The 72,089-nt window shown below is 43.0% G+C and overlaps 1 protein-coding gene across 1 annotated transcript; it reads left to right on the top strand.

Moving 5' to 3' along the window:
* Positions 1 to 18,075: 18,075 nt before the first annotated feature.
* Positions 18,076 to 63,778, top strand: PRR5 (proline rich 5). The gene is made up of 8 exons (XM_081331609.1): positions 18,076 to 18,649; positions 36,512 to 36,592; positions 43,468 to 43,516; positions 45,381 to 45,438; positions 49,948 to 50,039; positions 54,566 to 54,706; positions 59,013 to 59,151; positions 61,295 to 63,778. The coding sequence occupies exons 1-8, from the start codon at positions 18,519 to 18,521 to the stop codon at positions 61,831 to 61,833; spliced, it is 1,230 nt and encodes a 409-aa protein (XP_081187735.1). The 5' UTR covers positions 18,076 to 18,518; the 3' UTR covers positions 61,834 to 63,778.
* The last annotated feature ends 8,311 nt before the right edge of the window (positions 63,779 to 72,089 follow it).

Genomic DNA, 72,089 nt, shown 5'->3' with positions numbered 1-72,089 from the left:
GGTGGAGAAATTGCCCTTCTGCCATGAAATTATGATTATTTGGACAATAATATGTATTTGCATCATCTACGCTCTTTTCTCCTGTAAGATGCAAGGATGTGGGGGAAATAATCTATTTTCTCTTCCATGTTTTTTAAGGAAGACTATTACTCTTTACATATGAGCAGTAGGGCTAAGACTCCACTGGCACATCAACTAGGAGGAAATTCACAGGTGTTATTCACACACCATCGGCGTTCTGATGATGAGATGGTCTGATGACCATTTCTTGAGGAACAAGTCCTTACAATGGAGCCTCCATCTTGGCAGCAGTTAAAGCCAGATTCAAACGATGCAGTGGGGAAAGTGGGGCTTTTGGGCTAGTAGAGAACAGAAGCTCTCAAGTTTGTGGGTTGTGAGAATAACCTTGAGGAACAGAAAGAAAAGCCACAACCAAGGCAACAGTCCAGTAAAAGAAATCTGAGCCCAGAGCAGAAATGTAGCTTGAGAAAGCCTCTCAGTCTTGACACTTCCTAGTTCTCCTGAAGGTAAAGGCGGAGGGGCAAAGTGGGGAGGGGAGGCTTTTAGACTTGCAAGTTTCTGTTAGTCTAACCCTATAATAAAAGAAGTTTTACTATTCATAACTTTGGTTTTCTGCTCTGGGCTACCTAGAAAGGCTGACAAGAAATTGAAGTTTTCTTCTCTCCCTTCTCTTCCATTGAAACCTCACTCCCATGAAGTTTATCCTACTAGGAACTTCAGCTGATGTCTCCCAGAGGGGTGGTAAAAAACCTGTCATGATGGCAGTTATGATTTCACAATAAGTCTCACTTCCTTTTTAGTGCATTGACACAAGTAAAGAGGGAGCGGGACAGTTGTGGACACCACCTTTATCAGGGGCCTTCAAACGTGGCCCTTTTATGACTTGTGGACTTCAACTCCCAGAATTCCTCAGCCAGGCACGCTGGCTGAGGGATTCTGGACGTTGAAGTCCACAAGTCATAAAAGGGCCAAGTTTGAAGACCCCTGACCTTGATTATTTTTTCCACTTCTGCAAATGTTCAAGATATTTGCTAGAGAGGTGACAGAAATTCTTCACCTTCTCTGCTCCTAACCCCTTTGCTGGAGAATAAAGTGATTTGGTTGCTTGCACGTAATAGTCACTCAGTTTTATGTCTTTACCCAGCCCCATATCAAATTTAATCATTAGGTGTCTTTCTAGTGATGTTCACTGACAGGGGACAGTCAGCTGTCCTGTCATGCAATCAGGTTTTTCCTATCACTGATAATCCCAAAGTGTCCATATTGCCATTATGGATTTCATCAACACCATCTTCTAGAATCCTAAAATGATTTATGTGGAGATCTTCCCGCATTTTATCCTTACTGTGACCTTGTCGTGCATGTTGGCTTAATAGTGATGGCCCAAAGTCCCCCTTTGAGCTTCCATGGTTGAGGTTAAATGATTAAATGATCTGTACATAATTGTTCAGCATTCTACTTTAGAAGCATTGGATGCTTAGAGCTCAACTTGTACTTGAAGCTATATTTTTCGCTGAGGAATTATCTGCTCCTCAGTCATGTGAATTGATACGACCTCCGAAGATATTTGAGGACAACTGGCAACTGAAGTTGGAGTTTTGCAAACTTGTTAGCCACAGGAAGGATTAATGGTTGCCTGCTTCATCAGTTAACTAGTTTGTTCAACTAGGCTTTAAGATTTCAAAAATGAATTTTGCAATTCAGAATTTTTATTTCAATGGCAGGGTGTCCGCAGAAGGAGGTCAAAAAGTGGGCATGACATTACCATCAAAGTCCTACCTTTTTTGTATTAAGGTCATACATAACATATTATATTGCTTATCTAATGGTGAAATTTTAACTGCTATTGCATAGCAGCAAAAAAGCCCAGTAATAATTTAAAATAAAAAAAACAAATGCAGTCATCTGGTGATAAGGTATTTAGCATGTTAAGAACACGTACTGAATCAGACAATTCAGATACGTTATTTCTTGTGACATATTTTTCAGATAAACCTTTTTCTCAGTGGCCTGTGATGGCATCTTTGGCTACCAGCCTGTAGAGGGAGCCATTTTCAACAAGGAAATTTAAGATGGGTATATGATTACTATTGGTATTACTAACAACCTACTCAGCAGACTGAGGAAAGGGAATCGGATGATTCAGGAAAGGTCTGTCCTTTTCAAACTGATTTGCAAGTCTCTGTTTCACTTTGTATTTCAATGAAGTCATTGGCAGGTCTATGAGATCTAGCCATAAAACCACAGGCTGATCATTGCTGCCCTCTATTGGTGATGTAGATTTTGACAGGGGAGATCTGACAATCACCCTGCATTTTAGTAAAGACTGGTGACATAACCAGGCATTACCTTTGCTTTAGGTTTCAAAGTTTTTGACGGTTTAATTGGTGCTAGTCATCCTTGGTGTATCTTGACTTTATAGCCTGAAGAAAAAAGAAAGATAATCAGGGACAACAGGAACAAAGTCCTAGATTTGAAATGAATTGCCAAATATTTGCATCGACTTGTATAAATATGGCATTGGGCATAGATATAAGTTTATAGCTGAGTTCTGTGACAAGTAGCCTTAGCTGTTCTGGTAAACTAAGTAGGATCGTTGGAAATAAATATTAATAAATATCTACAATGCAGCACCATCGTGGCCAAGTCATCAGTGGCATCCCTTGGGGTAAGGTGATCAAAATTTGCAAAATGGTGGATACATTTTCATGACTTTAGGCCTATTCCTATGTGTGTTCCTAGTGCTCTTTTTTCAGTTTTTGAAATCATAGTCTCTGCAGGATTCATGGCTTTGCACTGTAACTATACATATCCCACCTCTTTCATATATGCACACCAATCCTTGAGCTTGTACAATTAATGCAAAACTTACATTGTCTCAGCATTACACTATCAATGAATTCCCCCTGTAGATGCTCGGGCTCCTCATAATTAAGAAAAATAAATATAACTAATATAAGGTAAAGGTAAAGGTTCCCCCGCACATGCGTGCTAGTCGTTTACAACTCTAGGGGCCGGTGCTCATCTCTGTTTGAAAGCCAAAGAGCCAGCGCTTGTCCGAGGACGTCTCCGTGGTCATGTGGCCGCCATGACTAGACGCCAAAGGCGCACAGAATGCTGTTACCTTCCCACCGTAGTGGTGCCTATTTTTCTACTTGCATTTTTACGTGCTTTCAAACTGCTAGGTTGGCAGAAGCTGGGATGAGTAACAGGCGCTCTGTCAGAATCCATTTATATCATATTCATAAATGGAATGTTTCAAACATTATCCCATGGATTCTGTCATCTCCCGAAGAGAAGAGGATAGATGTGTATTGAACCGGCAATAGGCATTTCAAAGGAAAGGAGAAGCCTTTTGAACTGGGGAAACAAAAGGGGGAGCTAGCATCTGGTTTTTGTCACGGTAGACAGCAATAAACAAAAGGGTCCTAACTTCCTCTTTCCCAGGAGATGGATGATACGAGAGGAAGGATGGGGGGGACTGACCAAATGGGGATTAAGGGGGGTTAAACCGGGAACTCTTTATAAGGGTTTACATCGTGGAAATATTAAGCCCTGTCTCATTTCCTACAACCGAGCATGTCATAGTAAAGATTTCTTTTGGACTAAAAACCTGACTCCAAGAGTTTTTGTCTTCCTAAGACGTGGTTTGGGGTGGGTCCTGACATTAGACAGGGCTTGCAACGAAAGTCAACCCGGGAAGAAGAACCTTACCGGGGGATTTTGCAAATAAATATGATGTCTGACGATGAAGCAAGAAGGGAAGAAAGCCCCACGGAGAAGGAGCTTTCCCCCCAGCCGAACTCCCAGAAACATTGGGAAACTGAGGCATCATATTCCTCCTGGGAGGAAACGGCGGAGCAGCACGAACAAAAACCCCGGTGGTCGATGGGCATTGGAAGGAAAAGTGAGTGGGAAAAGGCTTCGAGAGAAGTGACCCTGAGACGGAGCGACCACCAACCGGAATGGAAACAAGAGATGGAGAACTCCCTGCACGCCAGTGAGGAAGAGCGGATTCTGGGAAAAGCTATTGACTTGATGAAAACAACCCTGAGCTCACTAAGGGAGGAGAGAGCTGGAAACCGCAACCGACACAACACCTGGGATCGCAACTGGAGGGGTAACGGAAGGGATCCAACACCTGAAACCCCAGGGCCGTCCAATGGAACAGGAGCCGCTGACTCAGCGGTACCCACCCCCCCCAGACCCACAGATGGGGATCGAGATGAGGAGCGATACACTCTGCGGCGCAGACAACGATCCAGCCAAAGATTCCCACCCCTGGAAGCAAAATTCAAGGGGGAGCCATCACGACTGGGATTTTTCCTAACCCAAGTCCTCAGCTACATGGAAGAGTACGGACGGGACATCCCCAGTGACAAAACACGCATCCGAATTGTGCAATCTGCCCTGGACGGGACGGCCGCAGACTGGGTGGTGAACCTGCATGACTCCAACGCCCCAGAACTCAACGACTTCAACCGATTCATGTCATCCTTGAGGCGACAATTTGAGGACCCTTTGGCTGACCGGAAGGCCCGGGAGAGAATCAAGACGGTGAGGCAGGGCAGGAGAACAGTGGCCGAATATACCCAAGAATTCCGAGCCATCGCCAGCAAGCTGAACTGGCCAGAAGACATCCTCCTCAGCCATTTCAAAGACGGTCTAAACTACGACCTGTATGACGCTTGCCTGCCTCGGGGAGACCCCTACCATCTCGATGACTGGTATGTCCTGGCAGAGGAAGTGGAAATAGACCTATTGAAAAGACAACGCAGAGGAAAACCATGGGGCCGCCCGCCACTCGAGCAAACACGTGAGGGGGAAAACCCACCGGCCACGGCTAAAAAATCAAAGGGATGTTTCAATTGCGGGAGAGAGGGCCACCGTGCTGCAGAATGTCGTTCGAAAGCCCCTCCACGCAAAACAGAGGCACCATCTTCCAAAAAGCTGGGGAAGTCTCAAGGCAACCCAAAAGAATCTTCCATGAAGGGGACAGAGGCTGTAGAGTCCACAATTTCTGCCAAAACCTGGGATTGGACTCCGGCCTACACTGCAGGGGCGGTGGACACCTCGGAAGACAGCTCAGAGGGAGAACCTTTGGTAAGTGGACCCCTTCCACCCATACTTAAGACAGTAACTATATTAGCTTCCTCTGCACCAAAAGCCAATGAAATAAAAGCTTTGATAGACTCTGGCTGCATCCGCTGCCTCATCAGCCCAACGCTGGTGGAGGAACTGAGCATCCCAGTGAGGAGGCTAAAACAACCAATCTCCTTCAGTCAATTAGACGGGTCTATAGCAGGGGGGGGACCAGCTACCCTAGCCACTCTACCACTCCACATGTCCCTGGGGTCCCATGAGGAAGACATAACATTTATAGTGGCCCCAGGCATGGCATGCCCAATGATTTTAGGACTGGAATGGCTGAAGAAATGGAACCCCGGGATAAACTGGAGGACTGCAGAACTCAACTTCCCAAAAGGGGAACAGGAAAACGTAAAACCCCCAAACACCCCCCCAACCCAGAGGGAGGAAAAAGCAGCAGTGGGGGAAGAGAAGGGGCTAACAGAGATACCGGAGGAATACAGGGACCTGGCTGAGGTTTTCAGTGAGGAAAGAGCAGATGAGCTCCCCCCCACCGCCCCACAGACTGCACCATAGAATTCAAACCTGGGGCAAAACTCCCAAAACCCAGGATGTATGCCATGAGCCCAAGGGAAATGGCAGAAATGGAAAGATTCATAAAGAAAAACTTAGAAAGAGGATTTATTGAGCCCGCCAAACCCAAAGTAGCCGCCCCGGTTCTGTTCAGGGAGAAGAAGGATGGTTCCTTTCGTTTGGTTGTAGATTACCGGAACCTAAATACAATTAGTGAATGTAATCTATACCCCCTTCCCCTAATGAAGGATATGCTATCCCACCTATCGAAAGGAAAGATTTTTACCAAACTAGACCTGAGGGAAGCATACTACCGTATTAGGATTAAGGAAGGAGACGAATGGAAAACTGCATTCAACTGCCCAATGGGGTGCTATCAATTCAAAGTATTGCCATTTGGACTGCAAGGGGCCCCCGCAGTCTTTATGCAATTAATTAATGACGTACTGAGAGAGCACCTATATAAGGGGGTCCTGGTTTACCTCGATGACATCCTTATCTTCACAGAAACCAAAGAGGAACATATCAAACTAGTCAGAGCAGTCCTGAAGAAATTGCGAGCTGCCCATTTATATGCTAAATTATCGAAGTGTGAATTTCATCAGGAAAAAATCGACTACCTGGGATATCGCATATCCCCAGAGGGCATCGAAATGGACCCAGAGAAGGTCAGGGCAGTACTAGAGTGGGCACCCCCCCGCACACGGAAGCAATTGCAAAGTTTCCTGGGGTTTGCAAATTTCTACCGCCAATTCATCCCTGCATTTGGCCAAATAGCCATGCCCCTCACAAATTTGTTGAAAACGAAGGGGGGGTCACCCGTGAAACCCAGCCAGCCTCTGAAATGGTCAATGGAATGTCAAGCAGCATTTGAGAGGCTAAAGAGACTCTTTTCTGCGGAACCTGTACTTAAACACCCAGATCCCAACAAACCTTTTGTAATACAGGCAGATGCGAGCGACGTAGCAGTCGGAGCCGTATTACTACAAGAAAATGATGAGGGGGTGTTGCAACCTTGCGCATATACATCCAGGAAACTTACAGAAACTGAACAACGATGGCCAATATGGGAGAAGGAAGCATTCTCATTAAGGTGGTCATTATTAACTTGGCGTCAATTTTTGGAAGGAAATAAAATACCTTTCCAAGTCTGGACTGACCACAAAAATTTAGAAGCACTAAAAACGCCCAGGAAGCTCACTCCTAAGCAAGCCCGCTGGTCCCAACACTTTCACCGATTCAATTTCACACTCAAACACTTACCGGGGGGAAAGAACTTCCTGGCAGATGCATTATCCCGCATGCCCCAATATAACAGTACAAGAGTTACTGACTTTAAACCACTTGTACTGGAACAACAACTGGCAGCACCAGTCACCACCAGGGCACAAGAAAAAATGAAGCCGAAGGTAGATAGCCAAACTGGAATAGAATTCAGGAAATCTTTGGAAAGTGATGAATGGTTCCAGAAAAATAAACATGTGTGCACAATTAAAGATGGACTGCCGTGGGTGGGGGAGAAGCTATATATACCTGCCACACAGAGAATCAATTTCATGCAACTGTGCCATGATACAAAATCAGCAGGACACTTTGGCTTTGTAAAAACCTTACACTTAACTAAAAGGCAATTTTGGTGGCCATCTATGAAAAAGGACATAGAAAGCTATGTGGGTAGCTGTCAAATTTGCGCAATGGCCAAGAGGTTACAAGGGAAATCGCCAGGACTGTTACAACCAGTGGCGAATCCCTCAGCCCCATGGAAAGAAATAGCCATGGATTTTATTGTGGAACTGCCAGAAAGCAACGGAAACACCGTTATCTGGACTGTTACTGATCTGTTCTCTAAGCAAGTCCATTTCATACCTTGCCCAAAAATTCCTACTGCAAAAACATTAGCAAAACTTTTTGTACAACATATTTACAGATTGCATGGAGCACCACAACGCATCATATCTGACAGGGGGGTGCAATTTACCTCAGCATTCTGGAAGGAATTTTTATCTCTGTTAGGAACCACCCAAGGACTGACATCTAGTCATCACCCTCAGGGTAATGGTCAAACGGAAAGGGCTAACTCTGTACTTGAACAATATTTAAGATGTTATGTACATTTTCAGCAGAACAATTGGACAGACCTGCTGCCTTTCGCAGAAGTGGCATATAACAACGCAATTCACTCCAGCACAGGTTACACTCCTTTCCAAGTAGCCACAGGCCAGAGCTTCAACCCCATACCTGATCTAACTCCAAAAGAACCGGTAATTCCAGAACTAAAGGAATGGATTGCTCAGTTACAATACACCTGGCCTATTGTCAGAAAAGCATTAACAGAGGCTAGATTAGCACACAAGACACAGGCAGACAAGAAAAGATCTGATCCCACACCGTTCAAGGTGGGAGAGATGGTATATCTGTCTACAAAATACCTTAAGTCTCTCCAACCCTGTAAAAAACTAGGACCAAAATACATTGGACCTTTTCCAATTAAAAGAATCATAAACCCAGTAACAGTTGAATTAGAACTACCTAAAAATCTTAGACGAATACACCCAATCTTTCACTGCAGTCTAATAAAGAGAGAACAACAATCTCCCTTACGAACAAAAATTCCACCACCACCACCTCCCATCATGGTGGAAGGAGAACAACATTTCGAGGTGAAGGAAATTCTGGATTCCAGGAGACATCATGGAACAACTCAATATCTAGTGGCTTGGAAACACCTCCCCTCCTCAGAAAATGAATGGGTCAGCAAACACCACATTAAAGCACCAAAGCTGCTTAAGAGATTTCATACAGAATATCCAAACAAACCAAGTTAACATTTACACATGTTATTTTTTCTTCTCTTTTCTTTTCTCCCCCTACAGATGGACACATCTTTCTTCTAAGGAGAGCGGACTGTCAGAATCCATTTATATCATATTCATAAATGGAATGTTTCAAACATTATCCCATGGATTCTGTCATCTCCCGAAGAGAAGAGGATAGATGTGTATTGAACCGGCAATAGGCATTTCAAAGGAAAGGAGAAGCCTTTTGAACTGGGGAAACAAAAGGGGGAGCTAGCATCTGGTTTTTGTCACGGTAGACAGCAATAAACAAAAGGGTCCTAACTTCCTCTTTCCCAGGAGATGGATGATACGAGAGGAAGAATGGGGGGGACTGACCAAATGGGGATTAAGGGGGGTTAAACCGGGAACTCTTTATAAGGGTTTACATCGTGGAAATATTAAGCCCTGTCTCATTTCCTACAACCGAGCATGTCATAGTAAAGATTTCTTTTGGACTAAAAACCTGACTCCAAGAGTTTTTGTCTTCCTAAGACGTGGTTTGGGGTGGGTCCTGACACGCTCACTCTGTTACGTGGCACTTGGGATTCGACCCACCAAACTGCCGACCTAACCCGCTGAGCCACACTTCGTTTAGTTGTTGTTGTTAGCTGCGAAGTCGTGTCCGACCCATCGCGACCCCATCTTCTGGAGTTCCTTTAAGCTCACGCCTACTTCTTCAATGAGTCCATCCATCCAACTCATTCTCTGTCGTCCCCTTCTTCTCTTACCCTCAACCTTTCCCAGCATTAGGTTAGTATAATTCTGCCCAGCAGGCTAGTTTGGGAATTCTGGGATTTGAAGTTCACACATCTTAAAATTGCCAAGGTTGAGAAACACCGTTTTGTTGGCTTCACGTTCACATCTATGCCGTTTTCTTGGCAACAGTTTAGAAGCAGCTTGCTCTTGCCTTCTTCCTGGGTGTTCCTTTAACTTCCCAGACCTAAAGTTCCTGATGGTTGCCCATCCAAGTAGAAACCACAGTACACCCTGCTTAGCTTCTGCTAAATCAGTATCACTGTGACCTGGAGTAAATTATGAACTCTGTAGAAATATCTTGTGGTTGTTATTTTTTTAAAAGCAAACCAGATGAAGTCCAGGGCACCATCTGGGATTGGAGAGAAACAAGCCTGCTCATATTCCCTTTGGAAGCCATGGGGAATCTTGTGGGAGAGAGTCGGCACCAAGAATAAGTCAGAACCAGAGGAAATAAAAGAAGCTCAAGTGACATCAAAGGACAGCTAAGATAGGAAGGAGCCCTTGCGAGTTCAGGTTTCTGTTTTTCACCTGAGGCTTAACTGGACTAAGAAGCCCTGTATGATTCAGGAAGATGGGCTTAGATGTAGGATGAGGACATTTACTCAAAAGCTACTATCCATTGGATCTTCCCTTGGCAGCTCTCCAGAGCCTTGGCCTGCAGGATCTGCTGTACTTTTACAATCTTTAAAAGAGCTCTGAATTAAAATTAAGGACAACTGTGCAAAAATCCACAGAGCTTTGAGTTTTGCAGAACCTTAATGACAGAAAGAAGGCAGCCTTGGTGCCTTGGCTGAGATAAGGACATGGCCATGAGTGGCTCATGGACCCTGCATCCTCATAAACAGGATTAGATTGTTTAGAAGACTGTATGGCAGCAAGTCAAAATGACCTAAGCAAAAATCTGCCAGATTGGGAGCCTCAGTTTTCATTCTTGCAAGATTGGGCAGTCTCCATTCAGCAGATGAAATGTATCCCATGACAGTTCAACCACTCAAGCTCATATTGCCAGGCCTTTCAAGCCAAGAGAAAACATGGTCTGAGGATTTATGTCCCAGCAGAGGATTGGGCTAAATGACCTTCAAAATCCCTTCTGATCTAGGATTCTATGATTTTGGTAGCAAAGATACTCGATGTGAGTTTAGGCAGAAATGTGAAGTTGTTAGGCATATCCAGGAGTATTCATGCCTATATTTTTTTTAAAAAAAAAGTGAGGAAGAACACTGTAAAACTGGGGTCTTCAAACTTGGCCCTTTTATGACTTGTGGCTGAGGAATTCTGGGAGTTATTTATTTGTTTGTTTGTTTGTTTGTTTGTTTGTTTGTTTGTTTGTTTGTTTGTTTTATATACCGCCCTTCTCCCGGAGGACTCAGGGCGGTGTACAGAGCAATAAAGTAAGAATACAATAAAGCAATAAAGTGAGAAAATTTTAAAACCCAAATCCATCAGGCCAGGCCGGCTTGTTGGAATAGATAAGTTTTTAGATCACGCCGGAAGGAGCGAAGGTCGGGGGCCATCCGGATTTCAGCTGGTAAGCGGTTCCAAAGGATTGGCGCACCCACCGAGAATGCTCTCCCCCTGGGGGTCACCAGTCGACATTCTCTGACCGGTGGCACCGTGAGGAGGCCCTCTCTGTGGGAGCGCACAGGACGGAGGGATGTTGACGCTGGCAGTAGGTGCTCCTGTAGGTAATCCGGACCCACGCCATGTAGGGCTTTGTATGTCATCACTAGCACCTTGAATTTCACCCGGAAGGCAACTGGAAGCCAGTGCAGCTCACGGAGCAGAGGTGTAATATGGGAGTATTGGGAGACCCCCAAAAGCACTCGTGCAGCTGCACTCTGCACCAGCTGAAGCTTCCGAGTGGTTCTCAAGGGCAGCCCCATGTAAAGAGCGTTGCAGTAGTCAAGACGAGAGGTCACAAGTGCATGGGTGACTGTATGCAAGGCATCCAGGTCCAGATAGGGTCGCAGCTGGCGCACCAGACGAACCTGGGCGAAGGCCCCTCTAGTCACAGCTCCTATATGATCTTCTAAGGAGAGCTGTGAATCTAAGAGGACACCCAGATTGCGAGCCTTATCTACGGGGGGTAATAACTCGCCCCCGATATTTAGAGATGGAATAATCTGAATATCCTGACATGCCGGTATGTACAGCCATTCAGTCTTGTCCGGGTTGAGTTGAAGCCTGTTCCTCCCCATCCATTCCCGGACCGCTTCCAGGCAACGGGACATCACGTCGAGGGCATCACTGATGTGGTTTGGGGTTGAGATGAAAAGCTGGGTGTCATCAGCATACTGATGATAACCCACTCCAAAACCACGGATGATCTCACCTAGCGGCTTCATATAGATGTTAAACAGGAGAGGTGAGAGGACCGACCCCTGAGGGTCGATCTCTGGCCACCCGCCGACACCCACTGTGAACATTCCAGAAGGTAGGAGGAGAACCACTGAAGAACAGTGCCTCCCACTCCCAATCTCCTGAGACGCCGCAGTAAGATACCATGGTCAATGGTATCAAAAGCCACAGAGAGGTCTAATAGGACCAGGACAGAGGAATGACCCCTGTCCCGAGCCCGCCAGAGATCATTCATCAGAGCGACCAATGCCGTTTCCGTGCTGTGTCCGGGCCTGAAACCCGATTGGTACGGGTCTAGATAATCAATATCTTCAAGGAACAGAGGAAGCTGATGCGCCACTACGCTCTCAACAACCTTCGCAAGAAAGCGAAGGTTGGAGACCGGGCGAAAGTTGTTTAAAACAGCTGGGTCCAGGGAAGGCTTTTTGAGGAGGGGTCTCACCACCGCTTCTTTCAAGGCTGTGGGGAAACTGCCCTCTTTTAATGAAGCAGTTACCACTGCATGGATCCAGCCTCGTGTCCCATCCCGAGCCGCATAAACCAGCCAGGAGGGGCACGGGTCCAATAAGGATGTACTGGAGCTTAGCTTCCTCATGATCCTTTCTACCTCGTCCAGAGTCACAGGATCGAACTCTTCCCAGATAATATCAACAAGACTGTCCATGTTGAAGTCCACAAGTCATAAAAGGGCCAGGTTTGAAGACCCCTGCTCTAAAATATTAACCTTGTCTCATCCCACTGATCTCATTGCAGAAGTTCAAAAAATGGCCACGTCTCTTCCCCAAATTGTTCGCTATCTCCCATTAGATGACTAATTTGTCATCATATTTTCTTGTTCATACAGATTTGGTTTTAAAAATGAAATGAATCTTGTTTCAATCTGATTGTGTAAATCTACTTTTGCTGCGTTTAATATCACTCAGGTCCCACCCCCTCAACTATTGAATATTTCTGCTCGCTTTTTCTCAAGAACTTAGTTGTGTCTTTGGTTAAGCACAAGAATCCTGGGTAGTATACTCTTTACAATTAGGTAGACAACTGTTGTGATTCAGGGTCAGCCTGTGGGTTCGGCAGTTGGGTCGGATGATTCAGAGGAGGAGGGGGGTGTTGGAGAGGTTGCTGAGGGGGTTGGAGAGCTTGCTGATGAGAGCCCTCAGCCAGGCCCCTCCCACCTGGTTACGACGCAGACCCAGCTGTGTGAGCCTGACAGCGTGGATGAAGATGACCCACAGCTGGCCCTGTTCAAGGACGCCCGACGCAGGAGGCAGTCAATCAGGAGTAAACAGAGGAAGGCAATGGGGCACCTCGGAAGGAGGCAGAGAGAAGCCACGCCCTGAACTGTTTAAAAGGGGAATGCGTGGGAGGGCTGGTTTGAATAACTCCTGTTTCATGGTTCGTGTTTTTGTTTGGCTCTGTTTGCTTTTGTGTCCATAAATTTGGCAGGCTTAGTTCCAGCCTCTTGCCTTCTTGTAAAGGGGTTGTCCCTGCCTTATCTGCAGGGCCGGTAGTAGGCTGGTACAGAACAACAACAACAAATAGATTCAAATCTTTAAGGTTTGATAGGATTAGAAATAAGAAGGGTGGGATTTAAATGTATTAATTACAAATTAATCCATCTAGCAATGGTTAAATGGCACTTTTATATTTTTCTTATTATGTTGTGTTTTCTTCCATTTTGTTGCTCTTGTTAACTGTGAAGTTGTGTCCGACCCATCGCGACCCCATGGACAACATCCCTCCAGGCCTTCCTGTCCTCTACCATCTTCTGGAGTCCAATTAAGCTCACGCCTACTGCTTCAGTGACTCCATCCAGCCACCTCATTCTCTGTCATCCCCTTCTTCTATTGCCCTCAATCTTTCCCAGCATTAGGCTCTTCTCCAGTGAGTGCTTCCTTCTCATTAGGTGGCCAAAGTATTTGAGTTTCAGGATCTGGCCTTCTAAAGAGCAGTCAGGGTTGATCTCCTCTAGGACTGACTGGTTTGATCGCCTTGCAGTCCAAGGGACTCGCAGGAGTCTTCTCCAGCACCATAGTTCAAAGGCCTCAATTCTTTGGTGCTCAGCCTTTCTTATGGTCCAACTTTTACTGCCATACATTGCAACTGGGAAGACCATAGCCTTGACTGTATGCACTTTTGTTGGAAGGGTGATGTCTCTGCTTTTTAGTGTGCTGTCTAGATTTGCCATGGCTTTACTCCCCAGGAGCAAGCGTCTTTTAATTTCTTGGCTGCAGTCCCCATCTGTGGTGATCTTGAAGCCCAGGAAAATAAAATCTGTCACTACCTCCGTTTCTTCCCCATCTATTTGCCAGGAATTGAGAGGGCTGGATGCCATGATCTTGGTTTTCTTAATGTTCCATTTCCTTAATAGTAATCTTGGTAGGTCTCAAGGTCCTTATTCTATAGAGGAAGCTAGCTTTATTATCATTTCTTTATTGTTGCAATTGCATGTCATTTTTTGGCCTTAAGATACAGAACCTTTTTTTTATCCTCTTGCCAAGAACCCAGCAAAAAAAGAAAAGTCAAGAGAAAGAGCCTCTGTTCTTTCCTCCAAGCCCAACATGGCTACCACAATGGCCTCTTGCCTTTTTTAAAAAAAATGCAAAAATGAAATAACATGCCGAGTCATTCCTGGAGGAAAGTCTGACTCGCTGGCCCTGAAATAAGAGAGTATTTGTAGTGAGAGAGGTGAATGTGGAATCTCAGTACTGAATTTCCTGAATGAAATTTTCAATGGCCGGGATGCTCCTGCGGCAAAAGGCGCATCTCTTTCAGCAAACAAGGGACATAGAATAAAAGCAAAGTCCTTGTAAATGCCAGGAAGGAAGTAATCAGCGTAAATGGGAAACAATTCCCTTTAATGGCGCTCTAGAACGGCCCGTAACTGGGTCTTCTATATCCGGTTCTCCACCTCTTCTCCATGTGGTAGATGGTTTTGAAAACCCAGACAGGATTACCTTTGGGATAGGAGACCAGGAAATCTCCAGACTGCAGGCTAGGTGGAGAAGTGGTGTTTGTCCACCCAGTCACCAGACATCATGCTTAGTTCAGCTTACTGGACTCGCCATTTTGCTTTCTTTCCAATGGGCAAATTGCACCATCCAATCATTTACTGCAACAATGAGTCAGAGTGTGAAGGACAGCTGGCGTACGAGGACAGCCATCTTACGATTATTGCCATTTGAATTGGCCTCTCACTTTGGGAAAGCTTTGAGAGTGGAGGAGAGCAGTTGCCTTAGGGCATTTTGATGGACCAAGAAGATGGCGTTTCTTTGCCATTTCTCCGAAAGAAGCGATCTCGCTACCTCAGTGCCTCCTTTCTCATACTCATGGAAGGTAACAGTTAGAAGGAACCTCTGAGATTGATTTATTTGCTTGCTTTTGGGGGGTTTGTTTTTAAAGATTTTATTAGTTTTTCTCTTACATACATATATTAATTTTTCAACCAGCATGCTGTCTGGATACAAAAGCGCATAATAATAATAATAATAATAATAATAATAATAATAATAATAATAATAATAATAATAAGAAGAAGAAGAAGAAGAAGAAGAAGAAGAAGAAGAAGAAGAAGAAGAAGAAGAAATAGTAGTAGTAGTTGGAAGGGACCTTGGAGGTCATCTAGTCCAACCCCCTGCTCAGGCAGGAAACCCTATACCATTTCAGACAAATGGCTGTCCAGTCTCTTCTTCAAAACTTCCAGTGTTGGAGCATTCACCACTTCTGGAGGCAGGTTGTTCCACTGGTTAGTTGTTCTAACTGCCAGGAAGTTTCTCCTTAGTTCTAGGTTGCTTCTCTCCTTGACTTGTTTCCATCCGTTGCTTCTTGTCCTGCCTTCAGGCGCTTTGGAGAATAGCTTGACTCCCTCTTCTTTGTGGCAGCCCCTGAGATATTGGAACACTGCTATCATGTCACCCCTCACTCTTCTCTTCGTTAAACTACACATACCCAATTCCAGCAACCATTCCCTATATGTTTTAGCCTCCAGTCCCCCAATCATCTTTGTTGCTCTTCTCTGCACTCTTTCTAGAGTCTCAACATCTTTTTTACATCGTGGTGACCAAAACTGGATGCAGTATTTCAAGTGTGGCCTTACCAAGGCATTGTAAAGTGGTATTAACACTTCACGGGATCTTGATTCTATCCCTTTGTTAATGCAGCCTAGCACTGTGTTGGCTTTTTTGGCAGCTGCAGCACACTGCTGGCTCATATTTAAGTGATTGTCCACTAGTCACATAGTCAATTCCTAATCCTTGGTTCTTTCCTCTAGCCATTTGTAGAATGACTCCCAGATTTGGTGCTTGCTTTTTTGTTTATTTATTTGTTTATTTACTTGTTTAATATGCCACCTGACTCCCAGTGATTCTGGGTGGCCCCAACAAGTAAAATAAGACAAAATATAATTACATTACATACTTATAATACAATTACAACATTACAATATATTAAATACAAGTAAAAAATGAACGATGGTGCAAACAACAAACTGGATAGGAATAAAGCAAAGGGGCTTCACTTTCCCTGGCCAAAGTCCTGCCTGAGATCATCTAGTCTGCAATAGTCTATAACCCCAGCAGCTTTGACAAATGACCATCTGGTCTCCCCAATTCCGTTCTGCCTCCTGAAGGAGCTTCTTCTGTTATTGGACAGCCCTTCCAACCAAAAAGTCACAGCTTGGATTATGTAAAAAGTGACAATCACTTAAACATGAGCCAGCAGTGTGCTGCGGCTGCCAAAAAGGTAGTCCTAGACTGCATTAGCAGAGGGATAGAATCAAGATCACTCGAAGTGTTAATGCCACTTTATAATGACTAGGTAAGACCGTATTTGGAATACTGCATCCAGTTTTGGTCGCCACAATGTAAGAAAGATGTTGAGACTCCAGAAAGGGTGCAGAGAAGAGCAACAAAGATAACTAGGGGCCTGGAGGCTAAAACATATAAAGAATGGTTGCTGGAACTGGGTATGTCTAGTTCAATGAAAAGAAAGAGTAGGGGTGACATGAAAGTAGTGGTCCAATATCTAAGGGGCTGCCACAAAGAAGAGGAGGTCAAGCTATCCTTCAAAGCACCTGAAAGGAGGACAAGAAAAGATGGTTGGAAACTAATCAAGGAGAGAAGCAACCTAGAACTAAGGAGAAATTTCCTGACAGAACAATTAATCAGTGGAATAACTTGCCTCCAGAAGCTGTGAATGCTCCAACACTGAAAGTTTTTAAGAAGATAACTGGTTAACCATTTGTCTGAAATGATATATGGATTCCTTCCTTCCTGAGCAGAGGATTGGACTAGAAGACCTCCAAGGTCCCTTCCAACTATTCTGTTCTGTTCTGTTCCGTTCCGTTCCGTTCCGTTCCATTCCATCCCATTCACAAACAAGAGGGCAAGGGGCAATTCCCAGCCATTTAATATAGGAAATACCATTAGGCTAGTTTGCGGATTGTGACTAGTGTCACCAACAACTGGCTACCCTCTCTTACTAACATGTGGACCCACAAAAGATGCTTGTGTGCTGATCTTCTCACTGAACAAAGCAGTAATTTCTGAATGAATTTAGTCCTTCTGCACTGAAGTAAGGGTAGCACCTGAAGCTAGAAAATACATGAAATATCCTTCGAATTTTCTTGAAAATGGATAGTCTCTGTTATGACCTGCAGAGAACCAGGTCTGCGTCTGAAATTGTGCCAGGGTTAGGGCTGCACCTGGAGCTGTGCATATGGAAGTGTTGGCTGTTCTTTTTCAGCGTGCACATTTTGTTTGATCCTGAAACTGCTGTTGCTTCCTTGTGGTGCCTTGTCACATGGCTGCTAATAGTAAATAATGCTGCTGGTTAAGAACTTTTATGTCAATTCTGCAGACAGGCTCTATGTTTCTTGGTCCTCTGCCTTCCCGTTTACATGCAAACGGAAAGTTTCAGAAACTGAGATTCCTGCTGCATCCAGGTTTTCATAACCAAGCGAGTGAATACGTAGAAAATGCCTGCAGTTCCAAGTCAGATCATAATTATGTGCAGTGAACCCTTTTTGTGCCTTAAACGCTGCGCCTTGCAAGTGCGTCCCTTGACATACTGTACGTAGATACGTCCCTTACTGTAGTATATCCGCATCCCAGTTTAGGAAGCCTGGAGGAGCGAGGGCCCACGTGCCGGCGGCGTAGGACATCTTCTGAATGGCTTTGCCAAAATGAGGTCTCTGTCTCTTTAAACAGGTGAGATACGATGAGGCTTGCTCACCCTCTCAGCTCAGGCAGGCAGGCAGCAGCTGAATTGTTCTTTGCCCCAGTGGAAGAGATAGAAACCCTGTGTGTTGCAAGGTGGCAAAGTTTCAGCGGTTGTGAAACTTTGCGGTGAAATTTCCATCCGTCATATTTTGTGGGTAGCTCTCCCCCCCCCCACTTCTTATTGGCAGCTTCGTCTCCAGTTACCAAAGGAGGAGGAGGAAGGAGGAGTCATCTGCGCACTCGGTGAAAGAAGTGTTTACTGTGGCAGGTGGAAGATTTGGGCTGAATGAATCTCCATCTGTTTGAGGCCCAGGAGAGAGAAACGGCGGTGATTCCTTGGCTGGGACAGGAAGGGCCACTTAAGAAAGCAGCGCCAGCCTATTGCGATGACTAATCGGGCTGTGCAGTGTCAGAATTGCTCTGATTAAAGGTTTTTGTCTAATTGCCGGCCAAGGACTGTTCTGTGGAGACTGGTTCTCTTTTATTTGTTTTGTTGTTTTTTTTCTTTCCTGTTGGTTTTCCTTTTTTTTTTCTTTTTTCTTTTTTTAAGTTTCACTTTTGAACAGCGGACGGAGAACTTGCCCCCATTGGGCGCGCCCGGCTCAGCTGCATATGTGTGTGTGGTGAAAAGGATGGGGTTTCTCTAGCCACCGCGCACAACCCATTGACCATGAGGACTCTTCGCAGGTTGAAGTTCATGAGTTCGCCCAGCCTCAGCGATCTGGGCAAGAGAGAGACAGCTGCCTTGGACGAGCGGGGGACTCAGCAACAGCGGGCCTGCTCCAATGCCACCTGGAACAGGTAGGGCCTGGCCTTCCTCTTCACCCCTTCCCCCTCCCCCTCCCCCCAGGAATGTTCCCAGCAAAGCCCATGCAAGGAACAATTGCCACCAACTTGGTGGTTTTGGCTTCTGATTGGTTGATTTCCCTCTTCCCCCAAAGCCTCAGCTGAGTTTGCCCTTTGGGAGGAGGTTGGGATGATTTTTTTTTTTAAAAAATGCCTGCCAGGATGTCCACTCCTTTCTGCATTCCATTGGTCTCTGTGGGTACCTGCCTTTTGGAAGCAAACACGTAAGAGAATGGCTTCAAATTTTGGAATGAGGGACATTGCAAGACTCCTGGGTGATCATCAGTAACAAATACTGCCAGGGTGAACAGTTCCAGCATTTGTGATCTCTCCAAAGTGTTTCGAAGCGCAGAAGTAGTATCTGCCTGTGACACTTTTTCCGGAATTGCTTTGTTGTTGCGAGAGACCAAGAAGAGACATGATCACTTTAAGGAATTACAAACAAGGCAGCCCTTTGAAGCCCTTTTTGGAGACTGGATCAAAGTGTTGCACAGCGCTATTAAGTGCAGGGGTAGCTAGATAGCAAAAATAGGAACTGGAAAGAAATTTTATTGAAGGAATTGTACTTTCCCCCCCCCCTCCCACTTTTCTTTCCTCATGTTGTAATTAAGATTTGTTTATTGCCAGGGTAGGAGGTCAAAACACTCAAGAAATAGCATGACAGTGCTGCCAAAACCTTGACTCTTTTTATAAGCACGTGGCACTTGTTGAAAAGAGTCAGAACCTGACCATTATCTCGATACACATACAACAGACACCCTTGGTATTACCAAGACATCTAAGCCTGCTTTGTCTCTTTCTTATCTTATTATATTTTCTCAGTCTAGTTTACTTAGCGCTCAGTGTTTGACTTTTTAATATTTAAGAATGAGAAGTAGAATTTGTCTTGCATGTACTATTAGAACGTCCGTTGTATACCCAATGTGGATCAGTTTAATACTTCCAATTTTTAATAATTCTAATGATCATTGATCACTCATCAGAAGCCAAAGAAGGTTGCAGAATTCTTATCAATAGCTACTAGGAATTGTCTGGTTCCTCCTTCATGCTATGAACTGTTAGCTGCTTAATGGATTTAGGATTTTCTCACAAGTTTAAATTTTCTTTTTATAGTTAGTATATTGCATGTTGGCCTTTTACTAGGCTTGGTCTTGTATCATAAATAAATTTAAAAGCATTTGACATTTTAATGTCTTGTTGTTCTTTTCAATGTTTGTACATTTCACCAAGCTTTGTCTTGATTTGATTAATCTAGGTATAGCATGTTCTGTGAACAGAAACCCTGTGGTTTGAAAATTGGGACTTTGGGCACAGACTGTGCTGCGAACAAGCCAACAGGGAAGTATTCTGTGAAATGTGGTTAAATGAAGTAAGGCTGAAGGATGTCTATGCGGCACCCTACCATATCTGTGCCTTTCTTTTTTATATTCCCCCACTCATGCTAACCATTGTAGCTATTGACAACCCGTCACCATCCCTGGCAAAGATTGGACATTGGCTGTGTTTAAATACATCTGAATTGTAAAAGGGCAATGAGTCTGATCTGTTAACAATGATTGGTCTGATGGTTAATGCAGCAGGCCAGAAACTAGGAGACTGTGAGTTCTAGTCCTGTCTTGGGCATAAAAACTAGCTGGTTGACTTTGGGCCAGCTACTTTTTCCTAACCTATCCTACCTTACAGGATTGTTGCTTTGGAGAAATTAGGTATGGTTGCTGCCTTGAATTATTTGTGAAAAGAATAAAAGCAGGATTAAATAAATAAATGTTTGCCACAATAAGGACATAAAACAATGTGGAACACTATATATTGCTTCACAAAACTTTAAACTTGCAGCTTTACAGTCTCCCTGCAACACCTTCTGAAAATCACCCGCTAGATAGGTAAAAGCTGTGGTGGCGCAGTGGTTAGCATGTAGTATTGCAGTCTAAGACTGCCGACTGTCAGCAGTTCAATCCTGATTTCTATTCTGCCAAGGCCAGTAAAATGAGGACCCAGATTGTTGGGGGCAACATGCTGACTCTGTAAACTGCTTAGAGAGGATTGTAAAGCACTATGAAGCAGAGTATAAGTCTTAAGTGCTATTGTTAGGTGAGGGAAAATGGAATCTCGAATACTGGTAGTCTTTGGGATATGACCATAATGGAGCCTGCCCATTATGGTCCATGTCACAACTGTCATTTGGTGAAATGTCTCACCTAACGATTGCCAAATTCCTGCTCACTCCAGTGAATAGCTTGAATGTGCCTTACCTTCCCGGGCCTCCCAGCAGGAAATTGGAACCAATCAGCACGCCATGTATGAGTTGGGATTCAAAAGGTGTTTGCGTTGGCCCAACTGCAAACCTCTGCAAACACTGCTTACCTATCAACCACTTCGCAGAATAGGTTTGCAGCGACCCCTACGGGCAGTTCCGGTATACTCTAAATCAGGGTTGTCAAACTCAGAATGTCACGCGACGTGTTGCGACGTATTGCAGCTTTTTTGCCATTGCCGGCAATAGGGTGGGCGCGGTTTCATTATGATGCATCCAGCCAGCGGGCTGGCAGTTTGACACCCCTGCTCTAAATCAAGACTTAACAGGGTTTGCACACTGTTGCAGAAATTTCCTGCCGCGTTTAGAAACTTCTGCAGTGCTGTGCAGACCCTGTTAAGGCAGCAAAACAAAGCAGGTGAGACAAAATGGAGGTCGGATATAGGTCACTGCTGCACCGGCCAGGGATATGTGGTCTGCCCTTCTTCCCCAACATAGGTCCAGAGAGCTTGAAAAGATAAGTGTGATGGGGGATGGGAAGGTCTGGAGTAGTTGCAACAACTGCAGGGTGCAGGGATGGTTGGATGGAGGAGGGGGGGTGCTGCAGGATCCCTGTGGTTGGTCATAAGGACAAATGACCACAGGGTTACTGTGGCTGTTGTAATTTTGTATATAGTTTTGGGTCATCTGTCATAACTTTGAACATTCATTAAGTGACCTGTCATATTTTGAGGACCACCTGTAGCGTTTGTTTTAAAAACCTAGACAAGTTTCATGGCTGCATTAAGCATTACTGAGAGCATCTACAGAGAACTTAAAATTCTCATATAGCCAGATTGAAAAGGACTCCGAAAATCAGGCCAATCTAGGATCTAATCAAAGATCATAAGTTTACCTCCAGAAAATGAGATTTGCAAATTGTTGGCTGCAAGCTAAGTTATAAAGGATCAGGGAATAATTCTGAAGGAGACTCTCTTAAAAGAAGATGAATTAGATTTTATGACTCATCAAGATTAAGGGTAAATCACATCTTTTCATCCTCTGACTGAAAGAATTGAAATTCCTTTTAAGGAATCCGGAGCGCTCGTGGCCATCCTGCCTAGGAATTCTGGGAGTCGAAGTCAACACCTTTTGAGGTTGTTGAGGTTCAGAGATGCTGCTTTGGAATGTTACTTTTAAACTGTAAGTTTTTAAAAGGTATTTTGTGGTTCAGCTTCACAGCAGGCTTTCAAGAGCTAAGTAAAATCCATTGAAAAGCTCCGCTGAGTTGAAATGATCATGGCTGAGAAATTTTATTCAACACTCAATTGACTTTCTCACAGTCTGTTGCTCGTGTTCTGCAGGATTTTTTTGCAGTTGCTCTCCTTTTGAATGTTTCTTCCGACCATTTTGTGAAGAAATGGAGAGCCAGTTTGACCTAGTGGTTAAGGCACCAGGCTAGAAAGTGGAAGATCGTGAGTTCAAGTCCCATCCAATGCCAACTTGGTGACTTTAAGCCAATCACTCTCTCTCTCAGCCCAATTTAGCTCACAGGATTGTTGGGAAAATAGGAGAAGGAAGGTATGATGGATATGTTCACCAGCTTGACTTATTTATAAAAATAATAAAGACAGAAAAGAAAGAAAGAAAGAAAGAAAGAAAGAAAGAAAGAAAGAAAGAAAGAAAGAAAGAAAGAAAGAAAGAAAGAAAGAGAAAGAAAGAGAAAGAAAGAAAGAAAGAGACAACAGACCTTGGACAACAGAAGAACCAACCATATCAGCCTAGAAATTCCACTTTCCCAGGACCATCAAAGAAAAAAAAATCTAGTTACATCATTTTGAATAAACATTACAAATCCTTAGGTTATATTTGAATGCAACAAAACTATGCGTATTTAGAACTGTTAAATCTTTTTATGAGGTTGAACCACATAGCCTACGTCTTTCTTTCATTGTAGATATTGTCCATTTCTTCCAGCAAAGATGTGTTTGTTTCAGTAAACCTCTTAAATCAGGACTTACTTGCATGATGCAAGATCTTAATTTGTATCTAGATGAACATATATGTTTAAGAAATCTTAACCTTTACCCTGTGCCATTTATCCTTTGTTTTTGACAGCAAATTGTTTGACAGCATTCATAACTAGGTGATACCTCTCTCCATGTTATGACAGTTGTGTAATAACCACACCCAAAGGTGTAGCTTCAAACCTTCCCCATAATTTTGAGAGAGTAAGCCACTCAGCCTATGACTTCATCATACATTGGAGGGCTATAAAAGAAACTGTAAACTTTATTGGTTTTTATTGTTAGATTTCTGAACGTGAAAGTTATTCTCCACTCAGTACTTAAAGCAAACAGATTTCAATCTTGTCATCACAAAACACATAGGTGGCTATTTTACAATTCTACAAAATATTACCACATCCATTTTTGAATATTTGTCCTTCGCTGAAGTTTCATTTGCACAGTAAAGTTATGTTTCATTTCATCATGTCCAGGTTCGCCATAGCATAAGTCATAACATAATAAATCTGTTCATATTTAAAATGCCACATCACTCAGTAGAGCAATATATCATTGCCGTTTAGCTCTTCCAAAAATTGTACACTTCCGTAGTGATATTAGTTATTTTGTAATGAGGTTGTTATGGCCTCACAAAGGTTGCGTGTGATGCTGAATAATAGATAGCTTATTATTAAATATTAATGCTTTTGGGAAACTTATATCCCTCCATAAATTATTCTCATTAACATTAAACCAATAACACTTATAGGTTTTTTTTACAGCCCTCCTTAATATGGTGAATTGTCCATTTACGGGAAACATAGCCCAGCTTCCTATGAAGAGTTAGGCTACAGTATTTGCTGGGAAGATGATGAAATTACAATTAGGCCAACCAAGAATGAGAACTTGCATTTACATAAATTACACAATTTAAGACTTTTTTCCCCTTTGCCACTGGAGCTTGACATCAGAAGGAGTTTGGTAGCGCCCTTTCTGACTGTGACTTTTAATAAAATGTGTTAGATCAGTGGTGTCAAACTGCCGGCCCGCAGGCCAGATGCCTCACCGTGAAACCGCGCCCACCCCATTGCCGGCAATGGGGGAAAAAGCTCCGATACATTGTGTGATGTCACATGATGTCACGAGTTTGACATGTCTGTGTTAGATGAACAAGGTCTTGGCAAACTTCTGATCCTTTGTCACTTCCTGTCCATCTGGTCTTAGGTTCAATGAAAGCAAACCAGGAGTCTTTGGCTGATCGAACTTTTACATTTCACGTGACGGTATTGCAATCTGAGCCCCGTACAAATGCTTTCCTGGCTAATTTTAGTGCTCATGTATAGGTGTGGTGGGCATGCCAGTGCTAGTTGTGTGGGAGAGAGTGAGTTAACATGCCTTTGTTTGAAGCATTAGAAAGTGAATTGAAAGTCATTCCAGGTGAGGCTCATAACAGAAGGCCTGTTGGAAAACAGGTAGCCAGAATTAAGCATTTCCACAAACATAAACCTGGTTCTTGTTGATGGCCTAAAATTGCGTCTGGAGGTTGTATCATTTAAGTCTGGATGCTTGTCTTTACCTCGCTCCACATCCATCCAAACAGCTCTGAATGGAAGGATTAGATTTCAGCACAGTTTCTTAATATCTCTGTCCAAATTCAACTTGGGGTTGGACCAGAAAATTCCCCAAAGCAGATAATAGCAAACCATCTCTATCACATTGCCAAGAATAAGTGTCCATGCAACTGAGCTCAGTTCAAGGGTGTCCTTAGCTTTTTCTAATTCCAGAGATCCCCTCCATTTTCTGCCATTTTCAAGAAGAATATACTGCAGGGGTCTTCAGACTTGGCCCTTTTATGACTTGTGGACTTCAACTCCCAGAATTCCTCAGCCAGGCACAAGTCATAAAAGGGCCAAATTTGAAGTCCCCTGATATACTGTATTCAATATCCAATTTCACTTAAAATTTCCTTTACATTTGTGAGAAAACATCACAGGTGAGGTATTGTGACCCATAAGATTACCTGTGAACAAAAATTAATGTTTAACAAATCTTGATTAAAGATATGGGTCCCACAGAATCATCTGAAAGGTACCCAGATACGGGTTTAACATCCTGAAGAGAAGAATTTTTTGAGCTCCAAATTAGATTTCTTTGGATTACTTTCATAACCAGTGAGCACTGAAAGAGGCACCTGGAGTCTAAATGGTCCAGCCATGGTTTCCTGTTACCAGGAAGACTTTAAAATGATTGTTCTCAGTAGGCCTGAAAAAGGATAGTGCTTACCTGAATTTTCATCCCTTCACCAAATTGCAGTCTCTTGAGATGGGAGTAAGAGAACATAGAAGCTATTATATTGAAGCAAGTCTAAACCAATATACTGTATGTTTATATTTTGCACTTATGGTTATTCTACAGCCCTGCCTTTTCCATGGTTGTGAGGGAGCTGTCATAACTGGCCTAACTAATTTTTTCTAGTTGTGACAATAAGGAACTTGTATCCAAGTCTATCACGTTCCCCTTAGTCCTCTTCTCTCCAGGATAAATATGCAGATTCCGTCTCCTCATAGGTACATGAGTACCTGAAGAATCTTGGTCACTCTCAAAGTCACCAAGAGACTTGAAGACTACATAGTTGAAGGGAAAGGTGCTGACATCCAAGAAACCAGATGGAGAGACAGCTTGGAGCCCCAAAGAGCTTCTCCAACCCAGACCCCAGCCTGGTGTCTTCCCAATGTATTGGGACTCCCCAAATTATGGGAAGAGTTGGGGATTGACATGTAGAGGACCTCTGATCTGTTGCTCCATTTCTGTCATTTGAGTATACTTTTCTCCATCTCTCTACTTCCTTGCTTCTTTCTTTGCTGTTCAGTTTTGCAAAGCAATCCTACCCCAACAGCCAGCAGAATTCCAATCTGGGGTGGGAATAAAGCCAGAAATAATCCCCATCCCTGTCTTACCACAAATTCTCATTTCAGTGCTTTGAAACTGAAGCGACAAAGCTCCATTAGCAACCAAAGACAGTGCAAAGGAAAAAAAAGGAATAATTTATTCTAATGAAGCTGGAAGGTAACATCTGAGTTTTGCTCAATTGTGCAGGTAGTTTGGTTTTCCTATACTGGCTCAGAGTATGACCCCCATAAGTCGTTAAGGGGGAGAAATTTGGTGACAGACCACTGAGACCTGACAATTTTGTCTTAATTCTTGATAAGGGGAACCTCTGAGTAAGAGAGAGCAAAAGCTGTACGCTAGGAATTCAACATCTAAATGTTAGGAAAGGAACAGACAATTCATTTCCTCATCAAACAGAACCAGAGATTATAAACTTGCTTTGCCTGTTTCCATCCACTATTAAGCCTTTTGTAGATTAGCCACGTTATTTGGAGGACTTCCAAGTTTTGATCCTCTGGGTCTGCTTGCTAATTCCAACCCAGTGATGCCCTCGATGTGATGTCCCGTTGCCTGGAAGCGGTACAGATTTGGATGGGAGAAAACAGGCTTCGACTCAACCCGGCCAAGACTGAGTGGCTGTACATACCGTCATCTCATTTAGTCTAAGAGGTTCCATCTTTGGCTATAGGAGGAGAGATGTTACCTCCCATTGATAAAGCACGCAATCTGGGCGTCCTCCTAGATTCACGACTCAGTTTTGAAGATCATATTGGAGTCGTGGCTAGGGGGGCATTTGCACAGATTCGCCTTATATACCAATTACGCCCCTTTTTGGACCGAGATGCCCTACGTACAGTCACCCACGCACTCGTTACCTCCCGTATAGATTACTGTAATGCTCTCTACATGGGGCTGCCCTTGAAGACCACCCGGAGGCTTCAGCTGGTGCAGAATGCAGCTGCACGGGTTGTGATGGGAGCACCCCGATACTCCCATATTACACCCCTCCTGCGTGAGCTGCATTGGCTACCAGTTGCCCTCCGGGTGAGATTTAAGGTGCTGGTACTTGCCTTTAAAGCCCTACATGGCTTAGGCCCGGGATACTTGCAGGACCATCTGCTGCCGGGAACAAATTCCCATCGCCCAGTACGCTCACACAGAGAAGGCCTCCTCTGGGTACCGTCAGCTAGGCAATGTCGGCTGGCGACCCCCAGGGGGAGGGCCTTCTCTGTGAGAGCACCAGCCCTATGGAATCAGCTCCCCCCTGAGCTTCGGACAGCCCAAAATCTCCAATCCTTTCGCCGCGGCCTCAAAACACTCCTGTTCCACCAGGCTGACCTGGACCTACAGGCATTTTAATTAATTATATTTAGAATTTTTAATTTATTTTTAAATTTTAATTTTAATTTATTGCACAGATGATTTTAATTTCATTTTTATCTTGATTTCTGTACTTATTATATGTTTTGTTGTTAGCTGCCCTGAGTCCTTCGGGAGATAGGGCGGGATATAAATCCCATCAATAAATAAATAAATAAATAAATAAATAAATAAATAAATAAATAAATAAATAAATAAATAAATAAATAAATAAATAATTCATCACCATCTTCCAGGCCCTTCACTGCTCACCTAAAAATCAGGCATCCCATCAAAACGTACCTTTGCTTCCACTCCCACTTACTGGTAGAATTTAAGGCTGGTATTTCTAAGTGCAATCCCAACATTTCTTACCGTAGCAATAGCACTTAGAGTTATATACAGCTTTACAGTGCTTTACAGCCCACTCTAAGCAGTTTACAGAGTTGGCATATTGCCCCCAACAATCTGGGTCCTCATTTTACCAACCTCGGAAGGATGGAAGGCTTGAGCCAGTGAGAATCGAACTGTTGGCAGTTGGCAGAATTAGCCTGCAATACTGCATTCTAACCACTGCGCCACCATGTCAATCCTAGAAGGATTTCTCCTTCTCATCTTCTGGCTATAAGCTCTCACACAGATAATCCTTGATTTATGACCCATTCATTTAACAATTGTTTTGAAGTTACAATGGGGCTGAAAAAAAATGACTTATGATCAGTCCTTGTACTTAAGACCCTTGTGGCATCCCCATGGCCACATGATCAGGATCCAGACGCTTGACGATCCAGCATGTATTTATGACAGTTGTAGTTTTTCAAGGTCACTTAATCACCATTTGCAACCTTCTAGGACTTCTGACAAGCAAAGTCAATGGGGAAAGCTGGTTTTTCTTAAATGACCCTATGATTCACTTAACGACTATAGCAAAAAAGGTAGTAAAATCAGTGTGATTCATTTAATGACTACATCACCTAGCAAGGGACATTCCAGTCCCAATTGCGGTTGCAAGTCAAGGACTAAATCTAATAGGAAACGGAGGAATTGCTAGATGGTGGCTCACTCTAGTCTAGATGGTGACTTTCTAGAGCCAACATTGATCCCAATGCTTCAGGAATTCCTAGATATTTGGTGCCTCCATCTTACAGGGTTTAATATAAGCTTAGTTCTCCCTTCTAGTTCCACGCAGCACCAGATATAAGTTCAGGATTTTCACAGCACGTTTGTCTCAGCCTGGGATGATGTTGATACAAAGTCAAGTATCATTATGTACTCAGGAGACCTCACTCCAAGCCTCGACCTTGTAGAAGTTAAAATTGCAGGAGGAAGCGTCACTTTCACGCTATTCAGGCAGGAGCAGAATCATCACGAATGGTGCCTCCAGCCTGCAACTCTTGCAGATGGTCCAGCAGGATACCATGCTCGATGGTTTCAAAAATTGGAAAAGATTTCTTGGTTCTAAACAAAATGTACTTTATAGCAGAGATTGATCTATCAGGAAATAGAAGGTTAGGGATTCCAGGAAAATTACTGCTTTGGCGGTGACATTTCTGGGAAACCACTGAAATGCAGAGTTTGAAATCATTCCCAACTGTTAGAAAAACTTTTATCAGCTTTTGAACTATGCGCTCACATAAAATGGTCCAGGGATGCATGTCTTTCCCAAAGCATTGCCTGGTCACTGTTTGCTAAGTTACACTTTCTTCGTGCAAACGCATCGTATAATTTTAAAATACGCACTGACTTTCCCTGGGCATAATCCTTCAAGTGAATTCACCCATAGCTCTCTGTCTGGCCTCTATCCCCAGCCTTTTAACTAAAGTAGCAGCCCAAAGCTTTTTTGCTGACAAATTTTCAGTAGGCAAGAAGTGTTTTATTTATTGGAGTTATTTATTGACCGTTTTTAACCTTGATACCACCTCTATCCTTCCAAGGACGTCCTGTTAACGCAGACATGAAATATGGCAGGGTTTTTTTTCCTGGCTACACAATCGTTGGCTGACATGAGACGTCTCCCTGAATGATTTAGTTGACCTGCAGCAACACTTGGACGTGCCTCCTCTTTTTCTCTCTTCCAACCCAGCTGCCAGATAGATTCAGGGATATGCTTTTTGTTTCAGCCTTGTAATAGTTGAAGCTGGACAAACTTACATTAATTTGAAGATGGGTTGTGAAGGTTGCCTGTTTCAAACTTAACAAGGATAAATCCTTTATAGACCTGGTAGCCACTGCTTCACACCCAGAGAGCCAGAAGCTGCAAAATATTAGGAACTGAATTGTGGCAATTCAGTTACACATAATTTATTCAAGTCATATTTAACAGGTAGCAGATAAGGGGAGTTGGAAAGGACTTTGGAGGTCCTCCAGCCAAACCCCCTGCCCAAGCAGGAAACTATACCATTTCAGACCAATGGTTGTCCAATTTCTTCTTAAAAACCTTCAGTGTTGGAGCACCTACAACTAGAGGCAAGCCATTCCACTGATGGTCTGTCAGGACATTTCATGTTAGTTCTAGGTTGGTTCTCTCCTTGATTAGTTTTCATCCATTGCTTCTTTTCCTGCCTTCGAGTATTTTGGAGAATGTTGACCCCCCTTCTTTGTGGCAGCCCCTAAAATATTGGAACACTGCTGTCATGTCACCCCTTCTTTTCATTAACTAGAAACACCCAATTCCTGCAATCCTTCTTCATATGTCTCCAGCCCCCTAATCATCTTTGTTATTCTTCTCTGCACTCTTTCTAGACTGTCAAACTGCCGGCCCATGTGCTGGTTGCATCATACGGAGGCTGCGCCCACCCCAGCTCTGGCAATGCAAAAAAAAGTCACGATATGTCGTGACATGTCACATGACGCGGCGAGTTTGACACTCGTGTTCTAGAGTCTTGGCATCTTTTTTTATATCGTGGCGGTAAAACCTGATTTTATCAGAATGCAGCTTTCCACTGAGAGCTGAATGAAAGCTGTTAAATATGGTGCATGAAAAACCCAAAGGGTACTAAATTTCTTTTTAGGTTTTTATATTATTTATTTGGTCACGTAGCCAAATATTTAGACTGGATTTGACATTTTTATTCACCAGCTGAGGCCTTCACAAAACCTTAGGATAGGCAGATTTTGTTCGATGGTGTTAAAAGATATTGTCACAGGATGTTAGTTGTCCCAGATAAAGCCTAGGTCGTAGTGGACAATCACTTAAATATAAGCCAGCAGTGTGCTGCAGCTGCCAAAAAAGCCAACACGGTGCTAGGCTGCATTAACAGAGGGATAGAATCAAGATCACGTAAAGTACTAATACCACTTTACAATGCCTTGGTAAGGCCACACCTGGAATACTGCATCCAGTTTTGGTCACCACGATGTAAAAAAGATGTCGAGACTCTAGAAAGAGTACAGAGAAGAGCAACAAAGATGATTGGGGGACTGGAGGCTAAAACATATAGGGAACGGTTGCTGGAATTGGGTATGTGTAGTTTAATGAAGAGAAGGGTGTGGGGTGACATGATAGCAGTGATCCAATATCTCAGGGGCTGCCACAAAGAAGAGGGAGCCAGGCTGTTCTCCAGAGCACCTGAGAGCAGGACAAGAAGCAATGGATGGAAACTAGTCAAGGAGAGAAGCAACCTAGAACTAAGGAGAAACTTCCTGACAGTTAGAACAATTAATCAGTGGAACAACCTGCCTCCAGAAGTGGTGAATGCTCCAACACTGGAAGATTTTAAGAGGAGACTGGACAGCCATTTGTCTGAAATGGTATAGGGTTTCCTGCCTTAGCAGGGGGTTGGACTAGATGACCTCCAAGGTCCCTTCCAACTTCTTCTTCTTCTTCTTCTTCTTCTTCTTCTTCTTCTTCTTCTTATTATTATTATTATTATTATTATTATTATTATTATTATTATTATTATTATAGCTGTTTTTGCAATTGGTGATGATATTGTCAGTGATTATTATTAGTTAAAGAGTTTAAGGTTTTCCCCATCATTGCTCCTCTAGGGGGAAGATATAGTGCCTCTTCTTAGGGAGCGCAATGGCTCAGTGGTTAAAGACACTGAGCTTGTCAGTTGGAGAGCTGACAGCCGGGGTTCAAGACCCAAACTCCGCACAACAGGGTGAGCTTCCATTATTTGGCCTAGCTCCTGCCAGCCTTGCAGTTTGAAAGCATGCAAATGCGAGTAGATTAATAGGTACCATTTTGGCGGGAAGGCAACAGCGTTCCGTGTACCTTTGGCATGTAAGCCATGCTGGTCACATAACCAGACAAATTATCTTCAGACAATGCTGGCTCTTTCAGCCAAGAAATGAAAATAAAGACCTTGCCCTAGAGTCGGACACGATGGACAGGGAAAACATTTTACTCTTTTATGCTGGTTTGTATATTTCTGTCTATTGAAGGATAAGGAACTGTGCCAGAAATTTTTTTAAAAATCCTTTTTCTTCTAAGGAACATTTACCAATGTTCTGAAAGGCAGTTCGCAAATAATTGTATCAATCAACTCATCCTAAAGGAACACACAGCAGAGTTTTTTATTTTGAAACTATTTTACAATCTAGGGCAGGGGTAGGCAACCTCGGCTCTTTTATGACTCATGGACTTCAACTCCCAGAATTCCTGAGCCAGCATGGCTCAGCTTGGAAACCTCTCCCTTTCCCCTCAGCGTGGCTGGCTCAGGAATTCTGGGAGTTGAAGTCCATGAGTCATAAAAGAGCCAAGGTTGCCTACCCCTGATCTAGGGAATGTGATGCAGGAATTCAGGAGCTGAACTCTCCCTACATTGCAGTCAAATTGAGCTTTTCCCCATGCTTCTTAATAGTCCTGATCAATAGTGCTTCTCATGTGGATAATGCCAATCTAACCATTTTGGAGTGGCACAAACGAATCTTCCAGAACAGAAAAGGGTTAATGTTGTTTCTCACGTGTTCCTACTCAAACCAGCTGTTTTGGGGGTTTTCCAGTTTGTGCTATGATTGAAGCACTTTCTGTCAACAGAAAGTCATTCTGGAATGATCTGATTAAGAAGAAAAACAAAACATTCTGGTATTCTAGAATGGAATGGATATTTCGCATATGCAGATCCCCTCAATCAGTCTTTCCTAATCTTGGAAATTTTTACGACACATGGACTTTTGACTCCCAGAATTCCCCAGCCAGCCATATGTCTTAAAAGTCGCCAAGATTTGGAAACCCTGACTAAAGCTAGGCGGAAGCCCACAATTCTGAGTGACACATTTTCTGGGTGTGGGTTGCAGGATAGCTTTGCATGGAAAGAACAGGTCACTCCTTGGGCACTGAATCTGTGCTGGAGTATTCCAAGTCAGTTCCATAAGGCTGGGTGAGTGAGGTTATGGTTGATTGAATCAGTCTTCATCAGAGAAAGAGATCTGGCCTCGTGACTCTGCACAACTCCAGGGTTTATGAGGTCATTTAATGCCATGCTTAATCATAAAGAATAAATGGAAGCTGAGCGCTGGCTGGGGAAGTCTGGGATTTGAAGTCCACACTTCTTAGAGTGGCTAAACTTGAGACACGCTGTTCTAGAATCTACTTTATTGCTTCATTTGCTATGTTACAGTAATTGCACATCTTCTTTTTGAAGAAGGTGCTTGATTGCTTCAGGATATAACTGACTGTGGTTGGTACTCAGTTCTGACTTAAATGAGAGACTCTTAATTTTATTTATTTATTATTTATCCCATATTAAAAACACCTAGGATTGAATGCAGTCAGCAAAATCAGCAGAAACCTGGAAAAGATAAAGTCCATCAAGTAAAGCACACCTTTTTTATAACCAATGTTTAAGTGAACAATCAAATCTTAATTGACCCATGTAAAAAAGAGGCAAGGTTCAGTTGTACAATTAGCTACTGCTAAGCTTGTAAGCCGCCCTGAGTCTTCGGAGAAGGGCGGGATATAAATGGAATTTAAAAAAAAATTGTGGTGGCCATATTGACTTTTTTGCCTCCTCCAACATCCTGGTATTTATTACCCAAATAGTATGTATGTTGGAAACTTATATTCAAAAATGTACTGAAAAGCAGGTCACCATCTTGTTGAATTTGATAAATCTCACCATGTCAGGCTTGTCATGTTTCTAATGTGTTGGGACATAATTGTATGTTTAAAAGAAATGAGAATGAGATGCAAATCGGTGAAATCAGAAATTAGAATTTTTCTTGATTTTTATTAACTGGATTGTTCTGTAGTTTAAGTTCCTCTACGTGTGACAAACTCCAGAAAGCCCACCATTTATGTAGCAGTTTGTAAGGAACAATCTGGAAGGGATGAAAAAAGGTCCATGGAATGTCTATAAAACTTCTTACTGTCCCAACTTGATGCACGAAGATTGTGACTATAGACCTCTACACATGTTATAGCTATGCGACAGCACATCATCACATCATTGCACAAATGATGCAACTACATAAGTTGCCTGAGTTCAGGTACAGTTGACACAAATTATGCAACAGTACTATTTATGCACTGGCATGTTGTACACAATATCATTGTGATATCATCCTTTTTACACCTACGGAAACTGCAACTCATGAAGTGCAGAACTATGATTCTGTAGGTTGTTGTTGTTTGGCATAGTTTTACACTCTCAAGGAAGATGAAAAAAAGTAAAACATAAATGTAAAAGAAAAGAGATAAATTCTGCTTCACTCAACTTGCTAGTGTTATTGAAATTATAAATTGTACACACCAAGGCTGCTATTAAATTTCACTGACTTCCTGAATTTGTTTTGTCTTTGTACCCCTAAATTTGTTGTGTGTTTTTATTCTCATTTGGTATTCAGATTGAAGGTGAATTTAATGCAGGTTTTGTGGATTTCTAGAATCTGCAGGAATTGTGTTATTTGCTTTTATTTTTATTTAATCGTATCAATCGTGAAAGAATAAAGCTTCACTTTTTAAAAGTTGTAACTGAGAGACAAGCAGATTTCACAACAAAATTCAGAATTCAGCATTTTCAACTTGCTGAGTAGATAGAATGGAATAGTAAACTACGTGGGCATTGAATTTACCCCAAAATTTAGCAAGAGAATTATTTTTATTTTAAAAAGTCCCACAGTTACTGCCTCTTAGGAATCAATGGTAGGTATGCTTTTCAATGGGACTTTAAAAACAAACAAACTGCAAAGCGTTACTGAAGCCGACAGAAATATCCAGTGCTTTTTTTGTAAAAGAAAAAGGTGCCGGAACTCACACATGTCATCCAACCCGCCTTGCCTACCCTACAAGGTTCCATCCAAAAAAGGTGCTGAAACTCCGTTCTGGGCGTTCTATGAGAAAAAAAAGCCCTGGAAATATCAACGCTTTAATCCAAGATCATATAAACAAAGAAACAAACACATTTGTGGGATTTTAAACTATAGGTGAGGAGTGGCTGTTGCAGGTTGATTGTAAGAAACCAGTAAGTCTAACTTTTTTCTGAATGTAATCAACCAAAGATAGGCACATTTGCATCTTAGCAAAGTGCTGCAGCATATATATTTTTTTCTCAAGAAGATTCAAATGTAGGACTCTTTGCTTGCTGTTATGAAGTGAAAGTAGAGAGAGAAAGGAAGAGAGAAAGAGCAAATCATGTTTTCTGTTTTGGTCTTTTTCTGCATTTCTGCCTTGCTAGGTGATGACCTCACTGCCAGTTTTAATTTCCTGCTGTTGTTCCTCATTTCTCTGCTGAGCAGCTATCTGTCTCTGCTGCAAAACAGCTCCTCCAGACACCTCCACTGTAGCAACTGCCCTATTGTAACCTGGGACTACAGTTCGGCATTGCAAATGCATTTACTTTAATTAGAGAAATGGTCCCCATCGCCTACATGTAGCTGAGTCAAAAGAAGTGCACACTGGCAGCTTAATTTGGAGGGGCCCCAAAGTCAGTGGGGTTGGATATTTGGGACTCTTCATTTTTCATTCATTTTGGAACCACAGATGATTTGAAGAGCAGAGCACAGGCAGCCTGCAGCTACACAAAGCATTCCTTTCATTCCAGAATTCCCAGACAAAGGGCACCTGCAGAGAGGAGGGTTAAAAAGGTCGAGATGGTGGTCATGACCACAAGTTCAAAACCCAACTTCTTTTTTATATAAGATGCACATAAAAAAGATGGCGGGTTTCGATTGCATTTTTCTTTTGTATTATTACTCCTCTTCTGCCCTGCACCTGATGTGCCGTATTAGTTTTGAGGTTGCGCATGCTGGTTTTTACAAACATAGTAGGTGCCCTAAGCTTCACTTAATACCATAAAGCAGGGGTCCCCAACCCCTGGCCATGGACCAGTAGCGGGCCACGGCATGCCAGCAACTGGTCCGCACAAACAAGCAAAGCCCCATCCGCAAGATGCAGGCAGCACACAAAATCACGCACCCTCCAGTCCGTGGAAAACCCTCTCTCCACAGAACCGGTCCCTGGTGCCCAAAAGGTTGGGGACCTCTGCCATAAAGCTAAGCAGCCTCAAAAATCTACAGAGATGTGGGTAAAAAAGTACAGGTAGTCCTTGACTTATAGTTCATTTAGTGACCATTCAAAGTTACAACGGCACTTTTAAAAAGGGACCTACGACCAGTTTTCACACTTGGGACCGCCGCAGCGTTCCCCACGGTCACATGATCAAACTTCATTTGCTTGGCAACTGGTTCCTGTTTATGACAGTTGCAGTGTCCTTGGGTCACGTGGTCACCTTTTGCAACCTTCTGACAAACTCAATCAGAAAATCAGATAACTGATCTTAAATTAGATAACTACAGTGTTGTTATCTACAATTAGAGAACAACCACTGATTCGCTTAACAACTGTGGCAAGAAAGGTCGTAAAATGGGACAAAATTCACTTAACAAATGTCTCACTTAACCACAGACATTTTGGACTCTAGCATGGTCGTAAGTCAAGGGCTACGTGTTAAGCTTGTTCCTAAAGTGTCTTAAGGAAGACTAGAGTTAACACCAGGTGACAAAATTGTTCCAAACTAGAGGCAGTGTTACAAGGTTGATACTACTTCCTCATTCCCTTTGAAGGCGGGCAGAGTGGAGGACAAATGTGGTTTTTCCATACTAATATCATTTGAGTCAGACAACTTAATAGATGACTGAAATATAGTAGTTATGTGACCTTGTAGTTACACCAAAGGAAACTGACTTTGGTTTTAACTTAGTGGAAAATGAGAATCTAGCCTGAAGATTCTACTCTGGATTCTTTTATCTTTTCTTTTGACAGTCTAATTTAACAGCTGCAGCAGCTGAGGGTACTTACCTCCCGAAATAAATAGTGCTTATTGGAATATTATTATTATTATTATTATTAGAGATTCAGACTGTATTTTCTCATCTCTCTTGCAGTATCCAGAATGGAGTCATAGCTGTGTTTCAGAGAAAGGGGCTTGCAGACCACGAGCTTTACAATCTCAACGAAGGAGTCAGGTGAGTAAATCAACATTTTCTATCCCTGCTGCTAGATAAATTTTCTCACTGTTTTCTGAGTACTCTCAACAGCTAATTGGCCTGCGTGGATTAATTCTCAGTGGTAATTTTAAATAATTTGTGCGAGACAATGCACGTGTCACAGTCCAATGTACCTGAAAGTCACTGAGATGAAAAAGAAAACATCTATCCAATAAGCCAAACAACAAAACAAGTGATTGCCTTTGGTGGGTTGTGTTAGTTGCAAGCTTGCCATCTGCAGATCGGGTCAAAAATTCAAGATGGCAGCTTCAGTAACGGGTTGGTGACTACCATCTTGGCTTTTTGACTCTTGCTTGTAAGGTGTTGTTCCCATAGGCGTCCAATAGGAGCCACATGATCTGATGTCAACTATATGGCAACTTTGCACAGATTACAGAATACATGCCCTTTAAAGTGCAATGAGATGGGCAGGATGTTTTTTTCGGCATGCACGGACCCAGTGATGGGTAGAATCAGTTACCACAAATGTAGGTAGGGATGCAGAAATGCAGAATGCTATAATTGTCATCCAGCCAGGCCTTGCTGCCAGTACGGATTTCATTTCCCATGCATTTGGGTTTTAAATTTGCCAGTTAGTCCATCATTTTACTTCAGTCATTGAACAACAAAACAAAACAAAACATAAGCGTCTGTGTTGATTAGTGTAAAACAAGCTATAAAATCATCTAACGATACAAGTGAAATTGTAAGTTAAAGTTTTAAGAATCCGGGACATAAAATTAAGACGATAAAGTATGATGCAATTTATATCAGGCAGCTAAAGGATTGTTGAGAATTAAGAGTAGTAAAATTACCAATCTAAAATATACCGAACTATTATAATACTTAAAAGCTATGGAAAAGTTGTAATCAATATTATCTCTAGAGAAAAAGTAGTGATGCAACGTATAAGGAAGAATACAGGTAGTCCTCAACTTGTAATCATTCGTTTAGTAACCAAAGTTACAACAGCACTGATATTTGTGATGTTTGTCAAATATCATTAAAAATACAAGTGTTTTTTTTAAAGGGTATCTTCACTGGAAAGGCTGAGCTGTCTTGTAGCAAAGATGACAGAAATCAGTTGAGAATGAGGGCATCTGTTATTCTTGGCAAGGAAAAAAAAGAAAGTTCATATTAACTCACAGACGTGACAGAATTGGTTCATATTTGTTGAAGTGGCAGAAAAACATATGTTCCCTGGAACATTGCACAGGAAAAAGATGTACGTAAGGGGTGTTTACGTCAAAAAAAAAATAGCCTGCCAAATTGCATACCGTAGTAGAAAAAGTTATGCACTCTGAAAAGATATAACCCAAATCCATGCAATAGCGAAATCTCTATGGAGATTCTCAGTTATCCAGGTCATGGTTGTCCCAAAGGTGGGTTTTGTGTGTGTGTGTGTGTGTGTGTGTGTGTGTGTGTGTGTGTGTTTTGCGAATGATCAGCTGTCTGCAAGGAATATAAATCTTCCATTCTCCACCATCCAGTCAGAGCTAAAGAGGCTTCTTAGATGAGAAGCAAAACATCTTCAAAGAAAAACAAGAAAGTCTAGTTGCTTCTTGAAAAAAAGGGGAAAAAATCTTTGGCACATTCATGTAAAAGCAATTTCAGATTTACATTTTTAAAATTGGTTAGCTGTGTTTTTTTTTAAACAATTGCAAAACTGGATAGACTTGAATAAGCATGCTGAGTGGGAGAGGGTGGGTTAAAACAGAATCAAGGTGAAATGGGTTGTGAGTCCAGTCTGTGAAGCACAATATCTAACCTAAGAGTGAACCTTGTGCCTCCAGGAAAATTAACAGGAAGCTGAACAGACAGCTGCTATCAACTCAGCATATGCAAGTGACTTAGGAAGTCCCATCAACAAGTCTGAACCAGTTTTTGGAGCTTCCCGCCCACTTTTTCTCATTTGAAATGCTTTCTCTTTTGCTTAAAAGAACTTAGCTGATCAGAATGGAATTTGGTGTGTGGGGGTCTTCCAAGAAGCTCCAAGATGCTTTTCCACATGGCACTGACTCACAGTCCTGTTCTTTGAAAGAGTCACAGAGTAGTAAAAGTTAAGGTCAATAATAGAAGAAGCAGTCTGGGTAGAATTGCTAGGTAGTGTAGCAGTTCCAGGATACAAGGTACTCAAGAGTCTGACACCAGCATTTAAGAAGTAGAGTCTAAAGTAAATAAGAAAGCTGGTTCCCTGTTCAGACAGGATCTGAAGCTAAGAGATGCTTCCTCGGTCATTGTTACAAGTGTTTACAGACTATCAAGGAAAAGCACAATTCTTGGAAAGTCCTGGCGTGCATTCAGGTGTAGCGAGTATTGATCATACCTATTTAGACCACAATACAGGTAGTCCTCGACTTACGACCACAAAAATCTCTGTTGCTAAGTGAGACATTTGTTAAGCGAGTTTTGTCTCATTTTACGACCTTTCTTGCCACAGTTGTTAAGTGAATCTGGCTTCCCCATTAATTTTGCTTTTCAAAAGGGGATCACCTGACCTTGGGACCCAGCTACAGTCATAAGCATGAACCAGTTGCCAAGCATCTGAATTTTGATCACATGATCATGGGGGATGCTACAAAGGTGGTTAAATGTGAAAGTCACTTTTCATAAGTCATTTTTTTTTCAGTGCGGTTGTAACTTTGAACCGTCACTAAATAAGCTGTTGTAAGTCAAGGACTACCTGTAGCTTCTTCTTGAGAAGATCACTCTTACCATGAGAGACTTCCAAGTGATGTAGGATTCCTGTACCCCTCTGGCTTTGGTCTCAGCAGCTACACTAAGCAGTATCTTGTTTGGTGGCCACGTCTTTATCATGGGGCTGGAGTAAAATGGAGTTATTCTGCTTTTGTTTTGGTCCCATTCTTCTTCCTGAGATGAAGATCATCGATCCAGAGAAAAGCTGCGATTAATGTTCTTTGCTTATATCTAATAAAAAATATTTCCTTATTTCTTTTTTTTAAAAAAAAAACATAATTCTAATTAGCAGCTTTGATTTTTGAGCATATTCATTGATCTTTAAGTAGACACTTAAAAATACATTGAGCTGCAAAGATAAGATCATGATTATCCTTAATTAGAGCCCCATGATTAACATATATAAAATTGCAAGAAAGTAAAATCTTCAGCTTTGTGAACTGGATAGAATTTCTGCCACTAGAAAAATACATTTTCTGTTCCAAAACCAAGGAAGTCGGTGACACCACCCATTTCCTGAGGGTGATTTGAGACCACATTTGTTACTATCTCATCCTGGCTCAGATTCTAAAAAGGCAAGAAAGGATAACACTAAAGTCTTAACCGCTGTGTTTCCTGATCCCTCGATTCTTCCTTCCCATTTGGATGTAAGAAATAAAGAATTGTTATGGCTGCCAAGTGGCAAACGAGCACAACTGATGGTATTGCATTAAATCATGATGGATATAACATGGCCATTTTCTCAGCTTAGTGAACCACGAGCCAATCAATGTGAGTCTTAATTCTAGTTTCAAAGCTGTTTGAGAATCTTGGAGCAGGACCAGGGAGAACCAAATTCCATCTAGGAAAATTTAATATACTTTGGTCTACCTCTGTTGTGTAATCATTAATTTTCCTATTTTGTTCTGAGAAATCTGTGTGGAGAACCTCTGTCTATTTCTCACAAGGTTTTTTTTTTCTTCCATTCAATCATGTCCAATTCTTGGAGACTGCCTGGATAAGTCTCTGCAGTTTTCTTGGCAAGGTTTTTCAGATGCCCATTGACAGAACATGACTGGCCTAAAGTCACCCAGCTGGCTTTGTGCCTAAGATGGGACTAGAACTCACAATCTCCCTGTTTCTAGCCTAATGCCTTCACCAATACACCAACCTGGCTCTTCTCACAAGTTAAAAAGGTAAAGGTTCCCCCGCACATGCGTGCTAGTCGTTTCCAACTCTAGGGGCCGGTGCTCATCTCCGTTTCAAAGCCAAAGAGCCAGCGCTTGTCCGAGGACGTCTCCGTGGTCATGTGACCGGCATGACTAGACGCCAAAGGCGCACGGAACGCTGTTACCTTCCCACGGGAGTGGTCCCTATTTTTCTACTTGCATTTTTACGTGCTTTCAAACTGCTAGGTTGGCAGAAGCTGGGACGAGTAACAGGCGCTCACTCTGTTACACGGCACTCAGGATTCGACCCGCCAAACTGCCAACCTTCTGATCGACGAGCTCAGCGTCCTAGCCCACTGAGCCACAAACTCTTGTGTTGATCCTGAAGTTAACTTAGGATGACATTGTCTGGTAGCTTAGCTTGTGCACCAAGGACTTGCAGGGCTATAAACAAAGAAGAGATCAGATAGACAACTGCTCTGAATTGTTGCCAGGAAAGCAACATGGATCTGTCATGAAATCCCAGAGAGGCTTAGTTGTACACCATAGTCATCCATGAAAGGGAAAGGGAACAGATCTTAAAGTTGCCAAGCTTGAGACACACTGCTTTAAGGTCTCACTTTTTTCTTCAAAAAGCTGCTTCTAACAATGGAGATAAAAATCAAAATTCCTGAACTTAACTTAGTTCTTATTAGGATCTGAACTGATGGTGACTAAGACAGATAAGTATCTTCGGATTGTAGCTTGCTTCATGAAAGTAAGAGTTAATTTTTATTTTATTCTTAAAACTTCCACTTCCGCTTTTTTGTGATTACAAACAGTCAAATTGTGTGCTAAAGTTTCTGAGGAAAGGGGTAGGAAAAATCTGTAATGCAGCCACCTTAGAAGAAAATCTATTTGACAGAGCAATGAGTCATTATCTCAAATATTACGGAGAGTATTTCAAACAGTAAATTTGAAGTAAGAAGCAGAGAAGACAATTACATACAGAGAGAGATTGGAGCACTTTGTCTAAAGAAAGATCAATCGTGGCGGTGTAATAAAGAGTCTGGAACCACACAATCAAAATTAATTAGCCGTGGATAACAAAGGAGAAACTAGTTAAAGCAGTTAAAACAAGCTCAGCAAAAGAAGCAGGGGTTTTAATCTAGCTTTGTTTCTATTTGGGAACTACTCTTGGATATTTTGCTTGAAACTAAAACAAAAATGAAATTTTAACCTTGGGTTTTGATGATTAGATTTGTTTATGTTGATCGCAGGGACGCCGTGGCTCAGTGGGTTAGGACGCTGAGCTTGTCGATCAGATGGTCGGCAGTTTGGCGGGTTGAATCCCGAGTGCCGCATAACAGAGTGAGCGCCTGTTACTCGTCCCAGCTTCTGCCAACCTAGCAGTTTGAAAGCACGTAAAAATGCAAGTAGAAAAATAGGGACCACTACGGTGGGAAGGTAACAGCGTTCCGTGCGCCTTTGGCGTCTAGTCATGCCGGCCACATGACCATGGAGACGTTCTCGAACAAGCGCTGGCTCTTCGGCTTTGAAACGGAGATGAGCACCGGCCCCTAGAGTTGGAAACGACTAGCACGCATGTGCGGGGGAACCTTTACCTTTTCCTTACCTTTATGTTGATCGCAGTACTGTTTGCTTTGCTTTATTTCTAGTACAAAGGGTCATTGATTTTTAAAGTTGATATCTGTATCCAAGTCAGAAGTTTATTTATTTATTTATTTACTTATTTACTTATATGCTCACTGTCTCACCTAAAGGCGACTATAGGTAGGTGGCTTACAATCATAGAAACAAGACAAAACATTAAAACAATAAATATTTACACTAAATTGGTTTAAAATTGACAAGTTGGGGAGGACAAGAACAAGACACATGCAGAAAGGAGGTGGGGTTATCTTACTCTATTACAGGGGTCTTCAAACTTGGCCCTTTTATGACTTGTGGACTTCAACTCACAGAATTCCTCAGCCAGGCAAGCTGGCTGAGAAATTCTGGACGTTGAAGTCTACAAGTCATAAAAGGGCCAAGTTTGAAGATCCCTGCTCTATTATCCCCCTCCAGAATAATACACCCCCATTGGGCCCCTGGACTAGTTGGCAGAGCCAGGTCTTCAGGCTCTTTTGGAAGGCTAAAAGTCTGGGTGTAGCTCTTTGGAGGGCATGATGTCTCAGGGGATGGGAGCCACGGCAGAAAAGGGGCCCCACCAGCTGAATTTCCTTGAAAGACGGGGTCCGCAAGCATGCCCCTTCTGCCAGTGACAGTGGGGTGGGAACAACCCCATTGGGGTGAGATGGTTCTTCAGATAACCTGGACCCATGCCATGCAGGGCTTTAAAGGTAAGAACCAATACCTTGAATTGTACTGTGCTGCTCATGGACAACTGTGTAACATGGGCTACTCTACAGGTTGCAAGAACTGCCTATGTAGCTGCGTTCTGTGCCAGCTTCCAAATACTCCTTAAGGGTAACCTCATGCGGAGCGTGTGTTATTTGTTTCTTTTTTGTCTACATTCCTCAATTTTGTTTTTCCCTACCACTTCCCCTTTTATTTAAATTCTTTTTTTTCTTTGCTTTCAACAGAATAACAGAGTTGGAAGGGACCTAGAAGGTCTTCTAGTCCAACCCCCTGCTCAGGCGGGAAGCCCTTTGAAATTTAATAAATTTGGCCAAGGGATGTTCAGATTGTTTTCTTATTGTATCTTTTATGAAACCATCTCAATTAGAGCTTAGCTTAAAAAGAGATTTTATTTAAGAAACAATAGTGTTACCTATTAGTAGAATTAGGTTTGATTGCTATTCGGGTGGGAAACAAAAGATCAAACAGAGAAGGTGGCTTATTTCTGTGTTGTCAGGACCCAAGTTAGAGAATTCCAGTAAAGCATCATCTCTGATCATGCCTTCTGACAATCTGTGCATTTGTAATGCAATAAACAATGAATAACGTAAAGTATACTAAAATACGACGATCCTTTTCATCTATTATGATGTATATTTTTTGGAACAGGCAGCTTCTGAAAACTGAGTTGGGATCTTTTTTTACTGAATATTTACAGGTTCGTATAATCTTCTGTTTTGTTGTGATTTCTCTTCTACTGTTTTAGTGAATGCTTTATTATTAGCTGAAGCAAGCTGCCAAATAAATTACTGATAGCTGATATTGCCCACCCATGAAATTTTAAGTACCAACGTTTTCTATTTGGTTGTTTGCACTGTGCCTCATCTTAAGATGCTTCAGGTTCAATGCTTGCTTTGTGCCTGGATCCCAGTAGAGTTGCATATCATTGTTCTCAGGCAGCAAAGATTCCTTGTAAGCCAGTTTCAGTCAAATAAAAAGGTGGTTTTTGTGTCATGGTAATTTTCAAAATATTTGCAAAATGGTTCCATGTGGGGACAAATAACTGGAATGTATGGATCAGCATATAAAACTTGTGTCATGGTTCCGACAAATGAAACTCTTCAAAGAACCTCAAGGCATTGTTTACCTTAAAGAATCTTTATTTGAGTAGCATAGCTTCGGCATATACATGGTCGAAGCCAAAATCTGAATTCTCCTCCCCTTAGCACATAGTATCAAACACAATTCCCTCCTCTAATTAGCAGTCGTAAATCACATTCTCCAATTAGTTTGAATTGCAGGTTTTCCCTCCTGTTCTCCAACCCGCCATCTCTTATCATCTCTTATTTCAAAAGCCCCTGAATTCATACACTTTTACAGTATTGTTATGTCTAACTAGCTCCCATCACATTCCTCCTCCTCCCCAGTATCATCTAATTCTAAAAGTAAAGCATAGGAAAGGCTTCATCTCCATATGTTGTCAAAGCAAGAACATTTGAAAAGAATATATATATATATACACACACATACACACACACACACTTTCAAGAAGGATCTTTTAAAATGCTAGCTTTCCAAAATATTGTAATATATTTAGTGCAAGCCGTTCACGTAACATATCAGTTGCAGGTGAGTTAAAAAATAAAATCAAGATGACAGCAGTAACTGTGGGATCAAAGCCCCCCCCTTTTCATGGGCATCAAAACACATATAAGAGATGGTGTGGCTTTGATTGCATGACTTTAATCACAGTCTTGACTATGGTCCCCCTAGATATAAATCTGTTTTTCTTAATAAGTACCATGTTTGGTAAGAAGTAGGTCTGGCCAATTAGAACCTTTGATTTAAAGCAGCCTCCAAATTATTTGCTTGTTTAAGAGATTTCTTCTCTGCCCCCCTGCTCAGATGAGAATTAAAAGGAGTTAACAAAACCTAGAAATACTTAAATCATAAAATGAATGCAACTGTTGCATCCTTATTGATTTTCTAAAATCTGAGAGAGTGGGGTCAAAACGCCCCCCCCTACAGGGCATAAGGCTAATTTAGGAGCTAAGACTCCCAAAATATCAAATAATAACAATAATAACAATGTCAACAACAACAACACTAATTAATACTTCTGATAATAGGGCATCTTCAGAATGGGTCCTTTAGCATATCTTGATACCAAATACTAAAGAAAGTAGTCCATATTTTCAGCAAGAATTACAAGCTGATAGAATGCAAACTAACTGAAAGACAAATACCAAATCTTAAATACCAAGATTTAAAGGACATACTAAGTGTCTGCTTTTCCTTGGTCTCATCTGAAAGCTACATATAAACACTAAGAGTTCGGCTGTATAGTTCTACCCTCTGCCCCATTTCAAAGGGATAAAGATCTTTTGAAGGTTTTATCTTTTTTTCTGCCATTATATGGTAAGATGGGAAATCCCACATGATGTAGTATTGTGTGCAAAGGCCAAATAATAAAAGGCTGTGAACAACCCTTTTTCTAATGAGCTGCCGTTAAAAAAAACACTTATGTAGTTTTAAGTACAGCGTGTAATGAAAATTGACATTATTTTGTGCTCTCTTTCCAGAACCAGCTGCTTACAAAAGGCATGGTGATCCTGAGGGATAAGATCCGATTTTATGAAGGTGATTAAGGGCTGCGTATGTTTTCGAATGATTTTAAAGAGGTGCTAACAGGATATAGGAATGCAAGTGCTATATTTCTTTAAAGCAGCAGTATCCTTTTTTTCAGACTCCTGTACACCCAGTCTGAGAGTGGATACAACTGCTTTAAGCAGTCACATGGAAACAGCCACAGAGTTGCTTTAAGGGGATGACTCTTTAAAGTAGCTGGGTCTTTTTTTTTCCTGGTTCCTGTGCAAACCTGAAAAATGATGCTGCTTTAAAGAGGCACTACATCTGGAAGAATGGACTACCCTGAAACGAAAGTATTATGTGCAAGAGTCAAGATTAGTGTTGTTTTCTCTTGTGGTTTGACAATCAAGTGCATCGCTTAGGCACAAAAGCATTGAGAGAGAAAAAAGGAAAGGAAAAAAATGTTTCAACTTCTTAGAATCCCCTGCAAGCTGGCTTGTAGGTTTTGAAAGAAAGAATTATACAGATATTCCTCAGCTTCCAGTACGACCACAGTTGAGCCCAAGGTGTATGTTGTTAAGTGAGAAATTTGTTAAGTGAGTTTTGTCCCATTCTATGACTTTTCTCGCCACATTTGTTAAGGGAATCACTGCAGTTCTTAAATTAGTAACACGGTTGTTAAGTGAATCTGGCTTCCCCATTAACTTTGCTTGTCAGAAGGTCACAGAGGGGGGATCATATGACTCCAGGATGCTGCAACCGTCGTAAGTGTGAAAAATTGTCATAGGTCACTTTTTTTCAGTGCCGTTGTAACTTTGAACAGTCACTAAATGAATTGCTGTAAGTCAAGGACTGCCTGTAAAAGATGCCAGAACTGGCAGACAGAAGGTGGGGATCATCTAGGTTGGACAGGAGATGCTGCTGGAGTGAAAAATGAAGATGAAAGATGAAAAGTAAAGCAGAGAGGCCAGAAGGAAATCGGGCCTTGGACAATGGAGAATGACAAAGCAGACCTACCAGGTGCCATAGAACAGGACAAGGATGAGTTCAGAAGAAGTGAGAAGAATAAACTTTGTTTTAGTCATGGAGAGGAGATTAGCATTCCTAAACCTGTGGATAAGCTGGCGCGGGAGAAGACAAAATCAGCAGCTCAAGGTTTCGCATTCTAACTTAAAAGAGTAGAATTCAAATCATTTCGTTAAAAAACTCTTCTAGTATACTTGTGGACTTTATTAGTGTACGTACTTACTAATGTGCTAGATCCCTCTAAACGTACATAAACACCTATAATTAAAATATTATAATATGCTTTGCATTAAGCTTGTATATAAAACTACTTTGCATTCACTTGATTGCCTTGTGCTGAGAAGGGAACAGGGGGGCTTCATTCCTATTCATAGTCTCCCGCACCACAATTGGTGCTCCTACATGTTTTCTGAAGCGCCCCCTGCAAATCCTTTTCATGCTTAAAAAGGTAAAGGTCCCCCGCACATGCGTGCTAGTCGTTTCCGACTCTAGGGGCCGGTGCTCATCTCCGTTTCAAAGCCGAAGAGCCAGCACTTGTCCGAGGACGTGTCCATGGTCATGTGGCCGGCATGACTAGACGCCAAAGGCGCACGGAACGCTGTTACCTTCCCACTGTAGTGGTCCCTATTTTTCTACTTGCATTTTTTACGTGCTTTCAAACTGCTAGGTTGGCAGAAGCTGGGACAAGTAACAGGCGCTCACTCTGTTACGCGGCACTCGGGATTCATGCTTGCACAGCCCTAATTAAACATCCTTGATGCACACCAACCTCCTACCTTTTCTTCCATCATGACCACAAATCAGTGGCTTTGCCTGGCAAGCAAGGAAATGAAATTTGCCTAACAAATCTGAGCAAAGAGCACCTGAGATTCGGTTCCCCCTTAGGATCATTTGCAGGAGAAGCACCCTGCTTTTCCAAGGCCTTGATTTTATTTGACTGTAAAAATCCCTTTGCACCCTGGTCGGAGTGTCCCATTTTTCTATGGACTGTGGAACACAGCATTGCCACCTTTATTGTGTCATTGCTGTGATGAAGAAGAGGGTGAATTTATTACAGCTGCAAAAACAAGTGAAGCAATTAAAAACACACAGTGTCACAGACAACCCAGGCCCAGGCAGGACTCAGCAGATGAAAGAGTTGGTTGCATCATGTATACAGATATGAAAAGAGGTGAAACTTGAAGCCCACGGCCAGAAATGCTTGACAAAAACATTCTAGAGCGCTGTTTCTCAGCCATGCCAACTTTAAGATGGGTGGACTTCAACTCCCAGAATTCCTCAGCCACCATCTTAAAGTTGGCACGGTTGAGAAACACTTTCCCTAGAAAGCTAGGCAAAATGTTTTAAAACTGTGACTCCCAACGCTTCTAGCCTCTGTTTCCAAGCAATAGAATTCCCAGGAAGTTGGGCATGGGATGTTTAATCTGAAAATGTTTTGCAGGCTTCAGTTTGCAGCCCTATTATGGCGTGCAACAGGCTATTATCTGAAAATGCAGTTTCCACACAGTAGTTGTGTATGCATTAAGCTGTGCAGGCTTAGAAAGTAATTGTTTTGGACCTTGCCCAAATGTGAATCTGGCATTTTTTCTGTTATTCATTAAAGGAACCTGTTTTCCGAGCTCCAGTAAAAGTCTGGGGAATCCTTGGAGCTTTTTAAGGAAGCTACTCATTAAAGACAAGACGACACTCAAAGGAGATGCCTGAAAAAACACCAGCTCCTTTAACAGATAGCGAGACAGTGCCTGGCTCACACCTAGACAAGACACTTTTTATTTTATTTTGGGACACTGTGTGGCTTGTTATCTACCCTATAATTGTTCAGGATCCACTTATGGGTCTCAAGTGAAAATGCAGTGTATAGAATTGGGGCTCCTTAACCTCCCGACTATCTTTTGAAAGGGAACAAAATTAAGGATTTCCTCTCATTCCTAGATTTTATGGAATGCAAGTAGTCCTTGACTTGCAACAGTTCCCTTAGTGACCGTCCAGAGTTACAACAATATTGAAAAAAGTGACTTACGACCGTTTTTCACACTTACGACCACTGCAGCATCCCCACATTCATGGGATCAAAATCCATACGCTTGGCAACTGACTCATTTATGACGGTTGCAGTGGCAGTTAGGGTCACGTGATCCCCTTTGGTGACCTTCTCACAAGCAAAGTCGACAGGGAAGCCAGCTTCTCTTTGACAACCGTGTTACTAATTTAACAACTGCAGTGATTCACTTAACAACTGTGGCAAGAAAGGTCCTAAAACAGAGCAAAATTCACTTAACAAATGTCTCGCATAGCAGCAGAAATTTGGCTCAATTGTGGTCGTAAATCAAGGATCACCTGTAGTCGGCTTTCGTATAGGTGGTTCTCAATTTATGACTGCTCACTTGAAATTATAACAGTCGGTGCTCTCCCCCAGCACAGTCATGTGACTGCATTACATCCACTCAGCAACCTGCTACATTTATAGCTGTTTGAAGCATCCCATGGTCATGTGACCATGATTTAAACGTTTTTGCTGAAAACCAGTGTTTACTCCTAGCTTTCAGCAAAAACGGGCCATAGCACACAATGGATCCGACTTCACTTAACAACCACACTGTTCATTTAATCAGGGCTTTTCAACCAGTGGTACGGGTACCACCTGTGGTACATTGGCACATGGCAGGTGGTACGCAACAATCCTAGAAAAGTAGTAGCCAGGGAGGGGAATGAGCTGAACCGGTGGCAGCACCGCACAAGCCTGAGAGAGATGGCTGGAGCTGCAGGGCTGTCAAGGCTCAGTGAAAGCGCCAGGATCAGCGCCAGGCTCCAGCTGGAGCTCGGCGCTGATCCTGGCACTTCTGCTGAGCCCAGAAGTGCCGATCAGCTGGAATGTTGCAGCATCTCCAGGGTCTTGTGATTTATATTCAGATGCTTGGCAACTGATTCATATTTATGACGGTCACAGTGTCCCAAGGTCATGTGAAGTGACCAAAACCTGCTGCAACCACCCAGCAGAGGGGGGGGAAATAAAAACCAAACACCCCCCACACACACCTCACTCCCGCTGCCAATCCTCAACAGAAATGTCACAACACTGAAAACTTCGGACAGGAGGAAGAGCGCCGCCGGGCGGGCAGGCAGGCAGGTGTCTTGCTCGGTTGTGGTTTGGGGGGCACTTTTTCAGTGCCATTGTAACTTCAAACAGTCACTAAGCGAACTCTTGTAAGTTGAGGACTATCTGTACTTCATCACTTTTTTCCTTTTTTGTGGGGGGGTCCTCAAGTTTTTGACACCTTGCTAGGCGACTGGTGGTCCTCGGATGTTGCCATATCCTAAAAGTAGTACAATGGGTGAAAAGGTTGAAAAGCCCTGCACTTAATGATCACCATTAAAAAGTTCCTAAAAATGGCTCTGGCTACATGGTGACTGCTTTACGGCCATAATGGGCAGCCTCTGTTACAGTCATAAGCCGAGCACTTCCTGTACTTCCATGCAATTACTTATGTTTTAGAAGTCCGTCAGTTTAACTCGCCTTTTGTTTTTAACTTACAGGACAGAAACTTTTGGATACCTTGGCTGAAACCTGGGATTTCTTTTTCAGTGACGTTCTGCCCATGTTGCAGGCCATCTTCTATCCTGTGCAGGTAAAATGCAATTGTGGTGCTTTGGAATCCAGTTAAACAAGTCAATGGAATTCTGATGATTGATGAAGAGAGCTGCAGGCCTTTCGCTAGGCAAGTCTAGCAAAATACCATGTGGGGAAAAAACTTGAAATAAAAATGTCCTTCTCTGCTGCGCTAGGCAAGTCTAGCAAAATATTTATATTTATATTTATTATATTTTTATACCGCCCTTCTCCCGAAGGACTCAGGGCGGTGTACAGGGCAATAAATATAAAAACGGAATACAAAAGTTAAAAAACGATTAAATATTATGCCCAAGTTTAAAACAGTAATTAAAAAACATATTAAAACCCTAACCCATCAAACCAGGTCAGATTGCTCAAATAAATAAGTTTTTAGATCGCGCCGGAAGGAGCGAAGGTCGGGGGCCGTCCGGAGCTCAACCAGCAAGCGGTTCCATAGGTCTGGCGCGCCCACAGAGAACGCCCTCCCCCTGGGGGCCACCAATCGACATTCTTTGATCGGAGGCACCCTGAGGAGGCCCTCTCTGTGGGAGCGCAATGGACGGAGGGAAGCTGACGCCAGCCGCAGGTGTTGCCGTAGGTAATCCGGACCCATGCCATGTAGGGCTTTGTAAGTCATTACCAACACCTTGAATCTCACCCGGAGGGCAACCGGCAGCCAATGCAGCTCGCGGAGCAAAGGTGTAACATGGGAGTATCGGGAGACTCCCAGCACAACTCATGCGGCTGCATTCTGCACCAGTTGGAGCCTCCGAGTGGTCTTCAAGGGCAGCCCCATGTAGAGAGCATTACAGTAGTCTAGACGAGAGGTCACGAGCGCATGAGTGACAGTACGCAAGGCATCCCGGTCCAGATAGCATGCAGGAGAAAACATTTGAAATAAAAATGTCCTTCTCTGCTGCGCTGTTTGGATTATTTCCCTCGGCTCCTCCCGACTTTGAACAGCATGTCAGATAAGAAGGCAAAAAGGCCTTTGGTGTAAATATAGTCTCCTCCTGCATCTTTTTAAAACCGCTCCAGTGTCATTCAAGAAAGACCTGTTTGGTGTTTCGCCCATTTGGAACACCTTTGCTCCTTGGGGAAATGGACCTATCTCACATGAGATAAATAAAAACAATCTTTGATTTGAAAAACCGAGAAAGGAAAAAAAGGGAAACGCTCTTTTTAAATGTTGAATAGGCATGCTCACCGCAATCCGTGGCGAAAGAATTCAAAAAGTAGTAATCCTCAACTTAAAACAGTTCATTTACTGAACATTCAAGATTACAACGGCACAGGAAAAAAGTAACTTATGACTATTTTTCACACTTATGACTTTTGCAGCAGCACCCCCCCCCTCTCCCATGGCCAACGTGATCAGAATTTGGATGCTTGGCAATTGGTTTATATTTAGGATGATTCCAGGGTCCCAGGATCATGTGATCAGCTTTTGGGACCTGAAAAGCAAAGTCAGTTTGAAAATCAGATCCACTTAACAGCCATGTTGCTAATTTAACAACTGCAATGATTCACTTAACAACGGGGACAAGAAAGATTGTAAAATGGGGCAAACCTCACTTTGCCAAGTATTTCACTATGCAACATAAATTTTGGGCTCAATTGTGGTCGTACATCGAGGACTACCTGTATAGGGCTGCTTCAATCACAGCATTGTTGAAGAACTTCCAAGTAAAAATTGGCCTGGGGAGAGGAAATGGTCCAAAGACATCCCAACATAATGCTAAACTCCTCTGATTTAGAAGCAACTCAGTACTTAGGACACAAATGTAAAGACAATAATCACTAGAGACAGAAGAGCTAAAAACACACACTCGGTAAAAGAAATTAAAATTAACTAGAGTTCTTAACTAACTTTTTCCTATTTCTCTACAGAATAAGCTATTCTTTGAGCAGTTTATTCTCAAAGGAAAATTCTGGGTCCCCCCCCCCCTAACCAGGCTGAGAATTTTAACTGGGGTTTTATTTTCAGGGATAATTTAATCTTTTAATTTAATTTAATCTTTTAATTCTCTTTTAACTTTGTATTTTATATTGATGTGATTTTAAAATGCCCTGTAAACCGCCCTGAGTCCTTCGGGAAAGGGCGGTATATAAATCTAATAAAATCTAAATCTAAAAATCTAAATCTGAAGCTCTGTTTTTGCCTTAAATTTCATAGAACCTTGTGCTTCCATAACATTAATCTCCATTTTCACCCCAGCCTTGCAATGTAATTTATGATTAGTGAAGGGATTTTATTATGCTTAAGGTTGACGTTAGTAATATTGATATTAGTAGTGATACTTTGTCATCATCTTTGTTTACGTGCAAGCAGCTTTGTAGGTGCTTTATATTGGGAAATTAGTTATATAAAAGCAAATGTTTCATGCTTTAGGTACAGGTGATTGCTTACATGAAAAAAGCATGGCAAGGGGAGGGGGGAAAGGAGTTATGGTGGAACCTGGGTTGTTGTATATGAGTCATCATCTAGGAATTATTTTTCTGTACCTTTTGGTTCCTAGTACCAAGACCGGATCTCTTTGTTCTGGAAAGGTATAAAACAGACATGTCAAACACAAGGCCCGGGGGCCGGATCTGGCCCGCGAAGTGGTTTCATGTGGCCCGCGAAGCCATCCTGGAAACAGTGAGGGAACGGCCCCCACTGCCTTGGCCCTGGCCCAGAGACCCTCCTTCTGCCAGAGACCCTCAGATCTTTCCCACTCCTGCCCAGGCCCCCATGGGCACCATTGATGCGAATGTTGTAGAGCTGGCCACGCCCACCCAGTAGGCCATACGCACTAGCCACGCCCACCCAGTAGGTCACGCCCACCCTGGCCATACCCACCCGGCCCCCTGAGGGCAACCGCAATGCTGATGCGGCCCTCAATGAAATTGAGTTTAACACCCCTGGTATAAAAGGTGGAAGACATCTTTCCTGGTTGTTGCCTTCATCTCTCTACCAGCCACGAAGAGAGATGGGGACATCCAACTCTATTTTGATCAAAATAAAAATTGTGTTAAGTCATGGGCTCTGGTGAGCAGGAATGAAGACACACAGCTGAGTACAGAGAAACTCATTCTTTTATTCAAGCTGGAACTGTACTAGGACTTGGGGCGCACCCCGCCACAATATATAGCCAAACCCTATGGTAGCAACCAATCAGATTGAACCCATGCTTGCCACCCGAGGTTGACCAATTGCAGGACCAGAGACGTCCTGTCTGGGTTGCTGGAGAGCCGTTAGCTCTCCAGCAACGCACATGGTGTGATACCAAAAGCCCAGTACATAACAGTTTGCTTGCTGAAACCTCGGCTCAGGAATTTCTTTTGGCTCTTTAAATTCCTGAGTAATGCTGGGGCAATTATGAGGCTAAGTGTAAAACCTTACCTTAGAATTACTATTACAAGATGCATAAGGACAAACTTGAGCCGAGTCTGACTCATTCACTACACATTTGTGTAGTTTTGTGGTGACAGTATGTGTTGCCTAGTATGTTTGTTTGTTTGTTTTTTCAACTTCCTAGTCCAGCATTCTCCAGTGCTGGGATTATTCAGTGGTTTCCCATCCGATCCTAACTCAGAAACATATTCTGAAAAGTTATAACTTTAATGTGCTATGTATGATGAAGGGGACATTTGTTTATCAACCTCAGCAATTTTAAACAGTGAGGACTTAAACTCCCAGAATTCCTCAGCCAGCATGCTGAAAGTTGAAGTCCACAGACTTAAAAGTTGCTGAGGTTTAGAAACACTGACATGGGATATCCATCAGATTAAACGCTGTTACTTTTGTTTAAGAATTCGTTGCTCAAGCTCTTACATTATTTTCAGTTTTTTGGCTGTCCATTCTGTAAGAGTCCAATGTGCTGGCTACAAGGACAGCAGACAAAATAATAAGAGATTCCCATAAGAGGGGAAGATAAACCAATATAATTTATTACAGAGGAAAAGAATCAGCACGGTTCAAATCTATAAATATTGCAGCAAAAAATTAGGCCATAGAAAGTTCACCAGTCCTGAATCCCAGTGTAGGTAGTCCTCAACGTACGACCACAATTGAACCCAAATTTTCTGTTGTGAAGAGAGACATTTGTTAAGTGAGTTTTGCCCCGTTTTGTGACCTTTCTTGCCACAGTTGTTAAGTCAATCACTGAAGTTGATCAGTTAGAAACACGGTTGTTAAGTGAATCTGGCTTCCCCATTGATTTTGCTTGTCAAAAAGTCACAAAAGGAGATCACATGTACCCATCACAAGTATGAACCAGTTGCCAAGCCTCTGAATTTTGATCACATGATCTTGGGATTGCTACAAAAAAAATGGTGCAAAATGGTCACAAGTCACTTTTTCCCCCCAGTGCCATTGTAACTTTGAACAGTCACTAAATGAACGGTTGCAATTCGAGGACTACCTGTATTTTTATTTGGACTACATGTTCATGGAACAGCCTCTAGTTCACTCAGTGGCAACCAGGGAATAGGCTTTTTGAATTTCAAATCCACAAGACTCTACAAATAATTGTTTGTTTGTTTGTTCGTTGCCTGCAGGGGAAGGAACCCCCTGTCCGTCAACTGGCCCTGTTGCACTTCAGAAACATTATAACTCTCAATATAAAACTGGAAGATGCTTTGTCCCGTTCCCGCGCGAGGATTCCGCCTTCAATCGTCCAAATGTTACTCATCCTACAGGTATGGATTTTTCTGCCTCACCCTTGGTGCACACCTAACTGAATTGTAGGCTTTGAGTGGTAGATGGAGCAGGAGAGTTGAAAAGTCAAGATGGCCCCCACCAGTGCTTTTTTTGTAAAAGAAAAAGGTGCCGGAACTCACACATGTCATACAACCTGTCTTGCCTACCCTACAAGGTTATATCCCAAAAAGGTGCCGGAACTCCATTCTGGGCGTTCTATGACAAAAAAAGCCCTGGCCCCCACAGATGCAAAGTCCTGCCCTCTTTTACATGCAGTGCACATGCAGAGTGCAAGTAGGTCCTTGACTTACAATTGATCACTTCCTGACCACTTGAAGCTGCAACAGATCCCCCAAAAGGTACTTATTATCCAGTTTTGAAGTTGTGATGGGAAGACGCGCACGCACTGCAGTCACGTGACAGCATTTCTGGGTGCTCAGTAACCAGACTGCCTTTATGGCCATTTGGAGGGTCACTGTCATGTGACTGCAATTTACAACTTTTTTTTTCTTTGCTAGAACCTGGTGTTTGCTTCCGGTCTCTAGCAAAAAAAGCGAACAAAAAAAAACGTCGAACAATGGACACTTAGCGGACACGGTGTTTACTTTAGAGCTGCCATGTTTGTTTAACACCAGCTGAAAAAATACAGTTGTAAAATTGGATGTGGTCATATGCTGACCTGCTTGACAACCTTCATGAATTACGACCACAATTGCCAGTTCAGTTATGGTCCTAAGTCGACGGCTACCTGTATGTTGGGGGGCGGGGGAAATCATCTTGACTTTTTTCTACTTCCTTCATGGATGCTCCTGGGTGGAATTGAATCCGTAGAATATTTTATAAGACGTCAGACTGAAAGTGAACATAACTTTTCTAATGCTTTCCTTGATTGAGGGAGAGAACGTCTGTCCAGTTGTATTCCTGTTCTCCTGGATTTAGCTATTAGGGAGCATTGCGATGTGGAGTAGTGGTGAAGGTGCTGGACTAAAAGGAGTGGGGGGAGGCAAACATGGAGGTTCTACGGGCAATTTTGGACCAGCCCTTCTCTCAAAGAGAAATTGAGAAACCTGGGGAAGAAGTTCTATGAATGCCACTCTGAGCTCCTGAACATAAGATGGGAACATAAAACTCAACACACAATAAATAAATAGATTGAAAGGGCCCCAAAGTTGCTTTTTCAAAAGGCAAAGTGGACTTTGTTTTTCCTTGAAGATGTTTCGCTTCTCATCCAAGAAGCCTCTTTAGTTCTGACTAAATGGTGGAGGATGGACAGATTTGTATTCCTTGCAGTCCTCTGGTTGAGCGACTCTCAGAAAGAATGCTAACAACCAGAGGACTGCAAGGAATATGAATTCTCCCATCCTCCACCATTCAGTCAGAACACGAAGGAGCTTCTTGGATGGAAGCGAAACGTCTTCAAGGAAAAGCAAAGTCCACTTTGCATTTTGAAAAAGCACCTTTGGGAAAACCATGACCTGGATGACTTGAGAATCTCCACAGACATATCAAAAGGGCCTTACTTTCCAACCCCCCTTTTTTTTGCAACGAAGATGCAAAAGACACATGAATGTGGCATCCATTCTACTTGGTCTTTGTCCTCTTAAATAGCAGATCTGATCAGACTGATGGTTTTCAGTCCTTTCGCCATCTGCCTATTAATGCCTACCCCAAGGAATAGCATTCCTGAATGGAGAACTTTGAGTTGTTCATAAATTCAGATTTCCAGGCACCAGCCTGGCTGGGGAAGCTTTTCAATTATCTTCTAGGAACTGGGTGAGGCATCCAAAGCAGATTACACAGCTATTTGAGACAACATAATGTAAGATGCTTCTTTTCTGTAAATCACAGCTGTTGAATTTTGCCAGGAGGCCCAAAGAAACGTGTGGATACAAATAAATAAAGTTAATGGTATTTATTATCTTTATTGCATTTATTGCCACTTAAAATTTGTATCACACTGTATAGCTGCCAAAGGTTCCCAGAATATTTTATAGAACTTTTTCCAGTGAAACAGAACTATTACACAATTCCTGTATACATTAATGAATGAAAACTGCAACCATTGTGGGGGCGGGGGGGGAGAGAAAGAACCAAATTGCTTCTTATTTGGAAAACTCACCTCAAATACGGTATCTGCCATAAAAAAGTGAAGTATGTGGAGAGGGTGTTTTTTTTAATAGCATGTCTTTTAACTCGCTGCTTCAAGATTGTTTCTTTAAAATGTCATTTAAATTTGGCCTCTTCAGCTGGAGAGTTTTCCACAATCCCATAAAAAGTGCCAATAGCGAACAATATAGAACAGAACAAAGCAAATCATAGCACCAAAAATATTTTTAAAAATCCACGGAGCGTCATAGGAAAATTAGAAAAAGCTTTTTTAAAATTCCTCTCTTTTGTGCTCCATAAGGAAAAGTGGGCCAAAGCAGGTGAGGGAAATTCAGATGGTCATAAAATGTCAAAATGCCTGTAAAAAAGGGAGGGGAGCATCCCTCACATGGTCACAGCTGCCACTGGGCCTTTCTTAATCCCTCCGAGGACACTCACACACACACACACACACACACACACACACACAGGTTGGTTTGAGGGCCTCTCCTTCTGGGGAGTGAGCAGAGAATGCAGGGCATGTGCTAAGGCTGGAGAAGCACAAGAGCAGGGGTCTCCAAACTTGGCCGCTTTAAGACTTGTGGACTTCAACTCCCAGAATTCCTCAGCCAGCATGGCTGGCTGAGGAATTCTGGGAGTTGAAGTCCACAAGTCTTAAAGTGGCCAAGTCTGAAGACCCCTGCACAAGAGAGTCACCAGGCCGGTTCCTGCTTGAGTTGCAAGAGGGAAGACGCTCTCGCTGCAGAAGGTGGGAGTCATTCTGAGCGGACCCCTCTCTGCTTTGTCCTGCTCAGTGAAGACAAAACAGTAATTAACTCTTAAGCTTGGTGCAGCATCCTGCAGGGAATATTTCTGACCCGTGACTTGCCGTACTTGCACTTAAATTGCTCTCTCTGACAGCAGTCCCTCTGGATAGAGGAGCAAAAAATTCATCCCATTGGATTGTTTTAATTGGATCGGTGCCACGTCCGCTCCTCCTTCCACTTTTCATCTCAGTCCTCTTCAGATTGGCTCTGGGCTGCTGTAACTCAGCCCTTCCTGCGCCCTGCTTTTTTCTTTTTTTTTAACGATCCTGTCCTCCCCTGTTCCGATCAGAGGTTACAAAAAGGAAATGGCGGAAGAAGGAGATGGCCTGGAAATGAAAGCAGGATTCTGTTAAATCTCTGGCATTTGTCAGCCTTGGCTCTTTTTCAGGCAGCTTGAAAATTTCCTGCTCTTTTGTTCAGAGGACCTTCTACTAACAGGGATGTCCTAGTAGGAGGAAAAAAAATAATAATCAAGATGCCAGCTGCATGACACCCCCCTGTGTTGTGTCACTCCTGAAGTTGCTATTTTAATTTGCTGCTCAATTAGTTCCCACTGCAGCTTGTTAATCACTTACAAATCTGTGGCTCTGCCTCTTCTTGCAAATTTAGATCCAAATATGAGAATTCAGGACAACAAGAGTGTCTGCCTCTTTTTTATCCCACAAGACACTCAAGGTGGACATAATTTTTTTCCTTTGCTGTCCAAGAACACCATCTATATCGTATTGTCAGCCTGCTGTGTCTCTGGCTGCATTTGCACAACATGGATCATCTGCTTATTGAATCAGCCCCATCTGTTGAGTTTGTGCAAGACCCGGGGTCTTCAAACTTGGCCCTTTTATGACTTGTGGACTTCAACTTCCAGAATTCCTCAGCCAGCGTGCCACGCTGGCTGAGGAATTCTGGGAGTTGAAGTCCACAAGTCATAAAAGGGCCAAGTTTGAAGACCCCCCGTGCAAGACCATGAATTGGCCAACCCGGCAAAAGAAACTAATCAAGGAAGAAGATAAATTGAAGGAGAAACAGGTTAGGTGCCTACCGCGAGCAAAGACTTGGGGACTATTCGCCAGCCATTAAGTGATAACTGGGTAGGTTGATGGGCAGTGATCTAACCATCTGGACAGATATCCTGGAGGTTTCTTAAGGCGAGCCAGAGTAACCTTCTAGTTAGGAAGGTTGATACAGATGTTTTCTATCTCCAGGTTAAGCAGATTCCTTCCTGGTGGATGAACATAGATGGGGGTAAACCAGCTAGTTATCGTCTCTTCTAGCAAAGAGCTCCTGGTCCAAGTTAATCTAATTCCAGCCCTGCACTTCCCATTCAATTCAATCCAACAGGTTATACTTCATTTAAAAAAAATAATGAAGCAATGTTCTCCTTTTGGTTTTTCAGGGTGTTCATGAATCGAAAGGAGTTACTGAAGATTATTTGAAGTTGGAAACTCTCTTACAGAAGGTTGTTTCCCCTTACCTGGGGACGTACGGTTTGTACTCCAGTGATGGCGCTCTCGCTCACTCTTCCTGCATTTTAGGTAATACTTCTAGAGCTTGGCCTATCTTCTTTATTGGTGTGACTCCCAGCCACCAGGGGTAGATTTCTCTACAGCTGAAAATTAAGTACCATGAAAATTAAACAGCCCAGTGTAACAGAAAGTAATTTATTAATTCTATATAATAATAATCCGACAGCCTGCATATATGACACCCTATTCTTAATCCATGTCGTCTCCTGAGGTCAACCAGCTTCAAGAGTTAGTAGATTTCTTATCAGATACTCAACGTATATCGGAAACTACTCTGAAACCTACTTCCTGATCCCACGCACTTGCTTCTTTACCTTTCAAAGTTGTGAAGCATGTGGAAAATCACACTGCAGTGCCTCAAATGGAGATCTGTTCAGGAAGGGCACGGACTGTAGAACTGACCAAGTAGGCTTTCCAAGTGGAAGAGGGATACTCCACAGTGGTGAAAGTGTTGGATTAGGACAGGGGTAGGCAACCTTGGCTCTTTTATGACTCGTGGACTTCAACTCCCAGAATTCCTGAGGCAGCATGGCTCAGCTTGGAAACCTCTCCTTTCCCCCTCAGCATGGCTGGCTCAGGAATTCTGGGAGTTGAAGTCCACAAGTCATAAAGCAGCCTAGGCCTAGGGTAGGCAACCTTGGCTCTTTTATGACTCGTGGACTTCAACTCCCAGAATTCCTGAGGCAGCATGGCTCAGCTTGGAAACCTTTCCCCCTCAGCATGGCTGGCTCAGGAATTCTGGGAGTTGAAGTCCACGAGTCACAAAAGAGCCAAGGTTGCCTACCCCTGGATTAGGAGCAAGGAGATCTGGGTCCAGTCCTTTTTCAGCCATGTAAAATTTCTGTGTGACTTTGATCCAGGGTCTGTCTGCCTCTCTCTCCCAGCCCAAAAGCCAGAGGTAAAGGTGTTGGAACTAGGAGCAGGAAGACTGAAGTTCTCACCCCCACTTAGGCATCAAGGCTCCTTGGTGGCTTTGGGTCAATCTTTCCCTCTGAGTCCAGGAATCAGTGTGTCAGAGAAAGTGTGGACTAAGAGTAGAGAAACTCAGATTCTAATCAGCAGCAGCCACAAAATTTCCCTGTTAGTCGCTCCATTTTAGATCAACCTATCTCACAGGGCTGTTGTTTGAGGAAAGAACAGGAGGAGGGGGTATGGAATAAAAGAGGGGTGGGTGGGTGGGAATTAATAAATGAATGCCCATCTCTTTCCTGGGGTAATTTTATCTTCTTTCTGATGGATTCTCAAAGGAGATAAGACATACGCAAACCTACACACTTGTAGAAACCTCTCGTGTATGAGGTAGGGAGAAAAAGAGGCTACAAGGGAGAAAGTAAAAGACAAGAAAGCCAAAATGCCTCTCCATTAAATCCTTGGCTGCATAGTCTGTTGTCGCATCCTTTTGCAAACATCTCACCTGCCAAAGATTTAACTTAGTTCCAGGAAAAGTACCGTATTAAGCTAGTGCCATCTAGTGGCCAACCTAAAAAAATTCCTGAAGCTAAGACGGTGTGGACGTACACCACGAGTTTCTTCTGTAGAGAGGAAACTACCCAAATGATGTCTTCCTTCGTGGCAGAATAGGATAAAATATACAACTGGAATAACGAAGTCAGTGATTCCTGCTCGAATAAACAGTAACACCACGCTTCTATTTGCAGAGGCCAAAAGTTTAAGACTGAACATGTTTGGAATGTAGACAGGACTGATCTACAGAGATCCTGGGAAGCAAAGGTAACAGGAGACTTCCTTTCAGTTAGGCCAGGGGTAGGCAACCTTGGCTCTTTTATGACTCGTGGACTTCAACTCCCAGAATTCCTGAGCCAGCCATGCTGAGGGGAAAGGGAGAGGTTTCCAAGCTGAGCCATGCTGGCTCAGGCATTGTGGGAGTTGAAGTCCACGAGTCATAAAAGAGCCAAGGTTGCCTACCCCTGAGTTAGGCTCTTTTGTTTCATGCCCAAGAGACACAGTCATACAAGCAAACACAGAGGAGTTGAATGGCCAGGAAACAAAAAATACAAGTGTCAGAAAAGGAGGTTCACATGCTGATTTGATGTCACCATCCAGATACCTGGGCACAGACCTTTTATGGTGGGTTGTTTGTCATGATGGGGACAGTGTGAAAATGTTAATTGTTCTCTGTGTTTGTTAACAGAAAAACGCTTCTTTCGGCGCTCTAAATCGGGGGATATTCTTGCTAAGAATCCGGTGGTGAGATCCAAAAGTTACAACAATCCTTTGTTGACTCCCGTAGCCGAGTATGAGACGGAAGGTGCGACTGCCAACAACTCGAGCATCCGACGACACTCGGTTTCTGAAATGACCTCCTGCGCCGAGATGCCGGGCTACTCCAATCTCACGACCATCACAGACAATGGGTCCAAGAGCTCCATGCTTACCATGAAGATCCCACTGTCCGGAGAACAGGAGAGGATTTCGGCTGGTTCAGTGCAATGTGTGTCTGATCAACCCAAAGGACTCTTCTATCCCATAGACAACCCGGCCAGGGCATTTGATTTAGGCCGGGATTCGGACTTGCTCGCCATTGCTCCCACAGCCAGCCCTGAGAACATAGTGGACCAGATTTTAGAATCCATTGATTCCGATTCAGATGGAATTTTCATTGATTTTGGCCAACACTGCTCTGGATCTCCGGGGTACAATATGGATGTGAACAGACAAAGCGTGGTCTGAAGGAGTTGTGCTTTACGAGTCCACCGGCCTCTTTGCCTACTCTTCCAAGTCAGATAAAGAGGATGACCTCACCCCAGAGAAATGTGGATGAGAAATGGGGAAATGGTGGTGCCACTTTGTGGTCAGGTTGCATCTGTTTGGGCTAAGTTCATAAAGTCACATTGAGGTCCATTGTGACCAGGCTGAGCTGTGGGTGGTGATGATGCTTAGGTTTTATATCCAGGTTGAACTGAACCACAAAGGATAACAAGCCTGAGATACTGCCTGACATTCAATCTCCCTCAATGTCCTTCATAAGTGCCCCCTCCTCCTGGGGATGTTATTTGCCTTCCATGATTGCCTTCTTTCCCAGTGTTTTTCCAGTTTGGATTTTCCAGTTTGGATTTCCTCAGAATTCTCCTTTCCTGCAGGAGTCAGCCAACCAGGGCTAAGTAGAAGAAGCAGGAGGTCAGTTGCCAGTTATTCTTCCAATGGGTGCTCCTGGTGTAGAATAGAACATAGACGACTTCCTCAAAATCCCAGTGTGATAATTTAGGACAGAAGTAGACAGCTTGTAGCATTCAAGTACAGCAGTCACTGGTGAGTGATGAATTGGGACTAGCTCAGGTGACTACATGCCTATATGTATCTAGTCCCTCATATGCAAGCAATGATGGCACCATCAAGCCTGCTGGAGAAGGACGTCCCCTCCTTGTTTGCCCTGCCTGTCTCAGACATGGCCAGTTTTCAGAGAGGCCCTCTTGTTGTGCAGCCGTTGCAGTGTGAACCTTCTCTCAGAGGAGAAGACAATTGTGTTGGGACTTGTAGAAGAGTCAGAGTAAGTCATGAAGTCCCCTCTTGTCAGGTCTCGGTGGCTGGGAGATTCTGGTTTACCCTTCTCGAAATGGTTGAGCAGGAATGCAAAGAACGCCAATGATATGTGAGGACCGGATGGACTAGGAGAGGAAATCCAATTCTCTTGATTGGATTGAATTGGATTGCAAAAGAGCACGAGGGTTTCACAGCTGCCTGGGTTAACTTCTGAACTACTCTTTTCATTTACGTGGTTCCCCTTTCCAGGAATTAAGGAAGGATGGGTTTGGGGGGTGTTTTTATTCTTATCTCATGGTGTCATAGCCAGAGGTTGAATGCACAAAGAGCCGAACCCTGATAAGTTGGAGCTGACCTATTTCAGAAAGAGCAGGACTAAAGAGCGGAGAATACTGCCACTAATAAGATAGATACGTGGTTTTGGGGCCCAACCACTACAAAGGAGGAGAGAAACTCATCTCGGGCACTTGTAAAAGCAAATTAGGATATTACTAAGCATCAGACAGCTGACCATAGGAACTGACCTCATGCCAAGCTGCCATAATGGATACACAAAAAAATTGAGTTACAGTGAAAGTAGTAAGAGAAATTAAGCATGATGCACTTGAGTCCTGCTGATGGAAAGGTTATTTACAGATCTCCATTGTACTTAAAAGTGTACAATTTTAACTTTAAAGTGGTATTTGAAAATAGTACATACGTGGTGCTTAATCAGCAGTCATTCATATTTGCAAATCATGTTGCAGCTGACATACATGCATGTGTGAAAAAGTTCCTAGCATTCACGTTGGGGAAAAGTGTCATTTTCTGCCTCATTACTGCCTTGGTAAGTTTTCCTGAATAGGAAACTGTCTTAATGGCAATTAATATTAAAAAATCTACCTTTCTCATCAAGCTAGCAACCATGTTCATGACTTCCAAACAATTCCTTAAAACGAAATCCTGCTCTTCAGACGTTAAAATGTGTCTATAGACTGCAAAAGGAAGAAAAGGGTTTTAATTTAAAAAAAGTTGTTCCAAATATAATAGAATTTGATTGATAGCAGCTACTATTTTTTAATGATTCTCAGTACATCCACACGTCTTTCGCCAATCAAGTGAAATTTGTAAAACTAATTTAAATAAATAGTGTGCTTGCTACTGAATGGTTGAGAGCCTGTGTCCAGAGTGGGTTTTTTTTTCCAAACAAAAGAAACTAGAGAGGATATTTTTTTATCAATGTCATCTTAATGTATTTATCTATGTTACATATGATTGAGCATCCAGTGGAGACAACCCAAAGTGGTTTATAGCAGTGTGAATAAAATACACAAGCACATTAACCAAAAAATATATGCCAAGACACCCACAACACAATATTTAATTCATAGCATTAAACTATTGCCCAAATGAATTATTATTTGTAGTAGTAGTAATAATAATAGTAATAATAATTTTATTGTCACTTTGAATGTACACCAATCAACATACGTCAAAATGAAATTTCGTCTCATACAGCTCTCAAAGGGTCACCACCTCCAATATATCCTTGTTCGTGGCCAGCTCAACTTTCAGATCGTCCATTTTAGTCTCTAGGGAGCGAACGATGGCAAACAGGACAGATGGAAATGGAGCTCCAGGTGGATCAGCCCTCAAATTAGCTTGTATTCCTGTGCCAGCAGTCAGATCTTGCTGCCAGCAGAACAATTTCAAACAGCACAATAATACACACACACACACACAGAGAGAGAGAGAGAGAGAGAGAGAGAGAGAGAGAGAGAGAGAGAGAGAGGGTTTAAAAGGTGATCCAGAGCAGCAAGCACCAAAACATCTGTCAGGACATGATAATTTGAGCTGCCTATACAAAAGGTCAGAAAACTTGGGTCAAGTGAACCTCATGCCATAGGTTGTCCACAGCGAGAAGACTGCCTCCAAGTCTCCACTGCCCCCAGACTTTGATGGGTGAAAGACAGGAGGAACTGATTCCAGTTGGAAAGGGTGGCCGTGAAGGGGGAGTTGATGGGTTAACACCAACAATTTAAATATGGCCTGAAAATTATGGCTGTGGGTGCAATGGCTGCCACCCTGTTGCTAGACAGCTTAACCTTGGCATCATCATTTGGACTAACTGCAGCTTCTGGATCATCTTCAAAAGCAGTACCATGGAGAGTGTGTTGCGGTAGTCTAACTGCACAGTTTCACTGGCATCATGGCCTCTACAGCAGACATGTCAAACACAAGGCCCGGGGGCCAGATCCAGCCCGCGAAGTGGTTTCATGTGGCCCACAAAGCCATCCTGGAAACAGTGAGGGAACGGCCCCCACTGCCTTGGCTCTGGCCCAGAGACCCTCCTTCTGCCAGAGACCCTCAGATCTGTCCCACTCCTGCCCACATAGGCACCCTTGATGCGAACGATGTAGAGCTGGCCATCCCCACCCAGTAGGCCATATGCACTCTAGCCACGCCCACCCAGTAGGCCACGCCCACCCTGGCCATACCCACCCGGCCCCTTGAGGGCAACCGCAATGTTGATGCGGCCTTCAATGAAATTGAGTTTGACACCCCTGCTCTACAGGCATCTTCTGCCTGGCCCAGAATGGCAATATATGGTTTTATAATACTTTACCCAAAACAGGTAGATTTGTGGACAATCTGTGTGTCTCACTTGGTGCAGTTTCTTATGCCAACTTAAGATCCCAGATGGATAGCAGAGGGTTGGCAAGGGGCTGGTTTGGTGCTTGGTCTGGACTCTGGCCACAGCAGCACCTGATGAGCGATGCCCTGTTTCTTGCCCTCCCATCTGGACAAAAGCAGCTTTGCTGGCTGACCCATCTCCCAGAGTATAGGGCAGGGGTAGGCAACCTTGGGTCTTTTATGACTCGTGAACTTCAACTCCCAGAATTCCTGAGCCAGCGTGACTGGCTCAGGAATTCTGGGAGTTGAAGTCCACGAGTCATAAAAGAGCCAAGGTTGCCTACCCCTGGTATAGGGACTCCATTCCTGCGCCTTTATTATTATTATTATTAATTTTATTTATATACCGCCCTTCTCCCGAAGGACTCAGGGTGGTGAACAGGGCAATACATGTTAAAAGACAAAATACAAAAATTAAGAGATTAAACAAAATGCCCACAGCTCTTACAATAGACTTGCCTTTGCTTTCCCAGGTGTTCAAACAACTAAATGCCTTCATGCTCTCTCCTCACATTCTTTCAACACTAACGTAAGACTCTTTCTTTCTCTTTAGTCCTCTTATGGTACCATCACTGTTGTTGATATTACAATAATAAAGCAAACAAAAGAGGTGGTTGCTTTGTTCCCGTATTCCTTAAGAGGTCCCTGGGTCATGAACCTTTGTTTCAGTTCTTTACAGTCATGGATCACCAGCTAACCATGACTGTTCTTGAAGACCACGGTTGCATTCAAGGGCTTCCCTCCTTCAGGCTCTCTTTTCTCCCCTGAGTGTTGAGAACCTGTTTGCAAGGAACTGAAAACTATTTCTGAGTTCCAATTATGTAGAACCCCTTGTTGTGATTCAGGGTCAGCCTGTGGGTTCGGCAGTTGGGTCGGACGACTCAGAGGAGGAGGAGGGGGGTGTTGAAGACCTTGCTGAGGGGGTTGAACATCTTGCTGATGAGAGCCCTCAGCCAGGCCCCTCCCACTTGGTCACCACGGAGACCCAGCTGTGTGAGCCTGACAGCATGGATGAAGATGACCCACAGCTGGCCCTGTTCAAGGACGCCCGACGCAGGAGGCAGTCAATTAGGAGTAAACAGAGGAAGGCAATGGGGCTTCTCGGAAGGAGGCAGAGAGAAGCCACGCCTTGAACTCTATATAAGGGGAATGTGTGGGGAGGGCTGGTTTGCTGAAGGCAACCGCTTGGATAGTTCGTGTTTCTTAAAGCTCCTGTTTCTTGGTTCGTGTCTTGTTTGTTTTTGTAGCTATAAATTTGGCAGGCGTCATTCCAGCCTCTTGCCGTTTGTAAAGGGGTTGTCCCTGCCTTTTCTGCAGGGCCGGTAGCAGGCTGGTACAGAACACCCCTTCTCTGTTTCTTCTGAACACTTTCACTTCTATTGTGGATGGCCAGCATCGCAAGACAGCTGCTGAAAGGGCCAATGCTATCCTGGGAAACATTAACAGGACATGGGGTTCTCTACTTAGCTCTGCTCAGGCTCCAGTTTGAATACTGGGCCTTATTCTGATGTCACTGTTCAGAAATGACAATGACCAACTGCAGTAAGTTCAAAGAATGGCCACCAAGATGGGAGGGATCTGGAAACCGAACCATGCATGGTGTCAAGCTTCCGACAGACAAACTCTCCAAAGAACTCTGAGGCATTGTTTAGCTTGAAAGTCTTTAATAGAGCAACATAACATCGGCAATACTTGGTTAAAGCAGAAATCTGGATTCCCCTCCCCTGAGCACAAAAATATTAAAGCATAGTTCCTGTTCTGAACCAGCCCTCTTCCGGCCTTGTAGTAAGGCAAACCCCTATTCTAACAGAAGAGACTGGAGAGCGTCCAAGGCTGAAAAGCGTCTGCCAAGATTTATTAGTCAATTAACAAAACAAGAAACAAAAACACAAGAACTTGAATCCTCAAGCGGAAGGGTTGCTTTCAGCAACCAGCCCCTCCTCAAACACTCCTTTTATTGAGAGCTCAGGGCGTGGTCTCCCTGTGCCTCCTCCCGAGGAGTCCCACAGCCTTTCTTTGTTTGTTCCTGCTCGACTGCCTCCTGCGTCGGGCGTCCTTGAACAGGGCCAGCTGTGGGTCATCATCCTCCGCACTATCGGGCTCACGCAGCTGAGAAGAGGTCCCCGGCTGAGGGCTCTGCAAAGCCTCCAAACCATCATCAGCCGGTTCGTCTCCCTCCTCCCCCTCATCTGAGTCATCCGATACATCGGAGCCGGCTGTCGGACCCACAGGCTGGCCCTGAGTCACAACAGTTCCCACCTTTAGTTAACCGTCATAAATCACATTCTCCAATTAGTTTAACCCGCCAATTTTTATCACCTCTTATTACGTACAACCTTGAAAGTGCTCTGCTGCTATGTTATTATGTCTAACTAATCCCCTATACATTCTCTTCCTTCCCCCACCCATCTTCATCTAACTCTAAACGTGATACACAAGTAGAAATATAAAATAGCTGCTTCTTCATCTTTTGTCAAAGCAAGAACATCCTATGTTAGCAGCGCTGACACATGGAATGGTGGAACGATCTGAGTATTTTTAAATGAGAGATGTGGTAGCAATCTTTCAATGTCTAGATGGTTGTCACACAGAAGAGGGAGGGTACTTGTATTGCCTGAGGTGCCTGGGCTCAAAACAGGTGGATTGAAACTCCGAAGAAAGGAGATTCAGGTTAGTCTTAAAGAGGCACTCCCTGACTGCATGAGCTGTCAGCCAATAGAACAAGTGCCACATGAAGTGGTCAGTTCTTCCTCACTGGAGATCTTCAGACAGGATGGATGGTCATCTTGGACATGCTTGAGTAGATCCTGCAGTAAATGCAGTGGTGGGATTCAAATACCAGAACAACCGGTTCTCTGTGTGGATGCAGACCTGGGCCTCCAAGGCCTAGAATGGACTTCTGGAAGTGCCATCCACACACTTTCAGTGGGCCATTCTAGGCCTAAGAGGCCTTCTCCAGGCCTCCAAGAGCAGTGTGTATTCAGCCGGTTCTCCAAACTCAACAAAATTTAGCTGCCGGTTTTGCTGAACTGATGCGAACCGGCTGAATTCCACCACTTAGTAAATGGATTTGAACTGGATGGCCTCTAAGGTTCCAAGTTCTGGCATCTGCTCAGAGTTATTTTTTAAAAAAATGAAGGTCCTTCAGAGAGACATATTGGGTCACTGTTTTCAACACCTCACTCTTAGGAAGCCCCAGAACAAGATGCTAAACCAGTGTGAGCCTTTCTAGGGAACCACAGGTGGGGGGTGCAGGTCATTCTGGGTGATGGGCTGAACAAAGATGGGGTGGGGGCTTTGCTAGTTACAATCTGGAGGCCCATTATTGCTGACCAATTGAATCAACTTGAGGATTGCAAGATGATGCTATTCAAGATTGTCCTACTTCTTGTTTACTTACTGCTTAATGTCCACCACAAATTGGTTAGCTGCACACTGAAAAACCTGTATGGAGTGGAATGTAATCTCGTTCCCAAAACAGGACTCTTGCTTGTGTGCAAGAAAGAGAGAGAGAGACCAGTTGCAATGTGGTCTGCAAGCATTGGCGAACAGACATTATGTAATCAACTATATTTTCCTCACCCATGCATTTGCCTGCCAGGAAATCTGCATCTAAATACATGCCTGCCAAACAGGCAGAATTCATGCCCAAAGCAAAGGGCGGCAGTTTTGATAGACATTGTTAGCTTTAATTATGTTCCATTATTCTTGGTCTATTACAGATTTGTATTTGGACATGAGGAGAGAAATTCAATGCGAGCTGCATTGCTGAGTTAGCAGATGATTCTCGGCTGGTTGCAAAGCTTTAATTGCAATTACAACAGCCTGCAATCTCTTGATCATTCATCAAGCTATCATTTGTTTCTGTTCACATCAAGGTGGGTTGGTTGTCGTCTTTTAATCAGCAGGTTGGTTCATCTACTTTAACACCAAACATAGCGGGATAACTTCCATTGATGTCTGTAGGCCAAAATCTGGGAGGCACTACTGTATATTCTATGGTCCTGATTCAACCTCAAGTTTGGTTGAATGTTAGGAAATGGTAAAAAAAAAGTCATGACAATGTGATCAAAGTCAAAGAAGTCATGATAGGGTCATCCAAGTTGCACCCATTTTTTATGTGGGTTGTGTGTTTACACAAAAATAGGCAGAGTGATAGCCTATTTATGTAATATGTGGAATGGTATGTACCTTTTTTCCCCACTTCTTTGACCCTACCCGCTATTGAATGTCTTCCTAAACCATGTCTTTCCCAACCTTAGCCATTTTAAGATGTATGGACTTCAATTCCCAGAATACCAATGCTAGCTGAGGAATTCTGGGAGTTGAAGTCCACACATCTTAGAATGGCTAAGGTTCAGAAACGTTGCCTTAAACCCGGGGTGTCAAACTGCTGGCCCATGGGCCAGATGTGTCACACAGAAGCCGCACCCACCCTCATTGCTGGCAATGGCAAAACAGTCCCAATATGTCGGGCAACGTCACGTGACGTCGCAAGTTTGACATTTCTGTCTCAAACCAAATCTCATTTTGGGGATTAAATTCCTGGGCCCAACAAACCCAGAAAGAAAAAGCAATCATACCTGTTTTGCTGTGACTAGAAATATTTGCCTCCATAAAATGGAGTTATTTTCTGTTTAATAAATGGTTAAAACAATAATTCATAAATGTGTGTGCTTATGATTCATATTGGAATTGTAATTCATATGCTTCTTTATTAATCTATGAAATAAGTAACATGCCTTTTATAAGTTATAATAATGAGATTTCTTGAAATTAAAAATATTTTTGGAGTCTAGTAGCCATAAATTATGTTACTGACCAATTCTTTTTTGAATGAAATGTGACATTCAGTTCGAGATTAGTTAAAATAAAGGTGAATTATTTTTCCCCATCTATGTTCACAGATCTCCTGAAATTTATCCTTTCTGGATACTTGGACCCTAGGTTAAGAACCCCAGTTTCAAATTAAGTTAAAGAATTAATTCTAGATCCATTGGGAGGGAATTGAAAATCCATATATATATTTTCTGTTGTGCTGTTAATGTGCAAAAATGGATAAAAGGAAAATAGAAATAATGGATGGAGAAATGAGATGCGACAAGGTTCCCTGTGGATCAAGGATCTAACACAAAAAGCTTGCATGGCCATCATTAACAAGTTCAAAAATTATGACTAATTAGAGCAGTTTCCCAATCTTGGCAACTTTAAGATGCAAGGACTTCAACTCTCAGAATTCCCAAATTAGCATTTCATGCCTCGCTAGGGAATTCTGGGAGTTGAAGCCCATGTTTCTTAAAGTTGTCAAAATTGGGAAACCTAGGATTAGCAAAATTCCTCTCTACTCCAAAACAGCAATATGACATTGTGCACACCAAGTCATTGGCATTTAAGACACAGCTAAGAAAGGAATAATACATTTCATTTACATCATTCATGTAAATAAAAATAAGCAAAATGGTTTTCACGATGTGGGTGGGCTATGTGTAAAAAAAAATCAAGATGGCAGCCACCATTTATTTATATTTATATATTTATATATATACAGTATACACACACACACACACACACACACACACACACATTTCACTCCTTTGGGTGCCTCTGAAGAAATGATGTCACAGAACAGTAAGAGTTAAGGTAAATAATTTGCTATTTGATGGGTAAAGCATATGGAACTGTATCATTCCAAGGTGAATATTAATTTAGCTTATATATTTGATTTCTATAGCTGCTGACCTAGCAACTCTGGCTAGCTAACCAAGTATAAAATTAAATCCAGTGGTGCAATTCAAATATGTGAACAACCAGTTCTCTGTGTGGATGCCGCTTTTGGAAGTCTATTCTGGGACTGGGCAACAAAAAATTAGCTACTGATGCTGCCGAAGTGGTGCAAACTGGCTGAATCCCACCATTGAGGAAATCCTCAATTTACAACCATTTGTTTAGCGACCATTCTAAGTTACAACAGCACTCCGAGAGTGACTTGGACCCGTCACAACTAGGTTGCTAAAGTTGAGAAACACTGCTCTAAAGTCATCAGTCCAACATTCTGGAAAACAAACATGGAGATTCAATGAAATGAAGCATCGGACTGAAGCTACATCCCAACCCTGAACTGACTCTTGGTACCCCAAAATGTTTGAGTGATAAGAGTCTCGCATCCTGGGCAAAGTTTGGACTAGATGCTCTCTAAGGTCCGTGCAACCTCTTATATTCTTATACTGAGTATAAGACAGGGGTCTTCAAAGTTGGCCCTTTTATGACTTGTGGACTTCAATTCCCAGCATGCCTGGCTGAGGAATTCTGGGAGTTGAAGTTTACAAGTCATAAAAGGGCCAAGTATGAAGAGCCCTGCTCTAAGATTTCATGGAAATTGTACCTCACCATCAATGTTTGACTTTAAGGCAATCTTAAAGAGTTTTTCTGGTTCTCTGACAAGCTAATCTTTGCCAATCCTCTCTGACTAGCATAAAAATAAGAAACTGATCTCAGCGTCATTCCCAAAAAGATGAAGAAAAAGGATATTTATGGCTCTATTTGTACTTGGCAAAACCTTAGCAGGTGGTACATCTGCCTAGCTTATTTGGGCATTGAAGCTCAGCAGACAAGCCTGTCTGTAGTAACTGAATGGAAGACCATCAGGAAATGCTAACATTTTAGGTCAGATTGGGGAAAATGAGGATGACAATAGAAAAATCCATCCATTCTTGACCAAGAATGGATGGCTCAGAAGTCACCAGGAGCTGAAATGGACTCAGTTACTTTCACCT

Source organism: Vipera berus, assembly GCF_964194415.1.
Source record: "Vipera berus genome assembly, chromosome: 6".
Taxonomy (NCBI): Eukaryota; Metazoa; Chordata; class Lepidosauria; order Squamata; family Viperidae; genus Vipera; species Vipera berus.
Note: the sequence above shows the minus strand (reverse complement) of the source record. Positions and strands in the feature narration are given on the sequence as shown.

Excerpts from the sequence above, each read along its gene's own strand:
- PRR5 (XM_081331609.1), top strand. The coding sequence starts at position 18,519 with ATGAGGACTCTTCGCAGGTTGAAGTTCATGAGTTCGCCCAGCCTCAGC. Across the intron at positions 36,593-43,467 it reads AATCTCAACGAAGGAGTCAG|GCAGCTTCTGAAAACTGAGT; the intron begins GTGAGTAAATCA and ends TTTTTGGAACAG. Across the intron at positions 50,040-54,565 it reads CCATCTTCTATCCTGTGCAG|GGGAAGGAACCCCCTGTCCG; the intron begins GTAAAATGCAAT and ends CGTTGCCTGCAG.